The sequence below is a fragment of the Pelodiscus sinensis genome, unplaced genomic scaffold (assembly GCF_049634645.1).
Source record: "Pelodiscus sinensis isolate JC-2024 unplaced genomic scaffold, ASM4963464v1 ctg133, whole genome shotgun sequence".
NCBI classification, from domain to species: Eukaryota; Metazoa; Chordata; order Testudines; family Trionychidae; genus Pelodiscus; species Pelodiscus sinensis.
In genome coordinates, this window is record NW_027465927.1 from 183081 (window position 1) to 253753 (window position 70673).

General features: G+C 44.4%; 4 protein-coding genes across 4 annotated transcripts; all 4 read right to left on the reverse strand.

Annotated features, from left to right (window-relative positions):
* Window positions 1-4873: 4873 nt before the first annotated feature.
* LOC142825090 (maestro heat-like repeat-containing protein family member 2B) lies at window positions 4874-12709 on the reverse strand. The gene is made up of 6 exons (XM_075916773.1): window positions 12692-12709; window positions 11571-11726; window positions 10404-10538; window positions 8085-8187; window positions 7047-7112; window positions 4874-5110 (listed from the first exon to the last, which is right to left on the reverse strand). Exons 1-6 carry the CDS (start codon window positions 12707-12709, stop codon window positions 5037-5039), a joined length of 552 nt encoding a protein of 183 aa, XP_075772888.1. The 3' UTR covers window positions 4874-5036.
* A 7436-nt stretch (window positions 12710-20145) lies between these two features.
* On the reverse strand, window positions 20146-31263 carry LOC142825087 (maestro heat-like repeat-containing protein family member 2B). Its single transcript, XM_075916770.1, has 8 exons — window positions 31131-31263; window positions 30160-30264; window positions 27590-27713; window positions 26075-26184; window positions 23832-23984; window positions 22486-22640; window positions 20805-20967; window positions 20146-20361 (listed from the first exon to the last, which is right to left on the reverse strand). The coding sequence occupies exons 1-8, from the start codon at window positions 31185-31187 to the stop codon at window positions 20161-20163; spliced, it is 1068 nt and encodes a 355-aa protein (XP_075772885.1). The 5' UTR covers window positions 31188-31263; the 3' UTR covers window positions 20146-20160.
* LOC142825091 (maestro heat-like repeat-containing protein family member 2B) lies at window positions 31216-37329 on the reverse strand. The gene is made up of 8 exons (XM_075916774.1): window positions 36406-37329; window positions 35948-36067; window positions 35581-35703; window positions 34273-34425; window positions 32914-32940; window positions 32485-32607; window positions 31991-32070; window positions 31216-31531 (listed from the first exon to the last, which is right to left on the reverse strand). The coding sequence occupies exons 1-8, from the start codon at window positions 36619-36621 to the stop codon at window positions 31216-31218; spliced, it is 1158 nt and encodes a 385-aa protein (XP_075772889.1). The 5' UTR covers window positions 36622-37329.
* A 15732-nt stretch (window positions 37330-53061) lies between these two features.
* LOC142825092 (maestro heat-like repeat-containing protein family member 2B) lies at window positions 53062-60088 on the reverse strand. Its single transcript, XM_075916775.1, has 4 exons — window positions 59921-60088; window positions 54460-54552; window positions 53699-53768; window positions 53062-53069 (listed from the first exon to the last, which is right to left on the reverse strand). Exons 1-4 carry the CDS (start codon window positions 60029-60031, stop codon window positions 53062-53064), a joined length of 282 nt encoding a protein of 93 aa, XP_075772890.1. The 5' UTR covers window positions 60032-60088.
* Window positions 60089-70673: the final 10585 nt, after the last annotated feature.

Consider the following 70673-nt stretch of genomic DNA (forward strand, 5'->3'; position numbering starts at 1 on the left):
GGCAGTGCAGACAACAGAGTTCTTTTGGAACGCCTGAAGGCCTCAGCCACTGACGCTGGGATGGATCGAGAAACACCAACTCCTTTTTTGCCTTCTAAAAAACAAAAATTGGCTAAACTGTCTGACTGGCTCAGTGTGTGAAGTTTGTCATGTTCTAAAAATAATTTTTGAACTTGATCACATTTTGCTTTAAATAAAACACTTCTCTATATATAGAATATCTATTTAATAGATATATATTATGTCTAGGTATTTTTTCTGAATTGTTCATTGTTTTTAAGAAGAAAAATTAAGAAAAACAACCATCAGTTGCCTTTAAACCCCTCACCTGGGGTGCTTTACTGCGTGTCAATTTAATTTTCACATCCACCCCGTTCAACAAAAGTTTTTCTTGAAAAAACAGGTGGCTGTGTAGATGACCCAACAACTCCATTGTCCTGCTCTGGGACGTCAGCCTTGCACACCTCACAAATCCTAGATTCTCACCATCCAGCTCTGTTTTTTCGTGTTGTCCAGGAGTGTCTTTGTAAAACAGTCCGGCGGAAAATTGTGTAGCGAGGGTGTCGTCTCTGTAATTGAGAACCGATTCAATAAAGGCCCTGTAAGGGTAACAGTTGTTGCTTTGGCTTATTAGGCGGTCTCCCAATGTAACGTCCAATTGACTGAAAATAGAGGCCACTGGGTAATTCACCAGGCCTACCGCGGCATCCCTGGGGAGTGCAGTCCCATCGCCTTTTACTATCTTGCAACAAAGGTAGAGTAGCGTGTTGTTTAAATCCATATAATCTATGCCATTCCCTGCTATAAAAAAGTCGATGGGGGCAGTTTCTGTCACGGCTGACAGAGGCGGCACCTTGATGTAGATGCTTTTCTCAATGCTGGTCTGCGTAGGGGCTATCTGAAACAAGTCTAGTTCAGATTTGGTGCACTCTTCCGACCCGCAGTGAAGAAAGCCATGTTGACTAAAATATATCTCTTTTACCAGGTACAGAGCGTGTCCTCTTTCTCCCTGGCTTCCTCTTGGACTTTTGCTTATGGCCTGTCCTGCGTGTCAAGGCTCTTCTTTTAAAGGGTTTCGGGGGTCCTGTGCGTCGCGGATATGACGCATTTCTCTTTCTCTTCCTCCTTTTAATATACATCAGCCCTGACCCTTCCTGTTTAGCCGGATTCCCCACCTTCTCCAAGACAGCCTGGGAAACGTGGCCTACCACATCTCTGGCTATGTTTTGAGCGGCTGTTTTTATGTGGGGTTTAATAATCTCTAGCCCTCTTCGCAAAAGCGGTACAGCTTTTCGAAAAAGGCTACGGAATATACCGCCCACGCCGGCCCCGTACATCACAGGGGCTCCATGATATCCAGGAAGGGCATATCCAGCCTGGGCTTTGTAATAGTTGCTGTAGACTTTGGAGTCACCGTAATTTTTTACGATCGCCATAATAGTGTTTTGCTTTTTAGAAACCTCGCTCTTTCCGGGAACGCAGGTGCAGCTTCACAATCACCTTGCCAAAGCGAAATGAAACGCATCCGTTTTGATCCGTCTTTATTTCAATGGTGATGGTGTCGATGTGGTGTTGACTGATGGGTACGTAATGAGGCTTATCGTAGGTGATGGTAACAAACTCATTGTTATTTCCTCTGACAGGGACGCAGCGTAACAGGGGGACAGAAAAGTCCCCCACAAACTGGTGTTCTACAATATCCGTGTATAGATACAAGGAGTTGAAACCCCCTGTGATGTCTGCTGAGAAGGGACTCTTCTGGACACTGTGCCCGGGGGCCAAACCCAGAATGTTAGCTAGCTCCCCGAGGGTAGAAAACGTAGCAGTAGCATCGGTGGATTTAAGTCTACATTTTCTACTCACGGGGTCATAATTCATGATAACATCAGGCGGTCCAGAATGACGTGCCACAATGCTATTCATATGTTCCAATAATTCGGGTATAGTTGAGTAATAACCTCGCCGTAGGATATAACTCCATGGTTTATCTCCAAAGGTGATTTGGAAAGGGGTGTCCTCAGTAATGTTGTTCCAGCTGTTTGGATATTGTATTTCCGCTAACCCCACTTCCTAGGCCCCCGGGAGATCCAACGACTTTATTAGCTGTATTGTAAAGGCCGAGCTGGTGTTTTGGGGAAAAACCCCAGAGCTGGCGTTGCTGGGCAGAGTGATGTAGAAGCCCCCGTCCCCCATTTCTCTCCTTGCAGGTGGGATTGTTTTTATTCTCGCTTAAACGTTACAGAGTTGAGAAGCTTCTACCCAACTGTTAAATTTGTTGGGCCACCCCAGCCATTTCACCAATAGCTGCTTTTTTCTTCCTTTCCCTTTCTCTGCTAGAACTTTTTCAATCCTGTAAATCCTGTCTTGTTTGGGGTTCACCTTTTGTAATTCTTCAGGGTAAAACGACCCCGTCACTGTCTCACCCTCATAATCTTTTAATCGGTAGACAGGTCTCTCACCCCTGGTTAAGGCTTCATCCACTATGAATATCTCATCGGTAAATGTTTGTTCATAACCTTTTTTAAAGGCACCTTTGGTTTTAGAGAGTCTCACGTGGTCCCCTTTTCTAAAAGGAACAACAGCCTGTTTTATTTTAACATCATCTCCATAAACACTTTTCCAGACCTTCAGAGAATTGGCGGGGTTCACATCAGCAGGTCTGGTCCGTATAGTTCTGTGAAAGCTCCAGCTGTAACTCTTTATAAACTCAGATAATATGTCAATGTAGCGAAAGGTATTGTGGGCTGTAAAATATCTCCACATCCTAGATTTTAAAGTTCTGTTAAATCGCTCCACAACCCCCGCTTTGACTTCATTGTTAGTAACAAAATGGTGGACACCATGCCGCTTTAACAATCCACTTAAAGGTTTGTTTAAAAATTCTTTTCCCCGATCCGTTTGTAATTTTTGAGGCACGCGACCTTCGCTGAAAATAGCTTTAAAGGCCTTGGCTACCTCCTTGCCCGTCTTGTCCTTTAGGCCTAAGGCCCAGGCATATTTTGATAAAATGTCTATCACTGTTAAAATATACTTAAAACCGCTGTTGCGTTTGGAGAACCGGTGCATATCCACCAAATCTGCTTGCCATTGTGCATCCACGTCTGAGACAATGGTCTTGTCTCTTTTAAAATGTATTTGAGCAGGCTTGTGCAAAGAGTAAGCGTCTTGGTCCGAAAGCCATGATGTTACCTGTCTTCTGTTCAAAGTTTTACTGTGCTTTTTGACTGCTTGAAACAGAGGGTTCACCCCACCAAAGCTGCCAGCTTCCCTGGGGGTGTAATGTATTTTCTCTAACAGAGCAATCTGCGTAGACATGACTGTTATTTGTGTTAGTAAAAGATGCTGTAAGTATGGAAGGAACACATTCACACCAACACATTTAATACAAGTTTTATTAAGCATCTGGATTAACACACCCTTTTACAGCCATCTGCAAATGGGCACCATGACACCCCCACCACTATCGCTATTAGGGAGTCCGAGTTAATTCATTCTTGCACGTTTGTTCTCGAGATCCATGTGTCAGATATGAGCAAAAAAAGCGGGCACAAGATAGATTTACTCCCACAGGATTACCGATGTGCAATTTCTCAAAGGTTTCTAGAAAGTCATCGTCGACCTGGCAAGAGATTGTCAAAAAAGAGAATAAGCTACAGCTGCTGGTTTTTAGATTCACAAAACACCCATGATGCCCCCCACCTCGATTTTTTCATTTACCTGTTTGACTTCTTTTCCGTTCACCTTGTCCGACTCCTGGGAGAGATGGGCAGCATCCTCCACAGGGACAGATAACGAGAGGCCGTCTAGCTCGTCAGGCTGCCGTGGGAGGAGTTGGGTTTCGGGATCAGATTCTGGTGTATCCAATAGCAGAGGGGGCAAAGGGCCCCTTTTCGCCTCTCCCTCGTCCTCGGAACTGTTGCTGATGTGGCACTTTCTTCTCATGTGGTGGAAGGCCCTCGTCACCAAAACAAACTCCAAACTTCTGGTGGGGGTGGTGAAGGAGTCCATGTTTCCGCTCAGCGTTTGCACGCTCTCTGAAACACGCGCTCTTGGAACAAGATGGCTTCTTTTGTGTGGCGCTAGAACTTATGGGGAAGTGCTATGCTCTGATTGACAGAGGGTGTCACGGGAAGCTCTTAGAGGGGTCACACGACCAGCTTCCGGTCTGGTCAATGGGTCCCAGAACTGCACCCCCCAAATGGTCAAAGCGATTTGTGGGGCGGTCCTACAGGGAAAAAAACCCTCCTGATTGGTAGAGGGAGGCAGGGTGAGTTCTTAGAGGGGTCACACAACCCACTACTGGGCGGGTCTTCCGGTCCCGGAACTGCCCCCTGATTGGTCAAAGCAGTTCACGAGGCGGTCCTACAGGGAAAAAACCCCTCCTGATTGGTGGAGGGAGGTGGGGCGAGTTCTTAGAGGGGTCACACGACCCACTTCTGGGCGGGTCATCCGGTCCCGGAACTGCCCCCCGATTGGTCAAAGCGGTTCGCGGGGCGGTCCTACGGGGAAAGCCCTTCCTGATTGGTAGAGGGAGGCGGGGCAAGTCCTTAGAGGGGTCACATGACACCCCTTACTTCCGGTCACCTGCCCCTCTTGACCCCGGATGTATTACCCCCAAGGGCGGGACTTCCGGTGACAGGGGACGGGCCTAACGGGGGTCACATGACATCCTTTTTTACTTCCGGTCACCTGTCCCTCTCGACCCGGATGTACTACCCTCCAGGGGCGGGACTGCCGGTGACAAGGGAGAAGGAACTTCCGGGGAGTCGGGGGGGGGGGGACTTCCAGGGTCAGGTGGCGGGGCTAATGTTTGATTGATGGTAGGGCCCTTATACTACTCTCCTACCCCATAGCAGAGCTGGTCGCATACCACCAAGGTCTAGCTTCCCACCGAAGTATATGAGGTGCAAGCTGGAAACAAGCTGGCACAGACAGAGCACATTGTCTTCCAGCAATCCCTCTCTTGTTCCCATTCAAGGTAGCAGGAGCTCTTTGATCTATTTGTCTGTGCTTCATTCCCCGAGCACTCATCCAGGTCAGATGTCTCTTAGGACCTGAGTTGCCACCAGCTGGACAATGGGACTTGGGTCATTCTGTAGTACCTGGAGAGCTGGAATTACAGAGAATATGACTCACTTTTCATATAGTCACCTATGCCTGCAGTAGCTGGAGATTTAGTACCAGTGAGTACCAAGCTACAGAAGCTCTCTGTACAAACAAAGCTTTAGGTTCCTCCATTGGGATCCTTCCAAGCTCCAAACTGAGATGGAGGAGGGGGGAGAGGGGAGACCCTGACCCTACCAGAAACTCATCCAATTGGAAGGTGCTCCATTGACTCAATAGCTTCTGCTTTTAAGTTATTTTACATCTCCTGACAGAAATAAATCTGATGGTGTGGAGTTTTGGGTAGCAAAAAGTGGCTTCCAGGGAGCCGATGGAGCCCAAAGAGTGGATCACACAGGTTGGGAAGAGGCATTGCCAGGATAGCCAGGAGATGCACTGACTTATATCACACTGGCTGCAGTTTCCTCCAGGTACGTCTACACCGCAAAGTTAATTCAAAATAACAGCTGTTATTTTGAATTAACTTTAATAGCATCTATACATGCAAACCGCTATTTCGATATTAATTCGAAATAGCAGAGCGCTTAATTCAAATTTGGTAAACCCCAGAGCTATTAAAGGGATAGACCCTGGCCCGTGCCAGATCCAAGCCTACCAGCCAAGAGCCAGCAGTGGCCACTGGGGCCCCTGAGCCAGTAGCCACAAAACGTGAGCCAGCAAGGCACTGGCAGCCAACCCTCCACTGCTCCTCAGGAGCAGTCTGCCAGCACCCAGGAGCCTGACAGGGGCTGGAGAAGGCGGGTGCCTTCCTGGTCCAGGGTGGAGATCATGGACCTTATTCAGGTTTGGGAGGGATGCCCCAGCATCCATGATCTCCGCACTAGACAGAGGAACACGGCCGTCAATGGCAGGATAGCTGCCAGCCTGGCCACCAAAGGCCACATGCGAACCCAGGAGCAGGTTTGCATGACAATCAAGTTGGTGCGGTGAGACCCCCAACCTTGGGCCCTGATCTTCCCTTCTCCTTTCTTCCCTTTGCTTCTCCCTTCCAACTTCCTCCTCCCAGGTTTCACCCTCCCCTCTCCCACCCACTCTATTCCTCTCTCCCACCTCCTTTTCCCAGTCTCCCCAGAGGTTCACCCTGTTGTTCAATAAACCCAGTTTCTATTTTTGAACATACATGTCTTTTATTTGACATCAGGAAGGGAGGCTAGGGAGGAGTAAGTAGATGGACGTGAGGGAGGAATGGGGCACGAGCCCCCGGTGGGGAGGACCGGGGTGGCTCTGAGGGCTCCTCGGGGTGGACACTCTCCTGCAGGGCCTCCTGGATCCTGACAGCCCCCCAATGGACTCCCCGGACGGTAGCCTGCAGCAAGTGCAGCTGGGCTGATGGCAACAACCCTACGAGACGCACCGGTGTGCCCAGGGGCAGCTCTGGCTCCATGTGGCCGAGTGCTGTGGTGTCCCGAGTGCAGGCACTCAGGGCACTCCAAGACAGGACTGCTTTGTTGTCCCTCCTCGGGGTAGACAAGCGAGCGGGGAACCCTGAGAACTGTCTGTTCGGGGTGGGGGTAGGGTCCCGTGAAGCACGGAGCTCAGTTAGCCTGAGGCAGCAGCCCCACACACTATGTCCTAACCTGATGCCCTGCCAGCACTGGTTCCGGCCAGCCTGAACTTCGGTTCAGGGTCCACTCAGCGTGGACGCGCTATTTCAAAATAACAAAATGCTATTTTGAAATAGGTTTTGTGTATAGATGCATAATTCGAATTAGCTTAATTCAAATGAACAATTTCGAATTAAGTTAACTTGAATTAACGCTGTAGTGTAGACGTACCTCTTTCAGAGCAGACTAAAGCTGAATCTGTCCTTTGATGTGTGGCTGATGCACTTCACACCTGTGGTATCAGTTACTGCTTGCTTGTCAGCTAAATTTCTTTATAACTCACTAATGAATAGGATTTCACCTGTATTTGTTACTTACAGGTCAACAGATGTTCCATGTCCAGCCATTTCATATTTTTGGTGTCCGTATGTTCCAGGATGATGCCTAAATAAGCAGTGTAAAATAAACATCAATAAAAAACCTTCTCTTGTTAAGTGCAAGGTGATAACATTGGCCCTTTGGCTTCTATTGTGGGTCTAAGGTGAGCTGTAGGCAAGAAAATACTAGAAAAGTTTAGCGTCCACACTGAAGAGAATAAGAGAAAAAAATTAAGAATGTTTACATAAAACCTCATTTGCTTTAAACAATCTATGTTCCTCTTGCCACTGCTGTCAGTTATTGGAGATATACTAGGATAGTGTATTAATCTAGTGGTGTGAACAAAGGGCTGGGGCCAGGAATAAGTGCGTACTAAGCAAGGATCTCACATGGATAAATTAATTAGGCCACAATGCTTGCCTGGCTTGCATGGGTGTGCTAAGGAAAGGATGGCACAGGGCCAAAGGGGAGGAATCTAGTGCTTCCTGGGCAAGGCAATCAGGAACCTGCAACAGCAGGCACTGTGTGGCGGTGGCCTGCCTACCTCCCAGTGATGAAGCACCAGTAAGGAACAGTGAACAACACTGAGCTTAGGTCTATAGTTTGAGTCCACACTAACTCTGACTACTAAAAATAGAATGCAGGTAAGATGACAGAAGCAGTCGGAGGAGCTAGCCACCTTGAGAACAGACTTTTGGGTTTGGATGGGATCATCCTTGGAATAGTTAACCCCTCCTGCTACTCCTGACACAGCTACTCTATTTTTAGCACACTAGTTTGATCGGAGAATAAACATACCCTACGTGACAGTGTGCCAGCCTCTGCTACTAAATGACTGCGCCATCTCAAAGCATTCTATTGCAACTTACAAATTCCTCCTAACACCACACTGGAGAAGTAGGAGAACATTAACATCTCCATTTATGCATGAGAAGTCACAGCACGGAGAGATTAATAGTAGCTCAGTGCTGCACACAGGGACTTTTTCTATCTACCTCAAAGGGAATACCAAAAGGGACACGGCACACTTTCTCTCACCAGCTAACTTGGCTGCAACTGCCCGGATCTCTTCCCAGCTGCTGCAGAAGTATGTGATGGTAGTTTTGTAAAAGTTCTCCAGTAGCTCAGCCTTCTCTTTGGCCTAGAGAAAATCAGGGACACATGAGCTCTCTCTGGCTAGAAATGCCCTTTGACTGCCAACACATGCCTTTACAAACCACAAGTAAACAGTCTGTGTTCCTCTTGCCACTGCTGTCAGTTATTGGACTCACTCAGACTTTTTTTTTAATTTAAACAAGTAAATAAAAGAAAGGACAGGAGGCTGTGTAGAAGTGGGGAAAGTGGGAATCTATGGCAGATTTACATTCCTCTCACCCTCAGTCCTGTATCCCACTCTAATAGGGTACGTCTACACTACAACGTTAATTCGAACTAACTTAGTTCGAATTACTTAATTCGAACTAAGCTAATTAAAACTAACGGATCTAGACTAAAAAACTAGTTCGAATTAGCGTTTTACTAATTCGAACTAGCATGTCCACATTAAGTGGACCCTGAACCGGGCTTAAGGATGGCCGGAAGCAGTGCCGGCAGGTCATCAGAGGAGGACTTAGAGCGTGGAGATGCTGTCTCAGGCTAGCCGAGGGCTGTGCTTAAAGGGTCCCAACCCCCACCCCGGACAGTCAGTTCTCAGGGGTGCCCCGCTTGCAAAGCAGTCTTGGCTTGGAGTGCCCGGAGTACCCACACTGGGCACATCACAGCACTTGGCCATCAGACCGGCTGCACTTGCCGCAGCCTGCCATCTGGGGAGATGGGGCAATTGGGGGGCTGCAGGAGAGCTTCCACCACAAAAGCCCGCAGAGCCAGCCCAGTCCTCCCCATCGGGGGCGCGTACCCCATTCCTCCCTCAACTCCTTCCACTTACCCTTCCTAGCCCCTCTTCTTGATGTACAAAATAAAGGACAATTGTGTTCAAAAATGGAATCTGTCTTTATTGAACAAAACTGGGGGAGACTGGGAAAAGGGGGTGGGAGAGGGGAAGAGAGAGGGTGGCAGAGGGGAGGGCAACTAAAATGATCAGGGGTTGGGAACAGGTCTCATATGAAGAGAGGCTAAAGAGACTGGGACTTTTCAGCTTAGAAAAGAGGAGACGGAGGGGGGACAGGATAGAGGTCTCTAAAACCAGGAGTTGGGTGGAGAGGGTGCATACAGAAAAGTTCTTCATTAGTTCCCATAAAGAAGGACTAGAGGACACCAAAGGAAAGGAATGGGTAGCAGGCTTCAAACTAGTAACAGAAAGTTGTTCTTCGCAAAGCACAGAGTCAACCTGTGGAACTCCTTGCTGCTGGAGGCTGTGAAGGCTACAACTAGAACAGAGTTTAAAGGGAAGTGAGATCAAGCCATGGAGGTTGGGTCCATGGAGTGGTATTAGCCAGGGGGTAGGAGTGGTGTCCCTGCCCAAAGTTTGTGGAAGGCTGGAGAGGGATGGCACGAGACAAATGGCTTGGTCACTGTCTTCGGTCCATCCCCTCCAGGGTCCCTAGGGTTGGCCGCTGTCGGCAGACAGGCTACTGGGATAGATGAACCTTTGTTCTGACCCAGGATGGCCATTGTAAGCTCAGTGCTCAGGGTTGGGGGTCTCAGTGGACCCCCTTGATTTTCATGCACACCTGCTCCTGGGTGGCCAGGCTGGCAGCTCTCCTGCCCTAGCCGGCCACCTTCCTGTGCCTAGTGCGGAGATCGTGGATGAGGTCCACGATGTCCGCACTAGCCCAGGAGGGAGCCCGCCTTTTGCGGTCCCGGGCAAGCTCCCAGGACCCGCCAGCCTGGTCCCGGGAAGAGGGGGAGGGCTGGGGGGCATCGGGTGGGTGGCTCGATCCGCACCAGGTGCAGGGTCTGCTGGCTGGGTGCTGGCAGGCTTGCACCTGGCACGGGCACCGTAGCCAGCCCGTGCCCCTTTAAGGGGTCCGGGGCCGGGAGGGGGGCATAGAGTTTCCCTGGTGTTGGCCGGAGTGGCCACCAGGGAAAGCTGGGGAGGGCTAGCCTCCCACTAGTTCGCATTAAGGGGCTACACAGCCCTTAATTCGAACTAGTAAATTTGAACTAGGCTTAATCCTCGTGGTATGAGGATTACCTAGTTCGAACTAAGCGCTCCGTTAGTTCGAATTAAATTCAAACTAACGGAGCGCTAGTGTAGCACCTATGAAAGTTAGTTCGAACTAACGTCCGTTAGTTCAAACTAACTTTGTAGCATAGACATACCCATAGATACTTACATTGCCCATCACACATTCCCCCTGCTTCTACACCACAAGCCTATGCTGTCAATAATCTCATATAATTCTGTAGGTCACTCACAAGGTGTCTGCAGATATCCATCTGGAGCTCCTCAGGGTTCAGCTCGGTTCTCCAACTAAGATGCTCATTAAGTATAGTTTGGAGCCTCTTCAGTCCCAAAAATGGGGCACAGAGATGAAATGTAGCTCTGCACTCCTGAAAAAGAGGGTTGCACCACTGAATTGTTCCATAACACGTATTGTGCTCATTCAAATGGAACTCATGTCCTTGACTGCTCATCTACCCCAAGAATAAAAGGGATTCCCCTGAAGTAATAGACAGAAAATATGCCAGCATGACTTTAATAGGGGGAAAGGGATTCTACTTCTGGAGTATTGCATCCAATTCTGGGCACCCCATTACTTAAAAAATGTTGATACATTGGAGAAAGTCCAATGGAGGGCAACAAAGATGATTAGGAGGCTGGAACACATGATTTACAAGGAGAGGCTGAGGGATTTGGGATTATTTAGTCTTCAGAAGAGAAGAGTGAGGGGAGCTTTGATAGAAGGCTTTAACTACCTGAAGGGGGATTTCAAAGAGGATGGAGAGAGGCTGTTCTCAGTGGTACTAGATGACTGAATGAGGAGCAATGGTCTCAAGTTACAGTGGGGGAGGTCTAGGTTGGAGATTCGGAAAAACTATTTTACTAGGAAGGTGGTGAAGCACTGGAATGGGTTACCTAGGGAGGCAACGGAACCTCTAAATCTAGAGTTTTCAAATCCTAGCTTGACAAAGCCCTGGCTGGGATTGTTTAGTTGAGGCTGGTCCTGTTTTGGGCAGGAGGTTGGACTCAGTGACCTCCTGAGGTCTCCTCCAAACCTATGGTTCTATGATTTTATAATACTGAAAACTGGAGATAGCAGCAATGTTTTTTCAGAACAGATGTAGCTATGAAAGCTGCTTCACTAGGCATAGCTGTGGTCTTTCCTCTGTTGTGGGGAGGCAGGAACGTGGGGTGCAGAGATAGGCAGGAATGAACTCTTGGGATCAGACCCATGACCTATCCTGAACTCCAGTGAGACAACCCTGGCTGCTAAGGACCAGCCTGTCTGGGATTGACTCAAAAGGAGGGCAATGAACTGAGGGAAGAATTTAGGTCTCCACTGCGGGAAGGAATAGCAGAGCTCCCCTGGCATCAGGAGGAAGATTCTTTTTGCTTAGTAATTAAGTCACTGTCATTCTTACCATTGAAACCTCAGGGCTTGGATCTTGCAGGTGCAGCAGAAGCGTGACCCAGCTCTGTCTAACCTGCTTGGCAAAATAGTCCTTCCATTTTCTCTTTGCAGAGCCGGCCAGGATACCAAACAGGACAAAGGCCAATGCACGAAGAGTGTTGTCCTCCTATAGCCAAGAAAGCCACACAGGTTGGTAACGAAGAAATAACCACATCATGTATCTAGCACAGCTGTCTCTTCTACATTAGGGTAGAGTGATTCCAACTACAGAAGTTTAGAAGAACTGGAATTAATCAAGTTTGGGCCAAATGTGTTGATTCATCAAAATACTTTGAAGACAGTTCAATTTTGACAAAATTCTTCCAGAAGCCAAGTAGGGGTACTTGGTCAGCTTCTTGGTGACCCATCTAGCAGGCTAACTGGGATCTTGGGCTTCCTGGCCCTCACCTTCAGAACAGCCTGTCTGGCAGGCTGACAAGGAGCCAGGAAATGTGCACCCTGGCACCTCTAATTCCCAGTGTTTCCAGGTTCCCTGTCTCCAGCATAGTCTGCCAGTAGACTGCCCTCAGGCAAGGCTCCCAGTAGAGCTGGGTTGAGAATAGTATGACTGTTTCACAAAGAGTTTTGAAATTTGGGCTGGGGTGTGTGTCCCCCAAATAGGAACAAAACCAAAATTTGAAATCTCAAACTTCTCTGCAAAATGGAATAATTTCAACCATCTGACATAAAAATCGTATGGAGCAGGCCCAAAACAGTCTATTACACCCTGTATGCCCATTTTCCTTGTTATGCAGCTACCTAATCTAGTATTCATACTTCCTTTGCCATTCTCATTGGAAATAAAGATGAACAGAAGGGTGAGACTGAAGGAGCAGGGATGGCATCCTCATTTTCTTAATTCTCTGCTCCGCCATAAAACACATCTCTTCCCTAAGGCCTAAAATCACTTCATTCTGACATGAACAATGCCCAGTGAGGACACATCATGCATTGTAAATGGAGCCTCATCAATGTCAGCTGAACTGGGGTTGAAGGCTTCTGTTCACGTACATTATCGAAGTACTTCCGGATCTGTGTGGTGAGGTCTCTGAAGGAAGAACCTATGTCCTTCCCTTTCAGCTCCTTCAGCACTTTGGCCAGTGCCTCCATGCTTTCGACAATGACTTCAGAACTGAAAGTGTCTTCTAAAGTCCTGATCAGTGTCTCCAGAAGAAACTTCTTGTACTTTTTCACCTGTTCAGACGTATGACATTAAAAAACACTTTCCACTAACCACATTTCTAATATGTTTTTTTAGCAATTATGAAGCAGTGGGAATTTCATCTGCCCCCCAGTGACCTATAGCTATATTTTACATCAGGTACTAGCTACAATAAGCCAAACTCTGTGCCATATTACACCTATGTAATCCTATTAGATTTCTAATTACTTAGATTTGAAGGCCAAAAGGGACCATTGTGATCATTCAGTCTGACCTCCTTCACAACACAGAACCTCCCCAAAATAATGTCTGTTTGACTAGAGCACCTCTTTTAGAAAAACAGCCCATCTTGTTTTTAAAGTTGCTACTGATAGAGACCCCACCACAACCCTTGGTAAATGGTTCCAATGATTAAAATTACCATTAAAATGTATGCCTTACTAGCAGTCTGAATTAGTTTAGCTTCATTCCCCCTCCCCCCCCCATTGAATCTAAAGGCACATTTTCTAGCCCTTTGAAAATTCTTGTGACTCTTCTCCAATTTATCAGCATCCTTCTTGAATTGCAGGCATGATCCTGACATAGTATTCTAGCAGTTCTCACACCAGTGCCATAAGCAGAGGTAAAATAACTTCTTTATTCTTATTCAGAATCCCTCTGTCTATGCCTCCGAGGATCACCTCAGCTCTTTTGGTCACAGCTTTGTACTGGGCGCTTACGTTCAGCTGATTATCTATCATGATTTGAGTTTTTTAGTGTCTCTGTTTCCTGGAATACAATCTCTCATCGTGGAAATAAAGCCTACACTCTTCATTCCTAGGAGTATACATTTACATATGATCATATTAAGTACATATTGTTTCCTTATGCCCAGCTTACCAAGAGAACAAACCTGCTGTGTATTGACTGCAAAGAGGTTACAGGGGTATGAGAGAGCAGACGTTGGCCTAGTGCATTGTGCATGGCCTCTGTAAATCCTGAGCAATTGTTTCCTTTAGTTTCTCTAGTTATGCTGCATTGTATTCAGTATTCTATCTTACCTTCTCAGGTGCCCCATAGACTAAATTGCCTAGGCCTCTTACAGCCATTTGACGGACAATGCTGTTATTGTCCCGTGACCTTTCTTCTAAGCTATGTAAGATAGACTTAAGGATCTTCTTCTCCCTGAGTATGGGATCAGTCATTAGCTGAAATAAAATCAACATGTCCATTAGCTCTAATATGTTCATTAAGATAGCGAATATAATTTGAGGAGACACGTAATACATTATTCTATATGAATGAGTACTGTGTTAAAAACATGGATTTTTCCTTTTAGGCACTATAATGGGTGATTGCTCATCCCTTGAAAGCCTCTCAGTGACTGCATTTGATACCACAGTCCTTTTCTCTCCCAGGTGCATCCTGCCAGTCGATCTTAGTGAGTCTTCCATGGCTCAGCCCTCTGGCCAAGTCCCAAAGTCCAAACAAATGCCTTTTAGGTCCTGTTGCCCTCACTAGGGTCTTCAGCCCCAACTCTGGACCCTTTATAGTCTGTTCTTTGTTCAACCTCTCCATAAGCCTTGTCCCCTTCATCGGGTTTATGCCACTGGGGAACCTGAGCCTGCCCACTACTCTTGGTTCCAACCTAGAAATAGCAGCGAGTCATTGCTTCATTTCAGTTTATTGCTACTTTTTCCTTAGGTTCTTCCTATGGGGCCACTTTCAGTTTCTCCCTCTAATTATATGTTTAAGGCTCGTAAGGACTCTCTCTCTGCAAATTCAGCTTCAGAAAATGCTGCCTGAAATAAACCCCTGTGAATTGGTTTGGCCAGAGAATAGCATCTTTTCTTGGCCCTCCACTTCCTGAAAGGAACTGACCTAATAAAGCCCTGTAGCTCCATATATCTGAGCCAGCTGGGCTCTGATTGGCAGCTTTCATGAGGCCTCTCTAGGCAGACCTTGAAAACCCACGTTTGTGACTCCTTTCCTAGGTGGGGTGTAAAAAGATTTTGGGGCACAAACAGATTCCTAGAACCACCAGATGAGCCTCTAAAATAGCGATTTAGCGTAAATGTGAAATATGACACAGACGTTATAGCAAGGCTGTGGAGAGGGAGGATGCTCCAGTAGTTAGCAGCCTAGGACTTAGGAGGTTCCAGTTCAATTTCCTGCACCCTCAAAGACTTCCTGGATGATGTTGGGCAAGTCACTTAGGCCTTCTGTGCATCAGTTTCCTGTTTGCAAAATGGGACTAATAGTGTTTCCCTGCCTCACAGGGGTATTGTAGGGATACATACTTTTAAAGAGTTTTGAGGCACTCAGATACTACATTATCATTTTGAAGTACTCAGATAATACAAGTTTCTAAAAGGATGTTTTAAGGAAGATGGAGAAAAATTGTTCTTCTTGGCCTCTAAGGATAGGATAAGAAGCAATGAGCTTAAATTACATCAAGGGAAGTTTAGGTTGGACAGCAGGAAAAACGTCCTGCCTGTCAGGGTGGTTAAACCCTGCAATAAATTGCCTCAGGAGGTTGTGGAATCTGCATCACTAGAAATATTTAAGAGCAGGTTAGACAAACACCTGTCAGGGATGATCTAGACTGTGCTTGGTCCTGCCGTGATGGCTGGGGATTGGACTCGAAGACCTCTCAAGATCCCTTCCAGTTCGAATGTTCTATGAATCTATTATTCTACATTAATGAGAATCTAAGATAGATGTTAATGTATTTGTATGTTGCTTATTTTATAGTATTAGGACACTAGATTCATTTAGAAGATTTGCTGAGCTAGACCAAAATCAGGAGCTGTTGATCAGTATTAGCCCTAGGAATTGTCAGAAAAGGTCTAGTAATTCAAATTCTATGGCTACATCTACATTGGCATGATTTTGCGCAAAAGCAGCTGCCAGTCTACACTGGCGGGGAGTTCTTGCACAAGAACACTGACATTCTAATGTCTAAAATCAGTGCTTCTTGCGCAAAAACTATGATGCTCCCGCTCAGGAAAAAGCCCTCCTGTGCAACTGTTCTTGCGCAAGAGGCCAGTGTAGACAGGCCACATTAATTTCTTGTGCAAGAAAGCCCAATGGCTAAAATGGCCACCGGAGCTTTCTTGTGCAAGAGAGCGTCTACACTGGCACGGATGATTTTGCAGAAAAGCGCCTCTTAGCACAACAGCACATGCCAGTGTAGACGCTCTCTTGCGCAAATATTCTAACGCAAAAACTCTTGCGTTACAAGTATGGGTATGTCTACAGTACAAAGTTAATTCGAACTAACAGCCATTAGTTCGAATTAACTTTAATAGCGGCTATACATACAAACTGCTAGTTCGAATTTAAATCGAACTAGCAGAGCGCTTAATTCGAACTAGGTAAACCTCATTCTACGAGGAGTAACGCCTCGTTCGAATTAAGTAGTTCAAATTAAGGGCTGTGTAGCCACTTAATTCGAACTAGTTGGAGGCTAACCCTAATCATGTTGCCCTGATGGCCACTCTGGGCCAAACCAGGGAAACTTTTCTGCCCCTCTCCCAGCCCCAGAGCCCTTAAAGGGGCATGGTCTGGCTACAGTGCCTGTGCCAGTGGCAAGCCTGCCAGCACCCAGCCAGCAGACCCTGCACCTGGCATGGCATGAGCCAGCCACCCGCTGCCACCCAGCCCTCCGCCTCTTCCCAGGACCAGGCTGGCGGCTCCTAGGAGCCTGCCCAGGGCCACAAGAGGCAGGCGCCCGCCTGGTCTAGTGCAGAGATCGTGGACATTATCGAGGTTTGGGGGGAGGCCTCCAGCGTCCACGACCTCCACACTAGGCACAGGAATGCAGCCGTCTAGGGCAGGATAGCTGCCAGCCTGGCCACCAAAGGCCACATCCAAACCCAGGAGCAGGTTTGCATGAAAATCAAGTTGTTCCAGTGAGACCCCCAACCCTGAGCCCTGCGCTTAGTACATAAGAACATAAGAATGGCCGTACTGGGTCAGACCAAAGGTCCATCTAGTCCAGTAGCCTGTCTGCCAACAGCGGCCAACACCAGGTACCCCAGAGGGGATGGACCGAAGACAATGACCAAGCAATTTGTCTCGTGCCATCCATCTTCAGCCTTCCACAAACAGAGGCCAGGGACACCATTCCTACCCCCTGGCTAATAGCACTCCACGGACCCAACCTCCATGAATTTATCTAACTTCTCTTTAAACTCTGTTATAGTTCTAGGCTTCAAAGCCTCCTGTGGCAAGGAGTTCCACAGGTTGACTATAAGAAGAACTTTGTGTGAAGAAGAACTTTCTTTTATTAGTTTTAAACCTGATGTCCATTCATTTCATTTGGTGACCTCTAGTCCTTATATTATGGGAACTAATGAAGAACTTTTCTTTATGCACCCTCTCCACACCACTCATGATTTTATAGACCTCTATCATATCCCCCCTCAGTCTCCTCTTTTCTAAGCTGAAAAGTCCCAGTCTCTTTAGCCTCTCTTCATATGGGACCTGTTCCAACCCCCTAATCATTGTACTTGCCCTTTTCTGAACCCTTTCCAAGGCCATATCTTTTTTGAGGTGAGAAGACCACATCTGTAGACAGTTCTGAAGATATGGCGTACCATAGTTTTATACTTCCCCTCCTCCTTCTTCCCCTGGCTTCCCCCTTCCAGCTCCCTCCTCCCAGGTTTCTACCTCCCCTCTCCCACCCTCTTTCTTCCCCTCTCCCACCTCCTTTTCCCAGTCCCCCAGAGGTTAATCCCCCCCGCCCCCAGTTTTGTTAAATAAAGAGAGTTTCTTTTTTTGAACACGTGTCCTTTATTTTTTACATCAGGAAGAGGGGGCTCGGGAAGGGTAAGTGGAAGGAGGTGAGGGAGGAATGGGGCACGAGCCCCCGATGGGGAGGACTGGGGTGGCTCTGCGGGCTCCTCGGGGTGGAAGCTTTCCTGTAGGGCCTCCTGGATCCTGATAGCCCCCTGATTGACCTCCCCCGGATGGCAGCCTGCGGCAAGTGCAGCCGGGCTGATGGTCGAGTGCTGAAATGTGCCGAGTGTGGGCATTCAGGGCACTCCAAGACAGGACTGCTTTGATGTCCCCATCGAGTTAGACATGCAAGCGGGGAATCCTGAGAACTGTCTGTCCGGGGTGGGGGTCAGGTCTTTTTAAGCACAGCCCTCGGCTAGCCTGAGGAAGCAGCTCCACACCTTAAGTCCTAACCTGATGCCCTGACGGCACTGGTTCTGGCCAGCCTTAACTTCGGTTCAGGGTCCACTCAATGTGGACATGCTATTTCGAATTAGCAAAATGCTAATTTGAATTAGTTTTTAGGTCTAAATGCACTCATTCGAATTAGCTTATTTCAAATTAACTAATTTGAATTAAGTTAATTCGAATTAGTGCTGTAGTGTAGACAAACCCTATTTGCGCAAAATCTTGCCAATGTAGACGTAGCCTATCTATATCTTGCTCACTCTCTCTTAACCAGCAACTAGAATAGGCAGCTAGGCTAGGCTAGTATAGGCCCCAAAAATAACAAAGAGAAAATGATTAAGAAAGGTGTAATGAAGTTCCTTATGAGATTTCCTTATAAAGGACACATTCTACTATCTAAAATGAATTCCTATGAACTGAACTGTACAATTCCCCAGAGAAAGGTAAACAACAGATAAAAGCCTAATGGTGGAACTGCTCATACCTGAGCAAAGAAAGCTGTGCTGGTGACTCGCTGGTTTTCTGATGGGGAATTTACCCAGGGAAGGAGGCTCTGTATGATCTCCACTGTTATTAGTCCAGATCTTTGCAGAACCCTGGAAGACAAAAGGAACCACTTATGGGGCAGACTGTGCACTTCAAAAGCTTAGCTGCTATGACCATACAACTCTAAAACCTACGCATGGAAGCTCTGTGTTTCTCACCCAGGGCACCCCGCACAAAGCTATACCTGAAAGTTCCCTGTCAGTCACTCTATTTGTTGCCGATCCCTGAGGATGAAGTGCTGTCTCCTAGATCTCTTACCTCACCAGCAAACACACCCCCTCGTGGTGAGTCTGCGGATTTTCAAGAAGCATCCAAGTTTTCTGCTTCCAGAGAGTTCTTATCAGCTTCTCATTCACAGCCTTGAGAAGCACAGCCTCTAATGCTTCAATAGAAAGCCTGGGGGAAAAGAGGCACAGAACTGTAGTAACCAATAGAAAGGCACAGCCTAAGCAGTCAGGAAACCCCAGTTACTTGTCAGGGCTGTTGTTCATTGACAGTTCATCCATTGACAGTATCCTGGGGACCACTGTTTTTGGAAGGACTTAATTCCAGGAGGTATTTCAGTCTCATACATCTCATATTACTAGTGTTGCTATGGACAACATTTTGCAGTCACTTTCTCCTATCTGCAAGGTGTATGGGCACTAGCACAGTACAGTAATATGGAAAAAATACACAACCAGACCCCAAAAGCTGGGACACAGAGAGATTAGTGATCACTAATGGTTATTTTGGGGCCCTATGTCCAGCGAGATGTGACAGGGTGCTGAGAGCTTGTACTTGGGGTCAGCACTCTGGTAACTACTAGTACTAATTAGCTTCCCCAGAGAAAGCCTAATTGGATAGAAATGTACCTGATTGCCTGGCTAGAGTGGGGCTATAGAATCAACAAACCTATTATCCCATTAATAAGGAATCTGCCTAAAGGGACGCCCACAGGAGTGTTTGAGGGAAACAGAGAGCAAAAGAGACAAAATGCTAGAGGCATCTAGATAGACTTATGTGTAGTGCTGGGGAGGAGCCGGTGGTCGTGGTACATGTAGGTCTCAATGACATAGGGAAGAGTAGGAGAGATGTTCTGGAGGCCAAATTTAGGTTGCTAGGAAAGAGACTGAAATCCAGGACCTCTATGGTGGCATTCTTGGAAATGCTTCCAGTTCCACGCGCAGGACCAGGTAGGCAGGCAAAGCTTCAGAGTCTCAATGTGTGGATGAGACAATGGTGTAGGGAAGAGGGGTTTGGATTTATCAAGAACTGGGGACACTTTTGGGAGAGGGGGAGCCTATACAGGAAGGATGGGCTCCACCTAAACCAGGGTGGAACCAGACTACTGGCACTAAACATTTAAAAGGCTGTAGAGCAGTTTTTAAACTAAGAGATGGGGGAAAGCCGATTGGTGGGGAGATGCAGGGAGACTTCTCTTAGAGGAGAATCCGTTGATAGAGATTCTCTAAGCTGTAGTCAGAAAGAGAGAACAAAGAGACTGAGGCCTGAGGAGGCCTAGATAGTAGTGTTTGTGTTGCCAGAGGTTGGTGGTTTCAGGGAACTGACCTATAGCAAGCACAAACAAGACTTTCTCATATTAAAAGCAGGTGATGGTAAGGTGCCTCATAACCCTGAGAACTCCTGGGGTGTGTCACACAAATGTACTGGGATTCTCTTTGTTTTGCTCCCTTTCTTCTAATTACCTGCAAGGGTTGCCCTCACATAGTTGTTGTCCTTTTCTAAATAACCTCCTTCGGCTGCTCATCCTGGGCAAAGGCATCTTTTGTCCTAGGGTTTGGCTGATCTGCTGCAGAAGAACAGTGAACAACTCCGGGAACAGCTCCTGCACAGTTTTGCTCAACTGCAATGCTGACACCACTTCAAAGATGGCACATGTTGCCTGAAAGGAGAGCATGGTAAAAGAAGAGGTCTCTTCCTAACACTATCACACTCTCTCCCCTTCTGATACCTGCTGGACTAAATTCTCACTCCTGTCACTAACTTGATGAATGAGCGAGAGCAATTCACTCCATGTGTGCCTTAGCGTCCCATATCTGTAAAAATGTGTACGACCTATCAAGGCATGTTATGAGTTGCACAAAACATTTGCAAAGCACTGTAAGAAATCTGATTCAAAGACTTTCTAATTGCCAGATATTATTAAGTGAATCAGCCACATACTCTAAATCTGCCATCTGTTGTTCCACAGAAAGCACAGCTGGAATCCAGGAAACAGTACTTCAGAAAAGAAGTGCCCATATGACAATATTATACCACTCATCTAGCTTTCCATCAGCATGTGTGTCACAAGGCAGAGAAATACATGTCTGTCGTCTAACTTACTGTGAGAGGTTCAGCAGCTGCTAAATGCAGGTCAGTTTCTGTCTCTGAGGTCGTGCTTCCTTCTTGGCTTGTTGGAGTCTTTATTCTTTCTATTAGGACCTTCAGGACTTGAGGGGCGAGCAAGGGATCTGTCCCCAGAGATCTCCACAGCTCAGTGGTGTCACTGCAATTTAACATAAGTTATATGTGACCCCTGGAGACTTTTGTGGCTCTGACTATATGCATCATATTCAAGTAAAGAACAAATTTTCTCCTTGACTATGATCAGGGCTCACCAACCGCGCTGTCCGGCGATCTGCGCATGCACAGATCGCCCGAACCTGGCTCTTCCAGGTTACAATCTACACGCCATGGGTGAGTAGATTGTATTATTTGTCAAGCCCTGCCTATGATGAGCAAGTTCAGAGTGCTGTCCTCCTTATATGGTCCTCATGTTTTACATATTGAGTTTCTAGTTACAGAACTAAGTTAAGTTACATTTCAGGTTACATTTCTACAGTGCATGACTATTTGGGGATCCTGGAGGTATCCCGAAATAGCTACCCCACATTTACACAAGCAGCCCGTTATTTTGAAATATTTTTCAAAATAATGGGCACACTATTTTGCCATCCCAATAAACTTTGTTGCATGAGGGATAAGGGATAGCTTGAAATAGCACATTATTTCGACATTTGGTGCTGTGTAGAAGCGCCACATTTCAAAATAGGCTATGCAAAATATGATACGCAATTTGCAGAGTGCATATTGTGCATCTTATTTCAAGTTTAGGGTGCTGTATAGACACAACCCTAGTCTTACTGCACCATAACCATTAATGCTAGACTTCAGAAGGAAAGAACACAGAGCTCTAATCACAGTTCCTGTTTTCCTACTTCTCAGTAGATATGGAATCATGAGCATGTGATGCCCAAAGATCTACGGCCTGGGAGACAAGTTGAAGAAAGAAAAATGATCTTCCTACTAACTGGATGTACAACTATGAGAACAAATATTTGTGGCTAGCCCATGACCTCTTCACAAATGGCATTCCCTGGCCTCTATTTGCCAGAATGGGCATGTTCTGTTCACTCCCTATGGGGCACCTGGCATTGGCCACTGTCTGAAGACAGGATCCTGGGCTAGATGGACATTTGGTCTGACCCACTACAGCCGTTCTCATGTTCTTAGATTCCTGCACTGATGACTGATAATTCAGCTAGGGATGTTTGAATGAAATGATAGATATGCTTACCGCCCTGTCTTTAAGTACCAAGAATGACAATTCCATTCCAGCAGCCATACCCTTGCTGATACCAAAAGCCTGGTGCCCTATCCTTGCTAATCAGCCAGGAATTTGGATTTGAAGCTTTCATGCTACCAGAAAACGAACAGTCACTGGCAATTTCCAGGGTGATGTTAGTTCAGGGGTCTGGAGAGGCCAAACTCCACTCCAGTGATGCCAGTAAAGGGAAGTCTTTAGGATGCCAAAGCAACTATTAATTAATGGAAACAGAATGACACTTAATTTCTCCCTGCACCCACCTTGACATGGTCTTGGACCTTTCTGCAGAAAGACCCAAGCTATTAACCTTTAGGAATTATCTCAAACTGTCTGTGGCTTAAATGAAGCCTTACATCTTCCAGTGAAGCTGTGGGATCCATGGTTACCAAAATGAACACTGTAAGGAGCAGTATATACCTGTCCATCGGCAGACGTTTGATGAGGAGGCTGAAGATCACTGCCTCTAGGTGATGGTGACCTAGAATGGACACTGCCTCCACCAGGAACTGCCTCAAGCTACCCTGCTTGATGGTAGGCATGTGAATGTATATTATACTCAGGATATCTGGCACCTGGACAGAATAAAACCAGAAAAAATGTCCCTTTTCCATTCTCTCCATTCATTCTGCAGAACCAAAACGTTTATTTAGTCGTTTAGCAATTTGCTGTTCTTGTAGAAAATCCTCCCTTCAAAAAACAAGTATTTAGACATGGCTGCATAGATTTAACCCACAAAAATTATACATATCTCTGCCCATACCTGGCTGCAACAGCGGGTTAAGACATGCTGAGGCCCTAAGCTATGTCAAGTTAAAGAGGCCTCATTGCATTTCCAAAAAAACATGTATTATTCTAACAGAAAGGACAATGAAAATAGAAATAATCAAGTTATCTATCTATCTGTCTGTCTGTCTGTCTGTCTGTCTATCAGTACATAGGCAAAGAGGCAAGTAAAAACTAGTAATTTTGGGGTATTTTTAGAGACCCCTCATTATCTGAGGCCCTAAGATGTAGTTCACTTAGCTTGTCTCTTGGGGCCGGATATTCTCTTTTTGCATTTTACTCGGAGTCTAATTTTTCCAAGCCTTTCATGGCTGGAAACTGTGACAACAAGATAGACAACTAATCAAGCATCTTCCTTTTCCCTTGGGGTACGGCTACACTAGCTCGTTAGTTTGAGCTAGGTAGAGTAATGAGGGCAAGCAGAGTTGCAAATGAAGCCCAGGATTTAAATATCCCAGGCTTCATTTGCATGTTCCCGGGTGCTGCCATTTTTAAATCCCCCTTCATCCGAACTCCGTGCCTGCAGCTACACGTGGCACGGAGTAGGTAGTTCTAATTAAAGATCCTAATTCCATGAGAAGTAACTGTAGTTCGAATTAGGATCTTTAATTTGAACTACCTAGTCCATGCCGCATGTAGCCGTGGGCACGGAGTTCGGACTAAGGGGGATTTAAAAATGGTGGCACCAGGGAACATGCAAATGAAGCCCGGGATATTTAAATCTCGGGCTTCATTTGCAAATCCGCTTGCCCTCATTACCCTACCTAGCTCGAACTAACGAGCTAGTGCAGATGTACCATTAGATTATCTCTGTCTTCTGCTGTTGATTCCCCCGTTGCCTGACTCAGGATAGGAACACAGATGGAATTACCTTCCAATCTCAGAGGGAGAAACAGCAAGACTTGTGTTCACTGCAAATGATGGCAAAGACCTGAAAGCCTGCAGGTTAGCCAGAAAAATCTCTCCAGCTTCTATTTTACCTCATCCAGCATGGCACCTCCACACTCCTTCAGGATGATCTTCATCCACAGACCGGCTGCTGTGGCACAGGAGGGGCTAGCAGACAGCATACCATCCAGTATGGCCTCAATAAAATCTGTGGCTTGTTCAGAGGGAAAGTACTTACTAACCACCTGTGGACAGATCAAAAACAGGAAAGATTGCAATGATAGTCGGCTCCAGTACTTTTAAGAAAGGAGGCCTAAGAGCTGTATAGGAAAATAATGTATTCATCAGCAAATTGCTAATTGGGCTCATATCTGGCAAGGCAGTTGCAATTAAAATTTTCTCTGTAATCTTTTTAGCTACCACATCTCTATTCTACACTAATAATATCAGGTTAGATCTTAGGTTGTACAGTTAGCACAACATTGTATGGGACAAACAGGATGTAAATTTCCAGTTTATATTCTATTATGTACATGACATCTTTTCACAAAATATAAAAATATGCAAAGAGATGCATGCACACAAATATAGGTTCAGGTAAACATACAAGGTGCCAAGACTGGTTTCTCAGCTTGATATCCTGCTCACATATTTTCCCCCTGGATGGATGGATGGATGGATGGATGTGCGCGTGCACATGCATGGGTATGTTCATGCAACTGTCTGGAATCTGTTTTTTACATGGCATTCATAGCATATACCTATGAAAAGCATGTTACTAATTACCCATGAATGCCTCACTCCCATAGCTCGCTCCAAGTGTGGAAAGACATCACGAAAGCATAAAACAATCATAGAATCATAGAATACTAGGACTGGAAGGGACCTTGAGAGTTCATCGAGTCCAGTCCCCTGCCCTCATGGCAGGACCAAATACTGTCTAGACCATCCCTGATACACATTTATCTAACCTACTCTTAAATATCTCCACAGATGGAGATTCCACAACCTCCCTGGGCAATTTATTCCAGTGTTTGACTACCCTGACAATTAGGAACTTTTTCCTAATGTCCAATCTAAATCTCCCTTGCTGCAGTTTAAGCCCATTGCTTCTTGTTCTATCCCCATAGGCCAAGATGAACAAGTTTTCTCCCTCCTCCTTATGGCACCCTTTTAGATATCTGAAAACTGCTATCATGTTCCCCCTCGATCTTCTCTTTTCTAAACTAAACAAACCTAATTCCTTCAGCCTTCCCTCATAGGTCATGTTCTCTAGACCTTTCATCATTCTCGTTGCTCTTCTCTGGACCCTCTCCAATTTCTCCACATCTTTCTTGAAATGCGGTGCTCAGAACTGAACACAATACTCCAATTGAGGCCTAACCAGCGCAGAGTAGAGCGGAAGAATGACTTCTCATGTCTTGCTCACAACACCCCTGTTAATGCATCCCAGAATCATGTTTGCTTTCTTTGCAAGGGCATCACACTGCTGACTCATATTCAATTTGTGGTCCACTATAACCCCTAGATCCCTTTCTGCAGTACTCCTTCCCAGACAGTCGCTTCCCATTTTGTATGTATGAAACTGATTGTTCCTTCCTAAGTGGAGAACTTGGCATTTGTCTTAAACTTCATCCTATTTACCTCAGACCATTTCTCCAATTTGTCCATGTCATTTTGAATTATGACCCTATCCTGCAGATTAGTCGCAACCCCTCCCAGCTTGGTATCATCTGCAAACTTAATAAGCGTACTTTCTATACCAATATCTAAATCGTTGATGAAGATATTGAACAAAGCCGGTCCCAGAACAGACCCCTGTGGAACCCCACTTGTTATGCCTTTCCAGCAGGATTGTGAACCATTAATAACTACTCTCTGAGTATGGTTATCCAGCCAGTTATGCACGCAGCTTATAGTAACCCCATCCAAGTTGTATTTGCCTAATTTATTGATAAGAATATCATGCGAGACTGTATCAAATGCCTTACTAAAGTCTAAGTATACTACATTCATCACTTCTCCCTTATCCACAAGACTCGTTATCCTATCAAAGAAAACTATCAGATTGGTTTGACATGATTTGTTCTTTACAAATCCAGGCTGGCTGTTCCCTATCACCTTGCCACTTTCCAAGTGTTTACAGACGATTTCCTTAATAACTTGCTCCATTATATTCCCAGGCACAGAAGTTAAACTAACTGGACTGTAGTTTCCTGGGTTGTTCTTATTTCCCTTTTTATAGATGGGCACTATATTTGCCCTTTTCCAGTCCTCTGGACAAGGGAAAATGAATGGTGCACAGCCACTAGGACAGTCACCTAGTGTCTGTTACCTTAGCCATTTCACAAGATGCTTGAAACAGAGCCTCAGGGTCTGGAGTTGTTAGTGCCTCACGGAGACATCTCAGCTCCTCCTCTGCTGACCCCAGGTTTGTGCACTGACCTAGGATAGAGAAAAGGAGAAAAAGTATGGCAACATTTAATAAAACTGAACCTCTGATCCATAGATAATCATACAGGAGGATTTATGGGGTATGTTATTACCAGCTCTGTGTGAAATTTTGGCCCCACTAAAGCCAATGACGAAATTCTTGTTGACTTTAATGGAGTCAGAATTTTACCATCAGGCTATGTCTAGACTACATCCTTTTTTCGGAAAAGGGATGTAAATTAGACGTATCGCAATTGCTAATGAAGCGGGGATTTAAATCTCCCCTGCTTCATTAGCATAAAAATGGCTGCAGCTTTTTTCGGCACGGAGCTTTGCTGGAGAAAAGCGCCAGTCTAGATGCTGATCTTGCGGAAAATTAAGCCTTTTCCGAAAGATCCCTTATCCCTCCGAAAAAGGGATGTAGTTTAGACGTAGCCCCTATGTCTGAAAGTTAACGGTAATGGCATGTGATTCATTGTGATTCATACAGGATTAAACAGGCACTGTATTCTGTGTGGAGCATCTTTCTCTGTATATCTGGTTTCAGTAGCCACTCTGCTCTCACTATTTAAATCTAATCTCATAGTCAAGCACAACTCATGTAGATTGATCTGAGGTTCTGATTTGGAGGAGAATCCCTCCACTGAACTCTCATTGTAAAAGAGATGGGGCTGACCAACAGCTTAGGTAGGAAACCCAGGTTCTTCACTCACTTCTAAATCATGAACTGTCTCTTTAAGGGAAAGCTGTCCTGCTCTGTCATCTCCCTCTCCCCACCCCACTCTGCAGAGGGGGGGCATATGGGCATATGGCGGGGGAGAGAGTGTGTGTGAGACAATGTGTGTGTGTGTGTGAGTGTGAGAGAGAGAGAGAGAGAGAGAGAGAGGGACATGCTGGCTGCCAGAGAAATCTTAGCAACAGTGCACTGCCTCTTTAGATAGGCACTCCATTACTCACCATACTTCAGACTGGAGCAGCACTATTGTATGTGTTCCTCTCCCCAAACTCTGCTCTGCAGAGATGATGACAGGGGCAAAGGGGTCACCCTGACTTCTGCACGTCTCCCTGCTCACCTCCCCTCCACACACCACTAGCAGCAGATAGGATGGAGCAAGGTCGGAGAGGGGCAGCTGAACACATGCTGCTGGCATGCTTGCTAATCAGCTGAGCGCTCCAGACAGAAATTCTGGGGAGAAGAGCAGATCTGGCCTGTGTGCTATATTTTGTCCACCCTCTAATATTTGCAGATTATTTATTATTTGTGCAGTTCTCTTCCAGCAATGTACTTACAAGGCCCCAATCATTCTGTTATATAAGTGTCGCTAACAAGACAGAAAGAATTACAGATGGAAAAAATGGTCATTACAACAATGAAAGAAAGTGAAGGGTTACTTACACCTGCTCATGGTCTCCTCACCTTGTATATTGAGCAGACAGTTGATACAGTCAACCACCCACTGACGCGATGAGGTAATTGAAGCACAGGTATATGGTGCTAATAGCCCAATCAGAGATCCAAAGTGATCAAAAGTTTCCTGAGGCTAATTAAAAAAGAATGAAGAATGAAAGTTCTCCGGCTATACTGGACATTATTTGCCTTCCTTATTGTGAACTCCATTACTGTACCTGGGTACGGCACATTGGAAAACATAATCCTTGTTGTACATGCAAATTGATGGGGTCTAAATTAGCTGTAGCACTCAAGAAAAATCTCAGAGTCATTGTGGATAGTCCTCTAAAAACATCTGTTCAACACGCAGCTGCAGTTAAAAATGCTAATGGTATGTTAGGAACCACTAGGAAAAGGGATGAATAATAATACGATAAATATCATCATGCCACTGTTTCAAATCCATGGTACACCCACACCTTGAATACTGCAAGCAATTGTAGTCCTCCAACTTAAATAAAGTTAGGTTATAATTGGAAAAAGTTCAGAGAAAAGCAACAAAAATGATATGGGATATGGGACAACTCATACAAGGAGAAGTTAAAAGGACTGGGACCATTCATCTTAGAAAAGAGATGCTTACAGGTGGGTATGATAGAGCCATATAAGATGATCAGAGATGCATGATATGGGTGTCCCTATATCTCTGACTGCCTGGGGCTGGGACTGGACAACAGGGGAGAGATCACTCAACAATTGCCTTGTTCTGTTTGTTCCCTCTGATGCATATAACACCCACCACTGTCAGAAGACAGGCTACATGAACCATTTGTCTGGGGGATCCAGAATGGCCATTTATTTTTTATGTTCTTATCTGATTAAATAGAAATAGAAATTCAACTTTAACAGCCTGAGAGTATAAGAATGCATCTATGACACTGACACAGCCAACCTATGTGTGACCCACAATAACTTAACAAGCGGCACTGCAATTGTATCAAGACAAGTCACTTATATGTTATTTCAAAGGGTGTGTCTAGACTACTGAGTTTTGTCGACAAAAATGGACTTTTGTCGACAAAACTATACCTGCGTCTACACTACCGCTGAGTTCTGTCAACATAACGTCGACAGAACTCAGCAGTTTTGTCGATGCTGGTAAACCTCATTTTACGAGGCATAACACCATCTGTCGACAGAGTTCTGTCGACAGAAGGTGTTATTGCATGTAGGCTTGTGTCTAGACTACAGGGTTTTGTCGACAAAGCAGCTTGCTTTGTCGACAGAACTGAATGTGTCTAGACGCTCTTTGTCGACAGAAGTTTTGTCGACAGATACTGTCGACAAAACTTCTGTTGACAAAACCCTGTAGTCTAGACGTACCCAAAGAAAAGTCCTAGACTAGCGATCACCAACATCATGCATTTTGGTAATAGATATGAAAGGTAAATGTTATGTATTATTGTCTGTATTTATATCTTGCTAGAAGTTTAACATAACGAAATTAGCTTGTAGATTCCAATTCCTTTTCATGTCTTAATTGCCTTAATTATATGCAACTGTCTTCAGTTAACCTTAAGATCAAAGATATAAGATAGTACAAGAAAATATTTTTTACATTGCCTTCAGCTTAACTATCTGTGTTGTAATGGAAGACCACGATTGGCTAATTACCTTATGTGAATGACCATCACCCATTTACCAGTGTATGCATAGGAAATAGAAAATTAACTTCAAAACAAAGCACGACAGGAGATCTGCATGACCTATTCTTTCTCAGGGAGAGATCCTGCTTAGACAATTTCTGTGAGGAGGCTTGCCAACCGGCTAGAATAGCTATAAAAGACAAGTTATGGGACTGATCTTCTCTCTCCAGTCTGCTTAAACTTTGAACAGGGGACGTGTAAGCCATAGGACATAGATCTTTCAAATAATTATTTGGAATAGTCTGGGAAACGCATGGAAAAACTAACAGCCTTTGCATCTAAACTGGCTTTGGATGTTGACCGGTTAGCATGATTCCAGAGAGACTTTTACACGCCAGCCGTTTATTCCACCATGGTTGTGATCCTGAACTATGAAAAGTGAAAGTCATTTTAACAAATATCTATCACTTAACCATTTGTAACTCTCTTCTTTTTCCTTTTAACAACAAATCTTATATTCGGTTATTAAGGATTGGCTGATATTTAGGGAAGACCTGTGATTCATATTAACCTAAGGATAAGTGTCTAGTCCTTTGTGATTGGTGATTATATTAGACTTAGTTGTCTAGATGGGAACCAAGGTCTGGAATGCCTAAAGGGTACTATTGTTTGGTATTTTGTTAACCAGAGTAGAAGCTCTTTTCTTACTGGTTTGGTGAATCTAATTATAAAATCACTAGTCTGGGGAACTGCCTGCCCTGTTTCTTACAGTCTGGCCTGAGTGCTGTCACAGCACTATTATGGAAACCTTTCTCTTATGGAAGCAGAGGGATCTTAGTCACTTTGAGGCCCCAGCTGCAGGCCTAGTAGAATTTCTCATGCATTCACGTTGAATGTCAGATTTGATATAATCGGGGAAGTCAGCTCAAGGAAGAGTAGAACTATACTCACTGTGCTCTTAACTATCTCCTGATAGGCAGTTAGCAGCCAGACACTGGCCTGCAAGGCCCTTTCTCTCTCCCACTCCTTCCCTGAACTGAGCCAGGTCTCCAGTAGCTGTTGGCAAAGCAGGAGAATGGACAAAGTTAGTACCAGAAAATCCCTCCCAAAGGTTTCTTTTAAATAGGTTTGATTGTCACTAAAATCCCTCTCCAAAGCATTTAACTTCCATATAGCAAAAGATTTATATGTCTCCAAAAAGAGACCCTTGTATATACAAGTCCCAGGGACCAGATTCACCTCTGGTGTACGTAACTCCATCAAAGCCAAAGGAGTTACATGAGAGATGAGTCTGGCTCTGTGTATGTGAGGGCTTCTGTAGACTGTCTGATGGCAGCTGTCTAGCACATTGCATGCAGTTTGGGGTCTGGTGCTGTGTTCTCTTTCCTGGACAGCTTCTCCCATGCTGAGTGGCAAATGACAGAGGAGCATTTCTTTTTATTTAGAGCAGAGAAGTCTCCCCAGCCCAGCTCCTTTTATAACTTTATTTTCATACCAACGTTGCACCTAACTCCCCTCCCCTCAGCTCTTCAAACTATTCTGTTTATGTCTGAAGAGCAGGAAGTCTTTGGTGAATGAGTTTCCATACACAGAGCTTAACTCAATACTAATTCATTCCTTTTACAAGAGGTGATCAGTTCTCGCCGGTCCTCTTGAATTTGGTTACTGCACTGATGATTTTCTTTCCTGTCCATGTAGTGTTAACTATACTGGAAAAACTAGATCTCAGTCCACCACTGGCTTAAAATGGAACAGCTCCCATGGATTTCAATGGGACACATTCCCACTTACTTCAGGAAAAAATTGATGCTTTCTCCCTAAAATTCACCCGCTGCGGAAAATTCCTCCACAACAGAAGCTTGAGCATCATCCCTGCTATAACACAAGAAACAATTATCACCCTGGTCCTATGGGCTACTCACATGAAACATTTCCTGGAACCAGTCTGGGGTTGGTTCTTCCTCAAGCAGGATCTTCATTAGCTCACTAAGGGCTTCTAAGGAGCACTCATACAGCAACTGAAACCAGAAGAGAAGGAGCGAGGCTCAACACCAGATAATTTCTGCGGGAGGTGGAGGTGAAGTTAGCCATGACTTTGCAGGGAGGCCGTGTGTGGCTGCTATCACCCAGTGCTTGCTGGGCAGAGATCTCAGTGGAGTCTGCCAGAGGGGAATTGGTGTCATATACCTCTATGTGCAGAGTATCCTCTTGTTTCTTGCCTTCCTCTTTCATCTTCTCCAAGGGAGGAAGGGGAAATACACTTTTGAAAGACAGATCAAGGATCTCACGGTTTTCCTCCAGGGTCAGAGATGGTTTGAGTTTGCTGTCAGAAGACAGAAAGAGAAGTCACGTGTTAGATTCAATACCATAGCCAAGTAAAAAATGGGTTAAATGAATAAAGATTATCCCAATCTAGAACCCCAAATGCAAACAGCCCTTCACTTTGCAGCTGTGCACCTCTTTGTACCTCTGTTAATTATTTGCTCATCTAGAAGTAAAGCTAAAACTTCAATTCCCTTTTTAGAGAAATCCACCAGCTTCCTTCCCCCTGCCAGCTAGCCAGACACCTCCATCCCCACCTGAACTCTTCTCCGTAGTATGGCATGCCCCACAACCTCCACTCTTGTGCCTTTCAAGCACAAATCTCCAAACAGACATGACGCATTCAAACCCTCAAAACAAAAACACCATGTGAGCATCAGCCTGCTCCCAACCTGACACTCATGAATTAACAAATGAGAAGACATCACAGTGCCAAGAAATCTGGCATAGAATATCCTACCACAGCTGTCCAATCGCAAAAATTGCCTTGTAACGAACTGGAGACACCAGGGAATCCAATGGTTCCTTTTTAATGAAGTCCTGAAATGCATGAACAGAGACATAAAAATAAGAAGTGGGTTTGAAAGGCAGAGAAGCCTCCCCCTCACCTTCTGAAACAGGGCTTTATGCCAGACCTGTAAGAAACAGACACTGTTTCAGTGGCTCTCTGCCTCAGAAATGGACCGTAGAGTCATCTGCTATACACAGGTCAGCAAGCTGTATCCTGGTAACTCTTCAGACACTATCCATTCCTTCCAGTTACAGCCCACAATTTGCCAGCATCCCGGCCAAGCACAGTGGACCCAGCATTCTGGGTGCCAGGCAGGTAAATCATGACACTGCAGTAGTATAGCTACAGCCAATGGAAAGAATAACATCTACCCGGACAATCAGTCTCATTACATAATAACAAAATCCCTTGTAGCTCAGGCTTCAAAGTTCCTAATCACTCACCATCATGTAAGCAAGGAGCTCCAGTTTGTAAGAGAATTCAAATGCCTGGGAGTCTCCAGTCTTCAAAACTGCACAGCTAATCTCTGTTGCATTCTGGATGAGGGTTAATTTCAGGTCCATGTCCTACATTTCCAGGAAAAACAAGAGGATGTGGGTGAGAAACTGAGAGAATCAGATTCCAGAAGAGTAGAAATTAGATCTAGACTCAGGACAAGTGTCTGCAGACCCCAGAAGACAGAGAACCCCAGCTCTACACCCATCTCAGAAAAAGAAAAGGCCCAGGTTGATCAAGTAAACCCAGGTCCATTTACACAGAGTAGTCATGACTCCTGCTTGATGTGGGAGGGAAAACAAATCTTATGCAATTTAAACAAGAAACTTGTGCATAGTAAATGCACAAGATACGAGGGCAGATTATTTAGAATTTACCTTGTTCGTAACATTGATCCCCAACACCTGAAAAACAAAATGTAAAACCGCTACTAGCAATTTCTATTGTGCCACATTATTCACATTCTACAAATATCCTGGTTAATGAATATGAAGTAGAGAGAAATCACTATTACTGAATCTTCCAAAAAAGCAGGAAATGTGCCCAGTCTGGGTGTATTGCAGTGGACAATATCAGGGGCCATAGTTCTTAATATTTGTATTTGTGAACTACTGGAAAATGTCAACTTGGTTCATTTGTGATCAACTTTTTTTGACAATGAGAGTCTCAGTTAGGCTAAGTCTAGACTACAAAGTCTGAAAAAGATACGCAAAGTCTGTATCTTTCTCTGCTTTTCTTTCAAAAAAGGCTTTTTCGAAATTTGGAAAAACCTGCTCTTTCAAGCCATCCCTTCCTTCCTCATAAATCAAGGTTTACAGGGATGGTGAAAGAACGCATCCACTTTTCCAAAAAGTGGATGCGGCATTACTTTTCTGGGATACCTCTGGTATCCCGGAAAAGTACTGCAGCCTAGACATAGCCTTAGACAGAGTAGACTGGAATGGCAAAGTGATGTGGAGAGATTAGAACTATGCACTGAGACCAGAATCAGGGCTGGCAAGTGGACAGCCATATATCTAAGGAGCAGAAATAATGAGCAGGCAGACAAATAGGAAGACAGATATGGGGAAAGGGAAGTAGATAGTCCAAGAAACAGTGATAGCAAATAAACTAAATACAAGCTAGCACTATTCTCTCTTGAGTAGCAAGAGGTAGAGCTAGATACTCATACATATTAAGGAAATTAAGGTGCATCGACAGGTCACCCTTACCTCGAAATAGCTTATTTTGAAATTTGGCATTGTCTACACAGCAACAAATTTTGAAATGAAGCACTATTCCAAAAAGTCCCTTAACCCTCGTGGAACAAGGTTTACAGGGATGTTGGGATAGTGAGCCCGTTAGATTTCAAAATAACGGGCGCACTCAAAAGATGCGGAATAGCTATTTCGGGATACTTCTGATACCCTGAAATAGGTTCACAGTGTAACCATAGCCTTAGAGAGTTATACTGCACAGCCTGAGTGTGACTGCATCTGAAATACTATGTAACTGTGACCTAGAGAATTTCAGAAGAACACAGAAAAACTAGAGAAAATACAAACAACAGCAACAAATAAGATATTTGTTACAGCTCACACTCTATCCATGAAGGTTTTAGATTTGATGCACATGACAAACGGTTGTTCAAAGGAGATTTTTAGAAAAATAAGCCCTCTCTTAGTAAACTCAGGTCCAGTGGAGGCACTGATCTAACTTCAGAGTAATATCCCCAACACTTATGCAAAAACTCTTACTTGGCAACCGGTTCTATAATGGTGTAGGATGTTCTCTGTGATGTCTGCCTCCACCCGAGACAGAAGTTGCTCTTTTGGAGCATGCATAGCCACTTTGCTGTATGTCAGCATCAGCGTGCTGCGGGTCTTGGCTCTTTTCCCATAATGGTAGTCCTGGACAATTGGAAATGTCACAAGAGACAATTACTTCTGATTCATTTTGCCTTGAAATTCTGATCTGTTGCTGACTGAGGAATTGCTTTTGGCAGCGATAATAGCTTGTACTTGAAAAATGTATTTAAGCAAAACCATAACTGCGTGAGGCAGAGAGGTATTGGTGTCTCAAACATACTGATTGGATAATTCTGACACAGAGAGCCCAAAGTTTTGACCCTACCCCAGTGAAATAAATGGGAGATTTGTCATTGACACTGATAGGCACAGAATTAGGTGCTAAATGATATGCCTAAATCTGCACAGTGAGTAAACAGCAAATCTGGCAATGGTGGCCAAGAGACCTAATATGCTGTTTTATCCTCTGGATAAATGGTTCTCAACCAAAGGTACGCAGAAGTTTTCGAGGGGGACAGATCAGATCATTTCGATATTTGCCTAGTTTTAGAGCAGACTACCTAAAAAGCACTAGCAAAGTTACAAACTAAAATTTCATACACACAATGACCTATTTACACTGCTCTATATACTGCACATTGAAATGTAAGGAACATATTTATATTTAAATTAATTTATTTTAATTGGTATGGCATATGAAAATGGGAAATTAAGCAATTTTTCAGTAATAGTGTGTTGTGACACTTTTTTGTATTTTTATGCCTGATTTTCTAAGAAAGAAGGTTTAAAATGAGGTGAAACTTGGGGCACACTAGACAAATCAGATTTCTAAAATGGGTATATTAGTGTGGAAAGTTTTAGAACCGCTGCTCTAGAGCACAGGGTCCATAACAGTTGTCCAGAGAGCAGGTTGGTTAGTCACATGTTGCTTGCAACACCTCCTCCTTTACAGCTACTAACCTGGATTTAAAAAACAGCTACAAATACATTCAACACTTTTCCATATAATTAACTGGTATAGTTCCTACACACTGCGCATAGGAGAGGCATTCAAGCCATGAAACATCAGATGCTAAAAATCAGTTGAGAGAACCACGGATCCAGACTGTGCTCCTCTCTACTTAAATGTAAGCATCACACAGAGCACATCCATTGGGGGACAGTGTTAGCTGACCAATGAGACTCTACCGGGGGCAGGAGATACTGTCTCTAGTTTAGAGGGAGAGGAAGTTTGAGAGAACCCCCTGGCTCCTTTACCTTCAGGCGACCAATAAACCCAGAAATCTTAACTTTGTTCATTGCTGCCCCAAACTCCTGAAGTATGTTCAAGATGAGGTCCAAGTGGCTCTCGGCAGAGAATGCAAGGATGGAAATGACTCCCTGTTACTCAAGAAAAATATTGGTTAGTGAATCTGACCAGGTGCCCAATAGACCCCACAAGTCAATTCCTTTCACCCAAAGTAGTGTAAAGTGCCAATGGGAGGGGGGAGCAAAGGGTGAGTGAAATAGCAACAAAGAGGACATGAAGCAAAATGGCATCTGTCCCAGGACAACTGAGAGCTGAGTTGCCCAGGGGACATTCAGAGGGTACATGATAAGGTAGGGAGAGGGACAGGGTCCTTACCAGTCTATCAGGGGCTTCCATGTAATCTGCTGTCTTCAGAAACTTCTGAATCTGTGATTTAATATGGACCAGGTCCTGACAAACTGCCAAGCAAATTCCTAGTGCCTTATACAGGAAACACTGAAAGAAAGAGGCCAGCATTGAGATATCAAGAATACCACATGCTTGTCAGTATAGAACCAACCCAGCAACACACACTGACACAGGAAAAAACAACCGAGCCAAGACCAAGCACCCCTGCTGCAGACACATCCCATCATCTTCCGCCACCCAGTTAGGGAACAATTCAGTACCAATAGTTGCTCCAAGCAAATGCCAGGAGGGGAAGAGCAGGGAACAAGCAAACACAAATTTTATACACAAAAAAAACCAATGAAGCAGAGAGAAGTCTCATGCAGCCCTCCAACAAGAATTCCAAGAGCAATTAACTAGAAAGTAAACCTTAACAGAGAACAAACCTTCTCTTTGGAGGGGCTGGCATAGCTGGCCATCTGCTGGCTCAACTCAAAGCTTAGCTGGCTGCTCCAGGCATTGTCATTTATCTGCTCCAGAGATGTTCTGAGGAACTGTGTGTAAAACAAGAGCTGGTTTATTGAAAGAATTTTTGGTTGGGGCTTGAGAGTTTTTTCCCTTCCTTGTTCTCTGTTGTAACCATTCCAATATTCAGGTGTCATAGGAAGATTATTTCCCTATTGAGAACTATGAGCATTGACAACCCAGACTTCCTCTGCTGGTTGTTCTTTAACCTTTGCCTTATGATTCTGCTCAGTCCCCAAACTCAGATGCACAGCAAATTGGAGAATGAGATCTGACCATTGATTTTATAGCAGACAGAGGATAGGTCTAGTGAACTTTGATCAATGGGCCATCATTAACAAAGAGCCAAGCACCTTCTCTGAAGTGCTACAGACTCTTCATAACGCTTTCTGCGGGTATGCAGGGTTGTGAAGTATCTCACTACCACCTGCCCTTAGCATGAGGAAGCATTCTCTATGCCTGCCAGGTGTCAGCTCCTGACTCTGCCAGACACAGGAAATGCAAGCACACCCTTCTCACCCGGACCCAGCTTTGCTGTCCTGCAGATAAGCAATAGGCATGCTTCAATCATCACACCCTCTACATATTCCCAGAAGGTCCAGCCCCTGTTCCACTGGACACTCCCAGAATTCACAGGTTTACTACTTACCACCTTACTATTTTCACCTCAGCATCACTGATCCATTTAACACATCGCTCTTAGGTGCATATACAGTGAAAATAAGTAGAATTTCATTCACAAAGAATGGAAATTTGAGAAGCAGCAAGCAGAATTAATGTAAACAAAGATTACGTAAAAGTAAAATCACCACACACTTCCTAAAGGTTAAACTTAGACAACCAAACATTCCTCTGTCTCACAAAGGATAGCTCTCCCAGCTTGAAGCACCCAGACCAAATGTGATCCTCCTAAGTCAAGCAAGCTGGCAGCTTATTCCCTAGATGAAGGATAACTGGTGCAGGATACCTCTGCACCTCCCAAAATAGTTTCAAGCATCTCACTAGTAAACAGGTATCCCCTATTGTTTGGTTTTCTTGGATAGAGTCTCCTCTGGAGACTTTGCAATTACTTAATTAGAATTTTCTCAGTGAATAATTACTCAGTGAATAATTACTCAGCCTACATACAGCCAGACAAAGTTGCTTTTCACCTTCTGGTGACCAGCCTCAACTCATAGACCTCAAAAACATAAATTTTCAGTATACATCCAGAAGTAGTATTCCCTCTAAGGCTACGTCTAGACTGCAAGCCTCTTTCGAAAGAGAACATCTAGACTGCAACCACTTATTTCAAAAAAGCGAGCCGTTTTTTTTGAAAGAGAGCACCCAGGCAATCTGGATGCTCTCTTTCGAAAAAGCTCCATTTGCATTCAATAAAGCCTTTTTTCGAAAAAGCCCCATTTGCATTCAATAACACCTCTTTTCAAAAAAAGGCATTATTCCTTGTAAAATGAGGTTTACCGCAGTCGAAAAAACTGCTGCATTCTTTCAATTTAATTTCAAAAGAATGCAGTGGCAGTCTATATGCAGAGGAAGTTTTTCAAAAAAAAGGCCACTTTTTTCGAAAAAACCCTGTAGTCTAGACACACCCTGAGATTTCCGATCCATAAACGGAATGAGTTTTGTCTTGTGCGCTGCTGTGGCATCTACCAGTTATTAACATACATATATATACTGTATATATATGCAGTCTTTTTCTTTGTTGAGACTGCCATCATATTCTTTCAAATCATAACTTTTTAAAAAGTGTGCAGAAAAGAAATGTCTGTTCTTTTTAAAGTTTGCAAAACATTATGGTGATACTTAAAATAGTGTGCATTCTAACCTACTTGAAAAAGCACATTTGTACAATTTAAAAAAAAACTCTTAAAACCCCCAAAGCAGTTGTAATTTTAAAAATTCAGGTTTTTTCAGAGAGCTGTAGTTGTGAAGACTCTTTAAAATGTGAAGCAAGTGCAACTAAGAGACATGGTGATAGCTGCACGTATTTTCAGAAAATCATAAAAAATAGCTCTGCTACACGTGAATTGCCTTATTTGGGTCAATCATGAATTAAGTTGGATGCCCAGTGATGATATTTAAATGTATTCATTGGTTATTGTGTTGCTCATACAAAGCATGTAATATAGTGAGGACATCATTCATAGTCTATTCTGAAAGGCACTTCACTTTGGTCTTAGGAGTGAGTGGCAGCTGGTTACCATAATTTATGTCTTCAATTTGACCTGTAAAGCCATCAAACCAGAAAGAAGGAACAGAGCCTGAGGGACTCTTGATCCCTACCAAGAGAAGCCAATCCCTCAGGGCCCAACAGAACTGACTAAACTGGGTTTCTGTGCCCAAAGTATCCAGTACAAGCCAATTCAGGAGCCAAGCTTGAGTAGCTCAGCAGAGCCCATACGTCGCAACATGAGGAAATTAAACCCAAGATGCTTGCCAGATCCCACTGCAGTATCCAAACTCCACTGAAGGGATAGCAGAGGACTGAGGTATTTGTGATGTTACTTGTTTGTGATGAAGGTGATCGGTCCTGCCTCAGCTTATTACTGGAAAGTTAGGAGGGCGGCCAAAGCCACCCAAACAGCCGCTGCTGGCAGCCACCACTGGCCACACGGCTCGAGCCCCGGCCGTCCAAGCAGCTACCCCTGGCCACCTGGCCCCACCAACGGGGCCATGGTGGCCTGTCCACTCCAGATGGAACTGGAGCAGCGAAAGCCTCACCATGCCCTGGCTCCAGCCGGAGCAAACAGGGGCAGGGCAGCCTGCTTGCCATCATGCGGCCCTGCTAAACTGCCTCTGTCACCACTCACCTTCCGATCCAGCAGGACAGTGAGAGGTGAGTGCTGCTGTGTGGCTCTGCAGGCGAGGTGTTGGGCTTAAAATTTGTTGTGCGTGGCCATGCAGACACGCAGCTTGTAAGGCCAGTCCAGAAGGCCTTATATATTATCCATCCAGACATTTTGCAATGATTATGATGATCAGTGTGGCCAGCAGAGGCTTTACATGATACTCTTTGATGAACTGAAATGTAGAGATCAGCTCTAGAGGATCCTGGTAATTCTATGCGCCCCGCAACCTCTGTCAGTTTCCAAAGTCATACCCTCAACTCCCATTGAAGTCAGCAGGAGATCCAAATTTTGAACAGCAGCCAGGTTATATTGGAAACCTCACAAGAGAGCCTTCATGGAGACATATATAGGTCCCTGCTGACCTACCGTCCATCCAGTTCCTTCATGCCAGCCTACTCTGACAGTGGGGAGGAGTGGGATTTGGAAAGGACATGACCACACATCTCGAACAGCAGTTACAAAAAGGTAGGTAACTGGTTTGTTTCTTTTTCGAGGGCTTGCTCATGTCTATTCCGATAGATGACACCCAAGCAGTTCCCATGGAGGAGGGAGCCAGAATTAATTGAAACATCACATCACCCCTTACCTGTTGGGTGATGGTGTGGTGTGACATGACGGTGCAAATAGAGGAACACGTTGCTGCCCTGCAAATATCCTCAATGGGAATCTGTAGGAGGAACGCTGCCAAAGATGCCTGTGCTCTGGTGGAGTGAGCTGATGGCGCTGGAATTTTGGCAAAGTAATAACAGGAAATATCCACAATGAAATACACTGGGATGAGATGAGAAGTCCCTTCATTCCTTCAGCCATGACAATAAAGAGCTGTGGTGATTTACAAAATGGCTTTGTACATTCAGTGTAGACGGCTAGGGTAGGGTCTGTCTGACACATGGTTGGCATGACGTTTTGGGAAGAAAACCAAGAGGAAAATGTCCTGGTTTAGATGGAAGAGGGAGACAACCTTGGGTAGGAACACCAGATGCGGACAGAGCTGCACTTTGTCCTTACAAATGACAGTGTATGGAAACTCATAGGTAAAGGCCCGGAGCTCTGAGACCTAACTAGCCAAGGTTATAGCCACCACAAAGACCACCTTCCAAGAGAGGCAAGCTAGAGGGCAGATTGCTAGGAGCTCAGACAGCAGTCCCATAAGTCTAGAGAGGACCAGGTTAAGGTCCCACTGTGAAATGGGGATGTCTGACCTGGGGATACAGCCTCTCCAAACCCTTAAGGAAACATCCCAGCATAGCATTGCTGAACAGAGATCTTTCCCCAGCCCCAGGATGGAAGGCAAATAACCACTACGTGGACGTTAATGGATGACAGTGTCAGTCCCTGGCACTGGTTAAGGTATAAAAAGTAGTCAAGCACAAGGGAGATGGAGGTTTCTTGTAGGGGGATGTACTTTTGGAGGGACCAAACTGAAAATCACTTCCAGATTGTTAGGTATGTTGCCCAAGGGGAGGGTTGCCTCCTGCCCAACAGAACCTTTCTAATGGAGTCTGAGCACTGTAGCTCGAGCTGGTTTAACCATGGAGTTTCTGCACTATGAAATGGAGGTGCCCCGGGTGAGGGTGCTGTAACTGGTGATGGTCCTCGGTGATGAAATCAGGATATGGAGCAGAAGGATTATCGGTCTGTCTACAAATTGGTTCACCATGCTGCTGAGCCTATGCTGCTGCAGCTACACTGCTGCTATGAGGATGAGTTCCGCCTTGTCCTGCCAGATCTTGAGGAGAACCTTGTGTACTAGAGGAAAGAGCAGAGACATGTACACCAGGTGACTGGACCACGATATCTTGATTGCATCTGCTACCGATCCACAACTGTGGGTCTGGAAGGAACAGAACTGGATGCACTTATTGTTGCTCCTTGTGGCAACCAGGCCCATTTAGGGATAACACCAACTTTGGAAGACAGAAAGGACAATATCTGTCCTGAGGAACCATTCACGGGTGTTGACTGAGCAGCTGAAATGGTCTTCTAGGTTGTTTTGCATCCCTGACGGTAAGAGGCGAACAGGTAGATGTGGTGATCTACACCAAAGTCCCACAGGTGAAAGGGTTCCAGGCATAGAAGAGAGAAGCAAGCACCGCCTTGTTGGTTTATGCAGGGCATCACTGTGGTGTTGTCTGTCAGTAATGAGACGCACCTGCCCTGCAGTTGGGGAAGGAAGGCGAGGTGAACTGCCCTGAGCCCTCTGACACCAATGTGCAGCAGTAGTTCTGACTGTGACCACAGGCCCTTAGTTCTGAGCTGCTCAGGTATGTCCCCGCAGCCTGTATCCACTGCGTCCAGGACCAGAGAAAGAGAGTTGGGTTTGGCAAAGGGCACTCCCTCACAGACCCCTGAGGTTGAAGCCACCAGTTGAGATATTCTAGATTAGAACTAAGGTGAGAAGGGTGACCAAATTATGCAACAAATCCTTGTTGGGCTCGTACAGTAACCAGGCCTTTAAAAGGCAAAGCCACAGCGTGGCATGCTATAGGACAAATTTGCAGGCCTCCATGTGCCCAAGAAGCCTCATGTAGCTCCTTTCTGCAGTGGTGGTGAACCACTGGAGGCTGCCAATGAGGTCTATGATGGTGTGAAACTAGGATTTGGGCAGGAAGACTCTTGCCCACGTGGAGTCTAGAACTCTGTCTCTTGTGTCGGGAGGGACCAGTGTGGACTTAGGTACATTCAGAATGAGACCTAGGTCACTGGAAGTGGCTTACATCAACACCCCAGGATCGAGAGCCTGTTTCTAAACTTGGCCATTGATGAGTCAGTCATCCAAGTACGGGAAGATCTGTACACAATTTTTGTTCAGGAAGGCTGCCACTGCACTCCTATGCACTTTGTGAATAGAGGTGGGGTCATGGAGAGACTGAATGGGAGCAGAATGAATTGGTAATGCAGGGCTGTTGAGTACAAATCTCAGGAATTTGCTGTGTGTGGAGATGATTGAAATATGGAAGTACGTATCCTTCAAATCGAGGGTGGCATTCCAGTCCCCCGGGTCTAGGTAGGGGATAATGGTGGCCAGAGAGGCCATATGAAACTTGAACCTTCTTACAAATGTGTTGATGTTTCGAAGGTCCAGAATGGACCTGAGCCCACTGTTGCCCTTGGGGATAAGGAAATATCAGGAGTAGAAACTCCTGCCCCTGAACTCCTGAGGAACCCCCTCTATCGCCGCCAGTGTAAGGAGCGATTGCACCTCCTCTACAAAGAGTTACTTGTTAAAGAGTCCCTGAAGAGGGATGTGACAGGTGGGTGGGAGGGTAGGCGGGTAAAGAACTAGACAGAATATCCCACTTCTACTGTGCTCAGCATCCAGAAATCTGTGGTGATCTGATCCGGTGCCAGCTCCAGAACTGGAGGTAGAAGTGAGACTCTATAAGCAGGAGTTTCAAGTGCCAGTCTCTTTCTTCCTTTGTTCTGGGCTTAAAGCCTTTGCAAATGATGCACTTATTTAGCAGATGGCCTCCACCTAAGCACGTGAAGCAAGCAGCATGCAAGTCCTCTCTGGACCTAGTCTAGCCTCAGGAGTCACAGTGCTTAAATCCCTAGGGTTGCTACATGCCCCATGAATGGGGAGAATGGAAAACAAAAAGGGGGAACCCCCCCAAGGAAATTTACTATTGACTACTAAAAATGCTAATTATTACACTGAAATGACAATTAAGTCAGAACAACATACAACAACTACAGCAAGAGATGCCTTGCAAAACATGAAATCAAATTCTCCAAAGACCATCACTGGCGGTAGGAAGGACCTGGACGGCTGATCAGCTCAGGAGGGATCAACATACATTGCTCACCCTGAAAGCGCCACTCCAGAAGTTTCCAAATCTGATCCAACAGTACTGCTAGTAAAAAAAAAAAAAAAAAAAAAGCTACGTCTATATATATTGGCATGATTTTCCGGAAATGCTTTTAACAGAAAAGTTTTCCGTTAAAAGCATTTTCGGAAAAGAGCGTCTAGATTGGCACGGACGCTTTTCCGCAAAAGCACTTTTTGTGGAAAAGTGTCTGTGGCCAATCTAGACGCGCTTTTCCGCAAAAAAGCCCCAATCACCATTTTCGCGATCGGGGCTTTTTTGCGGAAAACAAATCTCTGCTGTCTACACTGGCCCTTTTGTGCAAAAGTTTTTCGGTAAAAGACTTTTGTCCGAACGGGAGCAGCATAGTATTTCCGCAAAAGACCTGACAATCTTACATGAGATCGTCAGTGCTTTTGCGGAAATTCAAGCAGCCAGTGTAAACAGCTGGCAAATTTTTCCGCAAAAGCAGATGATTTTGCGGAAAAACTTGCCAGTCTAGACACAGCCCTAGTGATTGTGTGCATGGAACATGCACACACGTATTGGAATGGACAGGAGCAAGCACTTGAAGAAGAATGGAAAATTCTGGTGAGTAATCCAGAATTTCCCCAGATCTTCTCAGGCTTATCTGTCACTAAGTTCTTTCATTTCATTTTCAGCACTTGCCACAAAAATGTTCCTTGTCTCGATTTACACAAGACTGTAAAGAGCTCTAACTAGAAAAAGATACATGAGAAAGTCACCAAACCTTGTCTTGTCTTTGCTGCTTTTTAGGTTTACACATAATAGATTTTCCTTTGAATGTAAAAAAGTAAGAAAGACTCCTTTACGAGTACCCCAGTGATGCACTACCATCATTAGCATGCTGGTTTTCAGGTTAAGTTCTGTGTCATTCCCAGTGGTACTATGAAGCTATTTATAATTATAGCAGTCTGAAAAATGGTAAGTCTGTTTCGCAAAACAGGAGGAATTTTTTGTTTGTTTGTTTTCTTGATTTTCAATGCCACAAACAAAAAGTGAAAAACTAAAACCATTTTTCAGTTCTTTGTTTTCTCATTTTCTTACCCCTCATCACCATCCCTTTTTTCCCTCTTCCATTTTCTGATTGAAAAGAGGATTAAAAAAAGAATTAAACAGGAAAACAACTGGAAAAAAAACCCATCTGTTTAAAAAAAAATAAATATTTTCTGTTTGGGTTGGGGTTGTTTTGTTTTTGGTCGAAAAATAACACAAAATAAAAAGTTTCCGTGAAAATGTTTTTGAAAAAAAACCCATATTTCATTAAACAAACATTGCAAATAAAATGATTTGTCCCACTCTGCTAATAATGAATAATTTATAATTAATTCTTTCCCAGCTGATACATTTGGGCGCAGGGATGTATACTAATACACCTGAAAGTCATCCTGTACCTGAAGCAGCATGTGCTCCCACTGTTCGTGGTTCAGAGAATTCTCTGTGTTTCCTATAAAGCAGGAGGCAAAACAACAGTGTAATTTATAACAGCAAGAATAGCTGTCCCCAATATACCCTCTGCAGTCAATCTTCTTAAAACTATCTGAGTTTTCAATGATAAAAGGGACCTATGCCAATGTAACATACCTGGGATTTCAATGATAAAAGGGACCGATGCCAAAGTTCTCTACTGGGCTAAGAAAAAGTATCACGTTATACATTTTTATTCAGAGTCAGTCAACCCACGAGGAGCGAGATGCTGGACACTCCATAGGATACTTTGGGGTTGCCACCCCAGCTCCTACTTTGGGAGAGACCATGGTGGCCACCTCAGTTGTCCTATGGATGGGTCCAAGAGAGACCCAGCAGCCTGCACTGCCCTGCCCCACCCTGCCACACTGCCCTCTCCCAGCCTGCTGTGTGCATTGTATCTGTGGCAGTAGGAAGCAAAGTGCCCTGGTTCCAAGGCAATGCGCTTCCCATGGCCACGGCGATGCTGGGAGAGGGCTGTGGGGCAAGGCGCAGCAAAGCGGGCTGCCGAGCCATTGTCACTCCTGTTGCTTTGGTGATTGCGAAGGCAGGAGCCCATCCTACTGCCATCCTGCACCAGGACCCCCCAGTAATCCCTCAGCTCAGAAGAGGGGGCTTCAGCAGCAGGGCAGAGCAGGGGCAGGAAGGGATAGGGTAGGGCAAAACAGGGGCAGAGTTTGGAGAAAAGGTGAAGCAGAGGCAAGGTGGAGCCTGGGGCTGGTGGGCTGCCCTAAGCCTCGCCCCTGGGGAGTGCCCCAAGCCCCACAACCCCTGACAGCCCTGCTCCTAATTGCTTTTGTCTTTAATGGGAGCTGAGGGCACTTGGCGTCTCATCAAACTATTTAGCACTAGGGACATTAAATATAGTTTAATTGACTAATCGACTAGTTGATGAATTTTCCATCGACTAGTTGATTAGTCAATAAGCGGGGGAGCCGCAGCAGGGTTAGCTCTCAGTCCCGGCAGGTAACCCTGCTGTGGCTCTACCTTTAAAGTGTATTAACAGCTGACAGGCTCTTAATACATATAAAAGGCTGAAGCGCGAGCCGGGATACCTGACTGCTGGCTCACGCTAGCTCTCCCCTGCTGAGCTTCTGATTTTTTACTGTATTAAGAGATGGCAGGCTCTTAATACATTTAAAAAGCAGAGTCGCAGCATCTGGGATGGAGCACAAGTCAGGAATAAGCTGATTTCCGGCTCGCATCCAGTACCCGCTACTACCCTGTCTCCTGCGGAGATGGTGCTTGGGGGAAACCAGCTTTTAAGCCGGCTCTCCCCAGCACTGGCTCCTGCTCCCCCCACTTGCTGTCGCTGCTAGAGGCAGCAAGAGGGGGGGAAGCAACTGGTCAAGGAACTAGTCATCTATCCAATAAGCTTTTGCTTATCAGATAGTCAACTAGTTACTTACATTCCTATTTAGAACATCAGAAAACTGGACTTAACTATGCATGCACATTTTTCCTGCATAATACAAGATTCTGACTTGATCCTAAACTGGTGTAGCTTTACTGAAGTCAGTGGAATTATACTGATTTACATCGACTAAGAATCTGGCCCTGTTTCTGAACAGCCAGCTCTAACTTACCCTTCTTTAATGTCTGTAGAACATAGTGCTGTGGACTCTGTACAGAAACAGCAGCAAGGGAAGATACAGCTCTTTTTTTTTTTAATAGCAAGCCCACTTGAAAATTGTAGGGTCCAATATATATCAGAAACACATTGGGATTGTGCGTCACTTAGGGTATACCTACACTAACCACTGGATCAATAGGCAGCGATTGATCCAGAAAGGGTCAATTTATTGCCTCCAGTATATATACGATAAATTGACCACCAAGTACTCTCCTGTCAATTCCAGAATTCCACCAGAATGAGGACAGTAGGTAGAGTTGACAGGAAAGCATCTGGTAAGTAGATCTAAGTGTATCGATTTCAGATACATTATTCACATAACTGAAGTTGTGCAACTTAGCTTGCTGGCTCACAGTTACATAGTACAGAGACTATATTGTCCTAGCTTTGTATATTGACATAACCCTGTAGTATAGACACAACCAACGCTAAGTTTTTTCCCACTGATGTCAATAGTTTCATACGACTGTAAAATTGGTGAAAGACATCAGGCCTACAATACCTAGATTACACATTATACGTAGGGCACCCACTTGGTCAACATAGCTTTGTTGTGACAGGCATGGATTCTATCGCTAATATATGGATTAAGTTTCCTTACAGAAAGAAAAACTGTGGGTTTTTAAATTGAACTAATCTTGACAAGAAACATAGGCTGCGTCTAGACTGGCAAGTTTTTCTGCAAAATCATCTGCTCTTGCGGAAAAACTTGCCAGCTGTCTACACTGGCCGCTTGAATTTCCGCAAGAACACTGATGATCTCATGTAAGATTGTCAGTGTTCTTGTGGAAATGCTATGCTGCTCCCATTCAGGCAAAAGCCCTCTTGCGCAAATGCTTTTGCGCAAGAGGGCCAATGTAGACAATGCGGTATTGTTTTGCGCAAAGAAGCCCCGATCACAAAAATGGCGATCGGGGCTTTCCTGCGCAAAACTGCGTCTGGATTGGCACGGACGCTTTTCTGCAAAAAGTGCTTTTGCGGAAAAGCATCTGTGCCAATCTAGACGCTCTTTTCCGCAAATGCTTTTAATGGAAAAACGTTTCCATTAAAAGCATTTGCGGAAAATCATGCCAGTCTAGACGTAGCCCTACGGTTTAATTTTTCAGAAAAATTCAGTTTGCAAAAATCAGACTGTACTTGTGACCACAAAAACAGTGCATAAGAGTTTCGCAAACCTCCAGTTTCACGTGTATTGACCTTCCTAAATAACCACCTAGCTAAGAGCAGGAAGATTCTGCTGTAAAATGGTCATTCAACTGAAACCTTCCTGCCCTGATTCCATCCTAAGTGGTTGGCCCCCGGTTTGACACTGGAGTTAGCTCACTGGTTCACAATTGTAGAAAAAGTGAGGTGTCTAGAACCCCAGTTTCAATTCCACACTATTCCCACGGACTGCAACATGGATGGCACCACACATGTCAATAGGAATCTGCATTTTCTGCTTTCTCTTCTATCCTCCATGGACCACGTCACTCCCAACTAGCACTTTACCTTCAAGGTGCTGCAGCAGAGCTGGAATCTTTACTCCCCACATCTCACCCACTGCTGCATGGAAATGTTGGTGCAAGGCTTTTAGCAGCTGCAAGACAGAATATCCTTGTCCTTCTCTCTCATAAGGAGATGAGGCTACAACCTGTCAATGAGGGAGAAAGCACAGGCTAAGTTCTGCAGCAAGATACCAGCTTGTTCCTGAAGGAGGAAATATTTCAGATTCTCTCACTGTGGAGACTACACACTGTAGAGCTGCTGCTTCTACTGCAGTGACTTCCTAAAGAAGAAAGTATTCTAACTAGCATGAGGGTGTAGAACAGTGTGTCTCTGTCTGATCGGGGAGGGTGGAGAGAGACCCAATCATACACATTCTTCAGCCTAAAGCATTTAGCTGGAAAACTGATTTTTATACTTAACTGTTCCACTTCACATTTCTCAGAAAACCTGTTCTCCATGGTCTACTTACCAGGAGTCGTGCCAGCAATCCCTGAGGTGTAGGGAGTTTCCCTGGGAAAAGAAATAGAAGATCCTTAATTATGCCAGACTTTGGAGAATCCCGCTGATGTTGTTCACCTAGCCATTTCCAATATGCCCACCAATGTTGCATGCAGCTGATAATATTTGCATTTCCATAGAGTTTTCAGGCAGAGCATCTCAAAAGTGTTTTACAAACATGAGTTAATTCCTCCTCATAGCACCTCTAAGAAACTGGCGTTAATTAGTCTTCAATTTCACAAGTGGGAAAGCTGAGAGAGAGCAAGTGATTTCCCCAATGTTATATCAGAATTTTGGTGGTGATCTGGAACCAGAACTCCCAATTTCTAGCTCCCTCCCATTGCCATGTTTTAATCCCAAGACCATCCTGCATTCCTTTTAGTCTCTTGACTGAAGATGAGAGAATTGGAACAGGCTGAATCTGGTCATTTCATAGTGGCTGGTGAGAATAAATGAAAGAGTTTCTGTTATAAACCTTGTCCACTGTAGTCCAGGCAAGCAGCTTCTCCTCCTTCTTGCATCTTTTTCTCAGCCATTTCCTGGAGGCATCTGCAGAGAGGCTTCAAAGTGCCAGTGTACTGAGTTGGCACCACATACATTAGAAGCCTTGGCCATAACACCTGCACAGAAGAGCAAGACAGTTCAACACTTGGCTATTTTCATTCCCCCACCTCCTACTGGCTGAATCCTTCTGTCATGCACCTTCTCCTTTTAGTCATCACTGACCCTTCCCTATCTCATTACCTTATCTCGATCTCACTTTCTCCTCCCCTCCGCCATCATCTCACTCTACCTGTCCCAGTGATCCCTCTCTCTACATTTTAAGTACGCTGCCTTGTTAGGTGAGCATTAGCAATCTGGTTTTCATCTGGAGATGAATCATCTTTTCCTGCATTATAAAGCTACTTAGACAGCACCATAAATTCATCCTGCACTTTTCAGACATACAGAAGGCACAATCACGGCGCCAATAACTGTTTAAATACAGGATCACCAAGTCTACATTTCCAAGGTATTCATGGGGAATCTAAGGAGACGTTGCACTCAGGCAATCGTGGTAATTAACAGAAGACCACTGCATTATGGTTCCTTCCAGTGAAGTTCCTTTTTATCTTGTCTGTACTGTGAATCGCTTCCTCCATGATACAGAGGTCCCATCATCTCTGACATGAACTTGACATGCTGTACCTCCATTATCCTGACTGGCAAGAAGCTTCCTTATGGAGAGGTACAGTAGATATACGGAAGAATGTCTTTATTTCACGAAGCAGTAGCAACATGTCACTTACTTGGGTCATTCCAGTGATTGATACGTCCAGGCCTTGCAGGATGTGAATGCACATAGTTTGGATAGTGCTTTCTTCCTGAACATCCTGGGAGGGAAGTTTTGTCCCCTGCTATGAGATAGATACATAGAATTTACTAGCTAGTGGGAAAACACTGGCTGTAGAATCGGTGTCTATTTCTTACAAAGCCTTTCTGAATATTGACCTATGAGAGCTTTTCCATTGCATTAGGAGTGCACAAATCATAAAATCATGGATTAAGGATGGAAGGGACCTCAGGAGGTCATATAGTCCAACCCCCTGCTCAAAGCAGGGCCAGCCCCAACTAAATTATTCCAGCCATGGCTTTGCCAAGCCTGGCATTAAAAACCTCGAATGATGGAGATTCTTAAGGGAAGAGAATAACAGAAACACCTAACTGGTGGGTCAGAACCCAGGCTTAGGAAAACCCCAGCACAAGGGGACACAAAGAAGATGGAGAGAGGCTGTTCTCAGTAGTGACAGATGACAGAACAAGAAGCAGTGGTCTCAAGTTGTGTGTGGGGGGGTGGATCTTAGGAAAAACAATTTCACGAGGAGGGTGGTAAAGCACTGGAATGGGTTACTGAGGGAGGTGGTGAGATCTCCATCCCTAGAGGTTTTTCAGTCCCAGCTTGACAAAGCCCTGGCTGAGATGATTTAGTTGGAATTGGTTCTGCTTTTAGCAGGGGGTTGGACTCGATGACTTCCTGAATTCTCTTCAAGCCCTATCGTTCTATGATTCTATAAAAGAGTTCCCTGAACAGTATTCATTTTTTGAAAAATTTTCAAAAAAGAACATTTCTTCTTTTTATCTCTGAGGAGAGCCACTCAGACTCTGCCCAGTGGAAATAAATATGCAGAACCTAGAGGGAGCCATTCTGTTTGTTCTGATGCCCCAAGCAGCTTGATCATTCTGTGCATAGTGAATGTGAGTCTATCTATAGGCTAAATTCTGTTCTTCCTTACACCAAACTAAATATTAATCAGCTCTACTGATTTCAGTTTAAATAAGAGCAAATGTGGCCTGATGAGAAAGAGTTGCCTCCTACTTTCTTTGAGATGAGTAGGATGAAAAAGATGCAGTTGGTGAGTACTGCCATAAGCTCCCACTTCGTAGCTAAAGGGCCAGGCAGAGCTAAGATCCTCAACAACTTACTGTAAAGTTAATGTATATCATGGATCCCATCATGGAACTCTGTGTCTGGAGTCCATGACTCTGCCCATAGCTGGAAATACCCATTGAAAAGATTTTGAACTAGTACACATAGAACAGAGTATGAAGTGTGCAGCAAACTTTTCCAGGTTCTAGACATCTTGATGTAGGCTGCATAACTTCAGTGTTTTGCTAATAGTTGATGTATGCTTCAGCAGCCACAGGATTGGGCACCAGTGTGTTCTTTGGAGAGTCTATTTATAAAAAAGATGTGCTTCCTTATACAAGAGCATTTCACTGAAAGATTGTGTTGTCAGAATTTTCACTGACTTGCCCGAGGTCTAAGGAATGTAGGTCGCACTGTCAGATGTAAATATCCAGAATCAGATTCTGGTCTCTGTTACACTTGTGTAAATCCAAAATAATGCCACTGAAGTCAGGGGCATTACCCTGGCTTTACACGAATATCACTGATCAGATTCTAGCTCTAATCCTTCAGTCCAGCTGCATCCTTGAGCATCCAAAGCTCCCACTGAAGTCAAGGGGAACAATCAGCATGACAGAATGGCAGAACTGAGTCCTAAGTGTTAAGAACTTTCCTTACCAGATTTCTGGTGGACACATCGAACTCTCTGAAAACGTATGCAACCATATCCCCTGCTGCACAATTCTCCACACTTCCTGAACTGAGCAGCTTCAGGACAAAATGGAGAGCTGCCATCCTCACCTGCAAGGGTAGAGATTATGCACGAGTTATTATTATCCCTTCTGCATGCAATATGAGACAGGATATGAGAGTCCTTTTGCTTTTGTTTTTATCTCTTTGGAATGGTGGCTGAAGTACAAATGATTAACACATCTGTTATGTAAATTCCTTGCAACACTGGCTACAGAAGTACCATGCAAATGCCAGTTTTCACTTTCAGGTGACACTGTAATTAGGAAAAAGGCAGCATTTTCTCCTATAAATGTAAACAAACTTGTTTGTCGTAGTGTCTGGCTGAACAAGAAGTAGGTCTGAATGGACTTGTAGACTCTAAAGTTTTACATTGTTTTGTTACGGTTAACAAAAAATATCTACATTTGTAAGTTGCATTTTCACGCTAAAGAGATTGCTCTACATCACTTGTATGAGATGAATTGAAAAATATTATTTCTTTTGTCATTTTTACAATGCAAATGTTTGTTATAAAAATAATATAAAGTGCATAGTACACACTTGTCATTGTGTTGTAATTGAAATCAATATATTTGAAAATGTAAAAAACCACAAAAATATTTAATAAATTTCAATTTTTAATCGCATTAATTTTTAGTTAACTGTGATTAATTGAAACCCTATTAATAATCTCAGCCTAAAAATGTGTCTCATTGTCAGACTCTCCACTGAGTGAAATACTTCCCAGATATTAACAGCAATACCACTATTCCACACACAATCTTACCTTAGCACTCTGATCACTGAGAGCAGATTGCACTGCCTTCACAATCAGAAACTTTCTAACTCTTGTCTCAGGCACTGAAAGATAAGGAGAAGTGTGCAGTATAGTATATCTTTGTTCCAAACACTCATGCTCCACATTAGAATGTGTCCTGGGCCCTATTTAAGAGTACTACCAAGCTTCACTCATATACAGAATCAGCGGGGAAAATATAGGACCAGACTCTGATCTCAGTTACACCAGTCTAAGTCTGAAGTATTTCCACTTCTGTAAATAGCACCATCATACTATCCTGATGGAAATATTGTAAGAGAGTTAGACAAATGGAGGTTAGTGAAGTTAGTCTGTGTTTACCACCAGTATAGCAGAATTCGGAATCTATTCTAGAGTGTCTAATACTTATTCAGTCAGGAGTACTATTTTGTTTTTATCTCATTATTATTAACATGCATCCGCCACAAGATTACATTTGTATTTGAACCTTGAAAATATCTTAGGCTACATTCAGCACTTAATTAACCCTGTTGATTTCTGTGTGACCACATGGGAGTAACTTAGAGCAGCACTGGGTCCCTTTAGTGAATTTCCAACCCTCTGGTGAGCATGCATCTAAAAGGGTGTCGCAAGGAGAAGGGAGAAAAATTGTTCTCTTTGGCCTCTGATGATAGGACAAGAAACAATGGGCTTAAATTGCAGCAAGGGAGGTTTAGGTTGGACATTAGGAAAAACGTCCCAACTGTTAGGTTGGTTAAACACTGTGAAAAATTGCCCAGGGAAGTTGTGGAATCTCCACCACTGGAGATATTTAAGAGCAGATTGGATAGACACCTATCAGGGATGATCTAGACAGTGCTTGGTCCTGCCATGAGGGCAGGGGACTGGACTTGATGACCTCTCAAGGTCCCTTCCAGTTCTAATAATCTATGACTATATGACTCCATGCGTTACAGCAGGAGCAGATGACCGTTTTGCGGGGCTCCGGGCAGCATAATTCCACGCCCCCCCCCCTTTGACACGGCGCATGCACAGTGACGCCAGGCGCATGTGCGGTGGCACCACGGCGCGTGCGCGGGGCTTTTTGAAGCGCGGGACCCGGGGTGGCCACCCCGCTCACCCTGCCCTATATCCGCCCCTGTGTTACACATCCTCTGTGCCCCATTTGCAGAGATGATGAGTATGTTATAGCCCTACCATGCCTGCAAAGCCTTGGTTCTTTAGATCAACCTATAGCAGCTCATGCTTTTAGCTCTGGATGTCCCCAACTCAACCCCCAGCACGATGGCGATGATCGCAGCAGTCACAGTTACTCCTGTGTTACTTACAGTCAGCACCAATAATAGCTGTGAGCAGATTCAGGGATGCCACACGAACAGTCTCATTCTTAATCTTCAGCTGCGAGTGCAGAAATGCTATGAGGTCATCAGGAGAAGAACGGGCTGCAAAGGAAGAAATCACATCCTCACTAACAACTGAAAGCTCATTCTTACTACACCTACAAAAGAAGGAAGTTACAAGGAAACTACTGTGTAATTTGGAGTCTCTTCCCCTACCTAGCAGTAGGATACAATAGCATAGCTCCATTTGATTTTCCATGATGAGCTGCTGAGTTGGAGAACAGATCTGTGGGAAGAAGAGAAGTGATCAAAGGAAAACTAATCAGAACAAGCAACTGAAAAGAAGATGCTCAATTAATTTCTAAGCACTCACTTCCTACCTTTCCAAATAGAGCTCTGAACCCAAAATAAATGGTACTGACTGCACAACAAGAATCAGAAACAATGACCGATACATTGGATAACAGAAGTTCCTGCTTTCAAAGTGTTTTTAGCAGCAGAGCTAATTGAATCAAGACTTGACCCTTGGTAACTGGTTCAAATGGTTAATTATTCCACCATAAAAATGTAGGCCTTATTTGCAGTCTGAATTTGTCCAGCTTCATTTTCTAGTTATTGGCTCACGTTATGCCTTTCTCTGCTAGATTATTACATATGTTTCCCCACATAGATATTATAGACTGCAATTAAGTCACCCTGTCACAGGATAGGTCCTCCCCATTTGGATGGGATCAGTTTTTACTATATAACTCTAACTCCCTCTAATAACTGGCTTATGCTAAAATTGCTTTACAAACTGAGCTGGATTTTAGCTAATAAAATGAGACCACTATCTGCTTATTCTTAAGCCAGCAGAAACTAATAAGGCATAAGAAGGTCTCCGGGCTCTTCACTAGCATTCAAAAGATGTTTATTCTTAATATGCTTCAGATCTGCTGTGCTTAAGCTCAAGTGATACAAGAACAAGTTCCCCTCACCCGGTCGTGCAGAGCACTGCAGATGGCTTGAAATTTCCCTTTAGGTAGAAGGATCTTATATTCACCGGAGACTTCCAAGAGCTGCCTCAGACTCTACAACAGAGGGTGAAAGTTAGAAGGTGGGCATACAAAGGAGCAATATGCAATGACTGAAGCAGGTTCATGGAATTCATAGATTCCAAGGCCAAAAGGGATGATTGTCATCAACTAGTCAGGCCTTCTGTATGACACAGGCCTTAGAAATTGCCAAAATAATTCCTAAAGCAGAACTTTCAGAAAAAAATCCAATCTTGATTTTAAAATGATCACCTTGACTCTTGGAAAATGGTTTGAATGGCTAATATCCCACCACTGAAAAGGTAGACCTTATTTCCCATCTGAATGGATCCTGTTTCAGTTTGTAGCCACTGGATCATGTCATGCCTTTCTCTGCTAGGTCATTACATATATTTCCCCATGCAGATATTATAGACTGTAATTAAGTCACCTGTCACAGGGTAGGTCCACCCTGTTTGGATGGTATCAGGTTGTGGAGGAGTTAAAGAACTAAGGCAGCCCAAGTGGCCTAGTCTCCCCAACCACCATAGCAGGCCTGGTTCTTAGAGCAGCATTGCCTAATAGTCAGGGTCAGTGCAGCAGCCCTTTAATGAGGCTCTTCAGCTCAATGACCCAAGCCCTTCTAGGTACGACCGTGCAACCTAGTGCTCAACCACCCTTTGGGGCAAACCAGTGTTGCCTAGTGGCCAGCCCTTCTCCACCAGGCTCTACCTACTCCACAGGGTCCCAGCCCAGGGCCTTGTCTTGCAGCTCAATGGGGTTTCTTCCAAAACATGCAGAGTCAAAGCCTAATACCTCAACTCAATAATGCTTAGTTCACATAGATTACTTCCCACCATTCTTCTGCAGCAGGTCATCTCAGTAACTCCGTGGTCTCTCCTCCATCTGTGGCATTGGATGGTTGTGGGGGGGTCAACTGGAACCACAGGCTGGCTGGTTTCTGCATCCTAGGGCACTGGCAGTCCCTCCACAAAAGCCTGCAAAGCACCTCTGCTCCCTTCAGCTGTCAGCCTAGACAGAACTGAGCTGCTCCCTTTTATATCCTGGTTCCAGTTGGAGCATTCCCAGCAAGTATGAAGGGGCATAGCCCACAGATCATGATTAGCCCCCGCTGAACCATGCATGGTGGGTATCCTCTGTCACAAACACTCCCCCTTAAGAGGGTGTCCATTGGTGGACCTTCCTCTTCATCGTCTCCTTCCACTTGGGAGAAGTCTGTGTTTGCATGAGCCTTCCCTGGCCCAGTGTAACATACAGAAGTCATAGGGTTGGAGCGGGAAGTACTACCTCATGATTCAGGCACTAGTGTCCTTCATGTTATTAATCCATCTGAGGGGTGCATGGTTGGTGACCAGTTGAAAGGGCTTCCTCAGTACAGAATATCCCAGGGTATGTCTACACTACAGCGCTAATTCGAACTAACTTAGTTAATTCGAACTAAGCTAATTCGAACTAACGCATCCAGACTAAAAAACTAGTTTGAATTAGCGTTTTGCTAATTCGAACTAGCATGTCCACATTAAGGGGACCCTGAACCGGGGTTAAGGATGGCCAGAAGCAGTGCCGGCAGGGCATCAGAGGAGGACTTAGAGCGTGGAGATGCTGCCTCAGGCTAGCCGAGGGCTGTGCTTAAAGGGACCCGACCCCCACCCCAGACAGACAGTTCTCAGGGGTGCCCCGCTTGCAAAGCAGTCCTGGCTTGGAGTGCCCTTAGTGCCCACACTGGGCACATCACAGCACTTGGCCATCAGACCAGCTGCACTTGCCGAAGGCTGCCATCTGGGGAGAGGGAGCAATTGGGGGGCTGCAGGAGAGCTTCCACCCCCAGAAGCCCGCAGAGCCAGCCCAGTCCTCCCCATCGGGGGTTTGTACCCCATTCCTCCCTCACCTCCTTCCACTTACCCTTCCCTAGCCCCCTTCCTGATATACAAAACAAAGAAAACGTGTGGTCAAAAATAGAATCTCTCTTTATTGAACAAAACTCGGGGAGACTGGGAAAAGGAGGTGGGAGAGGGGAAGAGAGAGGGTGGCAGAGGGGAGGGCAACTACAATGATCAGATGTTTGGAACAGGTCCCATATGAAGAGAGGCTAAAGAGACTGGGACTTCTCAGCTTAGAAAAGAGGAGACTGAGGGGCGATAGGATAGAGGTCCATAAAAGCATGAGTGGGGTGGAGAGGGTGCATCAAGAAAAGTTCTCCATTAGTTCCCATAATAGAAGGACTAGAGGACACCAAAGGAAAGGAATGGGTAGCAGGCTTCAAACTAGTAACAGAAAGTTGTTCTTCACAAAGCAAAGAGTCAACCTGTGGAACTCCTTGCTGCAGGAGGCTGTGAAGGCTAGAACTAGAACAGAGTTTAAAGAGAAGTGAGATAAAGTGATGGAGGTTGGGTCCATGGAGTGCTATTAGCCAGGGGGTAGGAGTGGTGTCCCTGTCCAAAGTTTGTGGAAGGCTGGAGAGGGATGGCACGAGACAAATGGCTTGGTCACTGTCTTCGGTCCATCCCCTCCGGGGTAGCTGGGGTTGGCCACTGTCGGCAGACAGGCTACTGGGCTAGATGGACCTTTGGTATGACCCAGTAAGCTCAGGGCTCAGGTTCGGGGGTCTCAGTGGACCCCCTTGATTTTCATGCACACCTGCTCCTGGGTGGCCAGGCTGGCAGCTCTCCTGCCCTAGACGGCCACTTTCCTGTGCCTAGTGTGGAGGTCGTGGACGAGGTCCACGATGTCCGCACTAGATCAGGCTCGTGCCCGCCTCTTGCGGTCCTGGGCAGGCTCCCGAGAGCCGCCAGCCTGGTCCCGGGAAGAGGGGGAGGGCTGGGTGGCAGCGGGTGGCTGGCTCGAGCCGTGCCAGGTGCAGGGTCTGCTAGCTGGGTGCTGGCAGGCTTGCACCTGGCACGGGCACCGTAGCCAGCCCGTGCCCCTTTAAGGGTTCCGGGGCTGGGAGGAGGGCAATAGAGTTTCCCTGGTGTTGGCCAGAGTGGCCACCAGGGAAAGCTGGGGAGGGCTAGCCTCCCACTAGTTCGAATTAAGGGGCTACACACCCCTTAATTCGAACTAGTAAGTTCGAACTAGGCTTAGTCCTCGTACAATGAGGTTTACCTAGTTCGAACTAAGCGCTTTGCTAGTTCGAGTTAAGTTCGAATTAGCAGAGCGCTAGTGTAGCGCCTATCAAAGTTAATTCGAACTAACGTCTGTTAGTTCGAATTAACTTTGTAGTGTAGACATACCCCCAGGGTGTAGATCACCCACGTGATGGCCAGGGCGTTCCTTGCTATCGTAGGGCAGCAGGTCTCTCAGGAGAACAGCTTGCAGCTGAGATAAAGGATCTGGTGCTCCTTCCCACCTACTTCTTGAGATAGTACCACTCCTGGTCCTACCCCCGAGACCTCCATTTGAAGGATAAAAGGCTTTGTGAAGTTGGATGGGATAGGACCAGCTCTTGGTTCAGCTGCTTTCACAGGGCCTGGAAGGCTTCCTCTCAGTCTTCTGATTACTGGACTTTCTGTGATTGGGTGTTCTTCATCAGGTCCAATAATAGGGTGGCCAGTGTGATGAAGTTGGGTACTAAGCAGCCACTGTGTCTGAAGTATTGTGGCACCTGTTTCTTTGTCATGGAGGTGGGGCAGTCACACAAGCCTTAGACCTTATTTATCAAGGAGCTATAGTTTTCCCCTTCCTACTGTGTTCACTAAGATGGCACTTGGCTGGATTCACAGTGAGTCCTGCATCTATTGGGGCTTACAATACCTTGCTAAGATGTCAGAGGTGTTCCCCCCAGCTGGTGCTGTGGATGACAATATTCTTAATGCACACAGCTGTATATTGCATATATGTTTGCCATATTTGGTTCATGAGCTGCTGAAAAGTGGCTGAGGCTCTGTGCAGCCCAAATGGCATCATGCTGAATTGCTATAAGCCAAGCAGGGTGTGGAAGGCACTCTTCTCACAGGAAGCCGGTATCAGGGGTATCTACCAATATCTGTTGGTCAGTTCTAGTGTGGAAATGAACTTTGCATTTCCCACTGTATTCCTCCTTGAGATTTCCCCATGTATGCATCCCAGTATCACTTCAGCTTTTTTGACCACAGCATCGCATTTGTAGGTCATGTTCAGCTGAGTATTCACCAAGTTTCCCAAAATATTTTTCAGAGTTACTGATTCTCAGGAAGCATCCCTCAACATGTATGTATCACCTACATTGTTTTGTTCCTAGATGCATCTATTTACATTCAGCCATATTTAAATGCACATTTATTGTTAGCACCCAGTTTACCAAATGATCTATATCACTCTGAATCAGTGAGTTGTCCTTTCCATTATTTACCACTCCCCAATTTTTATTTCATCTGCCAATTTTATCAATGATGATTTTATGTTCTCTTCCAGGCTATTGATAATGAGATGACAGTCTAACTCCTTCCTGTACCTACACACTTTTCTTTTTTGCTGCTTGAAGCTTCCAGGATATCTCTGATGAAATCTACATATTTTACTACATTTAGGCTCTTGTGTAGTCTTCTGATACTTTTAGTCAAGTCCATGAGGCATTGATTCCCTCAAAGTCATGGGCATTCCAATCCCAAAAGCAACCACATATTCTGGACCAGAAAGCCAACATAGATTGGGAGTAAACCATGGGGGAAGTGGGGAGGGGGGAAGGGCAGCAGGGTTGTGGCCCTGGATTTGCTGCTTGGCTTGTACTGAGCCAGCTCACATAGACTGAGCATGCTCAATCATACTACTGAAGCCAACTGCCCTCAATCCATCCTCTCACTATCAGCAGACAAGAGTTACCTTGGTCATGTGATACTGAGGGTAGATGAAATAAGAGAGACAAGGTGGGTGAAATAATATCTTTAATTATATTATCTCACCCACCTTGTCTCTCTAATATCCTTGAACCAACACAGCTACAACAGCCCCGTACACAACGGTAGATGAAATAGACAGTGATTTTATATCTATCTAGTTATATAATCTAAAGCAATGCACTTCAGGCCTTCTTAGTATTAATTATCAGCTACTGGCAGTTTACTTAATACTGCCCAGAGACAACACACAGCAGCCCCTGCTCTGAGGAGTTTATTTATAATCTAAAAGAGAGACACAGAGTTGATAGGATGTACCAGTAAATCACAAGGAGGGAGTATCTTATGGGGGGGGGAGGGGCAGGTGTTTTGTTTCTTACCTCCTTAGCATCTCCAGGAAACAGAAGATACTTTTCATGAGAGGCTTTTACCTACAAAACTTGTCACCTGGGTCACCATGTCTATAAAATCAAGACTTGTGTGTTTATCTATTATCTAACAAGTCACTATGTAGACCAGGAAACGCCACTGGTAACAGCTAGTGCAGTTCACCTATGCGCACACATTGATAGTTATTTTAATAAGTATCTCACCTTGGTGACATGAAAAACATTAACGTCCTCTTTATATTGCTCAAGGAGCCATGGGATCTGTTCGAACACCTTATCTTGATACTCTTCTTTATGCAGGAGGAGGCTCATCATGGGACCAAGGGCTAAGATGATGGCCTGCTTGAGCTACACAGAGACACAGAATTTATGTTCCTACAAATTCATTCAATATCATGCAATGGGCCCATCTTTTTTACTTCTGATGAGTGCAATTTCCCTTTTCCACTGTTGAAACAGCCCTATCTCAATATTTCCTGGTAAAGAATTAAGACTCATGGGCTTCGTCTACACTGGCATGATTTTCCGAAAATGCTTTTAACGGAAAAGTTTTCCGTTAAAAGCATTTTCGGAAAAGCACGTCTAGATTGGCAGGACGCTTTTCCGCAAAAGCACTTTTTGCGGAAAAGTGTCTGTGGCCAATCTAGACACGCTTTTCCGCAAAAAAGCCCCAATCGCCATTTTCGCGATCGGGGCTTTTTTTGCGGAAAACACTACTGTGCTGTCTACACTGGCCCTTTTGCGCAAAAGTCTTTCGGAAAAGGACTTTTGCCTGAACGGGAGCAGCATAGTATTTCCGGAAAAGCATTGACGATCTTACATGAGATCGTCAGTGCTTTTCCGGAAATTCAAGCAGCCAGTGTAGACAGCTGGCAAGATTTTCCAGTCTAGACACAGCTATGGTGTTGGTTTCAGAATTATATTCTACTGCACCTCACAACTTTCCCAAGTGGGATATTTCCCCAGATTAGTATGCACACTAAACCAACTCATTCCTGCTGTAACTCTACTGGAACTGAATAGACATCTGCCATGAATGAATTTAGCCCATTCTCCTATATTCATCTCCATGGCAGGTGACAAAACTGGAATCTATGTACACTATGTACAGACAGAATTTCCATGAGCTTGTGACATTATAATCTTTTTTAAATGTTTTACATCATACTCTGTTCTATCCCAAAGAACCTGCCATTGAACTCCATCATCACAAAGAATGCCATACACAGAGAATTTAACAATACAATTTCTCATCAAGGTTTAGAAAGCCTACAATTCTCACCTCCAAATCTTCACATGTGGTCCATTTGCTTGTCACATGACGATAGAGGGGAAGAATTTCATCACAGAATTGAGATTTACCCATTCTGGGAAATGGGCACTTTTCCCAGTTACTAAAATATACATTTACTGCCCTTGACCATTTTTCCAGAACTGCATGGAAGGAAAAAAGACCTTTTTAATTCCCATCATTTGAAAACATATTTTTTCTCCCTTGTTACCTCTTAATTAGAGCTGATTGAAAAGGTAGTTTAAATTAAATTAAAAGTGTTTACTCTTGTTTTTTTCAAAATTTCAAATTACAAAGATCATTCACATGTTTCAAAAATCAACAAATTTCAGCCACCTTTTTAGCTGCACAAAAGCACTGAACACATCCTGATTAAAACTGTCATTGACATTTTTCAGTTTAATATTCCATCAAATTGGAAAAAAATATGAAAAATATAATGAAAAAAACAAAATATTTTGACCAGCTGTTTTCTGAATGATTCATGTCCTCTGCAGTTATTGCTTATTTAGCCCTAAAACTGTATGATTTCCTATTGGGTTACAGTTTGTCTGAAAGATGTTCAGTGCCCCTAACTCCTATTAGCAATACTGAGATTTGACAGCATTTTGCCCTAAAATTAGATGCACCCGCTGCCCTTGAAAGGAAAATTAAGGCTCAATCCTATGTTCTATGAAGCTGATGGCAAAATTCCCATTTATCTCAAAGGTGCAGGATTAGTTCCTTAGGCCTGATCTACACTAAAGGGGAAAGCTGACTTAAGGTACGCAACTCCAGCTATGTTAATTATGTAGCTGGAGTTGACGTATCTTAAATAGTGTTTTCAGACTGTCCACACAGTGGAAGGTTGACAGGAGTGTTATTCCTCATGAGAAGCAGGACTACCGATGCCAACGGGAGCACCCACTCAGTTCGAATTAGTGGGTCTTCACTAGACCTGCTTATTTGGACCCTGGTGATCAACTGCAGCAGCATTGATCTTCTGCATAGTGTAGACGTGGCCTTACTTGAGCATCAACTAAAAAGCAAAGGAAGAGAGAAGTGGAGAAGACCAGAGGACAGAGAAAGAGGGTGAAAGGAGATGATAATTAAGCAACTAAAGAGGAGGAATGGGTGGAGGGGTGGAAAACGGGAAATTTTTAAATGTAATTCAGTCTGTTGCCTGCACATTCTCCCCCAGGAGTTTCCTGGCACATGGGCAGCATCAGCTTTTGTTTATTTTTAAGGTATCCACAAATCATAAAGGGCCTGAACTTACAAATGCTCAGCACCTCCAGAAAAGTAAGGAACACTCTCAACTCCACTGAGTGCCAGAGGAGCATGAGGACTCAGCCCCTGGTACAATCCAGTTCAGAGCCTGTTTGTAAATGGTCAGTCACTTAACTCTGTACCAAGGCCCCTAAATATCCATTTTGGACATCTACAATAAGTGCTGGCACTTACCACCACAAAATGCTTGCCTCAGCCTGCTCTCGTCGACTAACATCCGCATGGAGCTCATGCTGTACAGGGTCATTCCCACAAAAGGAATGCACTTGAGTGCTGAAAAGAAGGACCAGAAGAAAAGGAAGACAGACAATTGACTGTTATCTGCCTTCTTACTATCGCATTTAGAAACACCGCTGGGTCGGATGCTATGGGCTCCTAGGTCATTTTGTGCTGCGTACACAAATGATAAGGCAGCAGTAAAAAATCAGTGGGGGATTTACCCTGAGGAGGAGCATTCTCCACCAATGTGCAGCTGTGCCAGATGCCCAATCCTCTCCCAGAATAGGGGAGAGAGCACTGGGGAGGGATGAGAAATGGAATGGAGAAGAGCTCCACTAGACCTGATTTTCCTCAATCCTGTCCTTTAAGAACTTCAAAGGGGGCATAAGAGCTTGCACCTTGGTGTGGATAGCTCATGGTCTAGCAACTGGAACCAGCCACAGCAGTTCATCTCATGCCCCCCAAATAGCACTCTGTGTAGCTGTACAGAGCGTGAACCTCTGTCCTTAAATGGAAGACAATAACTTTGAAACAAAAGATGGAAGTTGACATACTATAGGCTGACGATAGGTTGCCCAGTGTAATCAAAGTGAACTCGTCAGACAGCTCCAGTGGTTTCAGATGACATTGAAGCTCATACATCACCTCATTGAAATAGCAGCGTGCCAGAGCCACTAATGTGTTGCTCGCTGCCACTTTTAGTTCATTTGTTGCTTCCTTAAAAAATACAAAAAGAGAGAGACTGAAGTGATTAAAGCCAACTACACCAGCCAATGCTGCTCAAATGAATCAAGTTTTTATTTCTGTTTTCCACCCAACTTTCTGTGAACAGAATCATTAGTCATAAATAATCATTGAATCGTTTGGCTAAACACTTGTCAGCCTTTCAGTTGTTTGCAAGCTGCTTAGACTATTCGCTATTAGCTATTTGTGGTGGATGATTGGCTATCATAGTGACATGATATTTTTCCCTCAGAGGAGGTGGGCAGCTTCAAGATATTCAGAGAATTTTCCTGAATAAACTATACCCTAAATCCAAATACTGCTTCTTTTGGAAATAGCTCAGATTCTGTTTGAAGGTTTCATCCTGCTGCTTAACACCATAGTATCAGAGCACCTTCCACAGAAAATCAGTATCAATAATGAAATCCCTAGTAGACTTCACAAAAAACTTGCTTGTTAAGAAACGGTAGGCCTCTCTGCATCTGATATATGTCACAATATCCTGACCTTAAAAAGCACTTAAGCACATGTGTAACTTGAACAAGATGAAACTAATCACATGCTGCTTAGGACCTGGGATTTCTGGAGGACGGTGTGGGGATCTGTGGGCCCCTAGCAGTCATCAATCCTGGAGTTTCAGTATATAGTTTACAAAAAATGTTTTAATTAGTTTAAGCTTTCATTCCTGTCATTAGCATATAGGGAAAACTAACTTACCTGAGTATCAGAGGGGTAGCCGTGTTAGTCTGAATCTGCAAAAGCAGTGAAGTGGGTCTTTGACCACAAAAGCTTATGCTCCAACACTTCCGTTAGTCTAACTTACCTGAGTCTCTCTCATGTGGTTTGAGGCAAGTGTTATTATTTTTCTCAGTAGCCTTCTCTCTAGGACCTGGGCATCCTGCTGAAAAACTTTCTCCAGGATACAGTACATGTCTACTCTGTTTTTCTGGGGACAAAACATAAAAGAACAATTGGGGAAAATGTTTCCTTGATGACAATATAGTAATGCTATAAGCTAATATAGTAACGCAATATAGTAACACTTACGCTAATAAGCTTCTGCCCAAAAGAGTTTACAATCTAAACACGAAACAACTAGCCCAGGCTAAAAGAGCAGATCAATAGCCAGGAAAATAATTCAGGTCTTCTGATTCACTATCTGGAGTCCTCTCCACTAGACCACACTGATTCCACAGCCTGCATACTCACTCAAGTAACCCCTAGTCTTCATTTGTGTAAAACTTGCTATGCCCTCCACAATCACCCCAGCTAGCAGCACTTCAGAAGAAGCTGAGCAATTTACAAATTTTTTAATCAGAAGAAGGGCCCTGCACTGCCCCCTTATCTAATTTCGTTTATTATTATTATTATTGTTGTTGTTATTATTATTATTATTGTTGTTATTGTTGTTCTTGTTATTATTAGCATCATGCCTTTTTTTATCCACTCCAGACAGAATTTGTAAATACAATTATAAAATACCCAACTCCTGCAGTAAATCTTCTGCAGCTTTTAGGGAAAATTAGCTCAGGAGTTACCTCTACATTGACAGTAGCACACTTGAAGGTCTCTTTTATGGGGTCCATCAAAGTTCAAATTCACAGATGATACTAAATATGGAGGAGTTGAAGGTATGAGTTGTGACAGAGAAATAATCAAGAGGGGCACAGAGAAATTAGAAACCTGAGCAGAACAAGACTGATTTCAGAGAACTGCAAACTAGCGCACCTAGAGAGGGGGTCAATATAACTGACATAATGAGAGGGAGAAAAGTGGGAAACAACAAGTGACCTGGAGTGACAGTGAAAAAAAAAGTCAGCCATCTGGGTTAGGTTTGTTACATACAGGAATCTTGTCATAAAGCAGGAAGTTTCTCATTGTTCATCTGAGGTGTGACTGCTTCTGGCTTATTTCACTTTTTTGGCACCACATTCCCCAGAAAAGATCAACAGCTTGGAAGTAATTCAGGAGAAAATTTTAAAAAGTGCAGGGAGGCCAGCAGAACTGACTTTTAAATAGAGACCTGCAACCTCTATGGGATCTGACCTCATGCATCAGGGTGAGGTTGGGTGGGTGTAGGGGAGCCTGCCTTGACAATAAATGGCCACGTCTCCCTTTAACACGTGCAGATCTCTAACAAGCAAAACCCAGGCCTGTCTCAAGTCTGGTGCACATAAGCATGCAGGCAAGGTCATGGGAGAAGCTGTGAGAGGAAGGAATGTTTTGCATAACAATGCAGATGAAGCATGGTACGTGAGACCATGTCAAGAACACATGGCAAGCAATCTTGTACAGGTACTTCTGTTTCTGATAACCACAAATTACAGATGCAGCCATACAACTGTCAACTATGCACATAGCAGCAACATCCTGAGTGACAAGATGTACTCCAGATAGGGTATTGGGCATGTTACATATCCTACACAATACGTAATCAATTGGTAAATATTATTAGAACAACCAAGTCTCGCTTTGCTATAAAATGGGCTTAGTAAGAACAATCAGTGGGAGGGAATGAGCAGGATTGACCCACAGGTACTGCTCGATATAACTAGAAGTAAATAGGCCCTTCACACCGGTGATCCAGTGCATGGTGTTCCAATGCATGGGAAGAAAAGGAACCATGACCTCCTGCCTGCTACTGTAGGTGGCATACGGGTGAAGTGTAAGTGAACTAGTCTTTATTATTGTATTATAGTAGCTCTTTTATTAATTGCTTTTGCATTGCTTTGCACTTTAGAATGTATGGCATTTAAGGTTTAAATTGTGTAGTAATTGTTTTTAAGGCTTGTAAAACTTAAACAACTGTAATAACTGCTTAAAGCTTGCAATAAATAAGAAAGTGGTTAAGTATCCCTGGAGTGTCCTGGTTTCTCTTGGATCTAAAATAAATCGTATCACATCACAGTGGGAAAACAACTGGACTCCCCTGGGCTCAGATCAGGTCAGCTCTCCCCCACAGAGTCAGCACAACCGTGACTGCCTACTCCAGCCAGCCACCACCTCCTTGCTGCATAGCATGCACTGTGGAGTGAGGATGCTTAGGAGTCAGTGTTTCTTACCCTGCAGCACGTACATTGCACAGCAGGGGGCAGTATCAGAGACATAACATTTAGACTTTAACATCAGGAAAAATGCCCCAGCTATAAGACATCTATCAGGTTATTACATAGTCTTCATTGGAAAGTGGTGGAAACCCAGTCACTAGGAGCTGTTAAAATTGGTTTGGCCCAAAAAAATGAAAAAGGCACTGCTGGGAAATTGGATGATCCAACAAGCCTTTCACATCTGTCTCCTGTGAGTCTATAACTCTGAATTCAGGCAGCTGAAGGTGTGAACTGCCTGCTAAGGTCATAAAGCACTTTGGAATGTTCAAAGCCAATGGTTGGCTACACATTCCAGTGGTTGTGCTTTTAAAGGATGCTGCTGCAAACTGCTATTATTACTGCTCTAGTGGGGAGAGGCTCTGCCTCTTTCCATTCATTTTTAAATGTAAGGAGGATTTTTAATTGAAAATCATAATTGATAACTTATGAATACAAGAACCCCACACTATTCAAGCGAGCCAGAAATGAACTGCTTGTCTTGGCTTCCTGGTACTTGAAACTAAAATGCCTTCTGTGTTGACCCTTAATAGAGAAATGGACTTTGCTGGATGCGAGTATTAATAAAAGAAAAAGGGGTTTGGATTATTTAAGAACCCTTCAAAGCTATATCCCAATCATATGTCATTATAATTAAGAAGTGTTGTCTTGGGTTTAGAGCAGAGTCAGTTCACATGGGTTTTATTCACCATTCTTCTACTAACTCACTATGTGGTGTTGAGCAAGTTATTTAATTCCCCATGACACAGCCCATCAGTAAATGGGGATGTTTATCACTCTCCCAAAGGTGCTGTAAAACCCAATTCATGAGTAAGTAGGTAAGTGCTTTGAGGTTTTTGGATGAAGATGCTAAAGGAGGACAAAATACTGCTATAAGAGATTATAGATACCCCTACAGTGCACTTTTATAATATACAGCCCATGTACTCCAGTGTGTACAAAAGGACAGTGCTCCTCTGAGTGTCTCTTTATTATATCATCCTGATCTGTAACAGAATTTTGTAGGATGAGTTTTGCATGAAGACAGAAGGGTAAATACTGATTACACTGAAGGTGGGCTGAGCCAAGTTCTGTATTGAATTACTTCCATGAAGTCAAACAGAATTTGGAGTGGAAACATGGAAAACAGATGTGATTTGATGAAACTGCCCTACCTCATCCTGCTGAAGTTTTTCTAGCAGAACAGTCACAACGACAGCCAGTTTGGTCTCAGCTATCTTGACAATCTGAAGGGCAATAGAGGCCTTATCTTGATCGTCCATATGGTCCAGGAGGAAAACAACCTCGCTGTAAACAGCTGAAATTAAAGGAAAGGATTCTGCTGGTTATCATTGATGTTGGGATTCAGTGCTTGTTTCTTTAATTCACTATCTAGTAAAGACTCTGTAGGAGACCAGACATGGTGATAAGTGGACCTGGGAATCATGCAAATCCTTTTCTTCCCTCATGGTGACCATGTCTGTTTGCAGAGCTATTGTGGGGGGACGGATTATAATAAGGAAAAGCTGCTCCTTTTAAATAAGATCCCCACATAAAATAATCTTTTCCACCTTTACTATTAATTTAGGCATTTTGATAGCACACAGAATAATTTATAGCCAAGATTTTTAAAACTGGGTGCCTAAACTAAAACTCCTAAATCCATATTAACACGCCTACATCCTGATTCAACAAATTAATCACATGCCTAACTCAATGCCAACAAATAAATCTAAAGTTAAACACATGCATGCTGAAGTGTTTTGCTTAGTCAGGGTGTCATTTCCAAAAGTGCTGAGCACCCAGAATTACCTATGGATGGTGCAAAGAACTTCTAGGGGTTCAGTATCTCTTGAAAATCAAGCCACTTTTTAAAGACCCCACTGTATGAATTTAGAAGTCAAACTTTATGCACTCTGTTTTAAAAAAAGGCTTCAGTTTTATTTTATGGTAATTTAAATACTTGCAGAGAAGACACATGGACTAGGTATTTGTCCAGTTGCCTCTAGAGACCCTAAAAGATTTTCCCCCAATGCACAATATAAGAACATAAGAACGGCCGTACTGGGTCAGACCAAAGGTCCATCTAGCCCAGTATCCTGTCTGCCGACAGTGGCCAGCACCAGGTGCCCCAGAGAGGGTGGACAGAAAACAATGATCAAGCGATTTATCTCCTGCCATCCCTCTCCAGCCTCTGACAAACACAGGCCAAGGACACCATTTTATCCCCTGGCCTTTTATGGACCTAACCTCCATGAAATTATCTAGCTAGGTGTTTTCCATGGGTAGGGTGATTGCCCCATACCTTTATGTGAAGCCTCAGAGATTAAGTCTTGGTAAGTCTTGCTCACATAGTCAGGATCAGTGTTACCTGTAAACTGAGCACTTGGGTGGCAGACATGTGTTTCTAATGGTTGTACACATCCATACATGCCTCAATGCACCTAAAATGTATTCTACACGTAGAATTGGAGAGAACATTGGTCAGAATGCAATTGATCTCCAGATCTGAGGGTGGGGAGGAATTTTCCCTGGGTCAGACTAGCAGGGATTATTGTTTGGGAGGTTGGGAATTTGTCTTCTTCGGGAGTATGGGGCACTGATCAACCACCAGGATCATCAGGGCTTTTCTGACCTAATCATTTCTCTACCATTGCAAAGGCCTCAGGCATTGGTAGCATTTCAGTTTCTCCTATCCTCTGTCTGCAGCACACAGCATCTTAGTCTCCTAGGCCTTGGGCACATCTACACAGCAGGGCTAAAGCAGAAATAAGCTACACAACTTGAGCTATCAATTGTGCAGCTTAAGTTGAAATAGTTTATTTCGGCTTTTGGCGCTGTCTACACAGCAGGAAGTCGGGGAAAGAGCACTCTTCCTCCTACTTCCCATACTCCCCATAAAATGCGGGTTATAGGAGTCGGAGAAAGAAGTCCTCCAGCTTGACATTATTTGACATTATGTTGAAATAATGGCTTGCTGGGTAGATGCGGACTATGTTATTTTGCAATAACATCAGTTATTCCAAATTAACACTGCTGTGTTGACATACCCTTCAAGAGTGACAATTTTTAGTCCAAGACAAGTTTTGGTTTCAGCATAGGGTTGCTAGGTGAAACGTAATGGTTTGTGACATACAGAAGATTAAAGTACATGATCTAATGACCTACCAGCCTTAAACTCTATGAAACTGTGAAATAGTTGATGTATTAATAAAATCAGGATTTTATCTCCCATGTGTCTCTCAGCAGAAATTCTCCTGGAGACTTAATATTTAACAAGAAATCTGAAATGCCATATTTATCTGTCTCCATTGTAACAGCATTCCAAGGCATGGAGGAGGAATTGATCAGAATTTACCCTTCCCATGAAAGATTGCTCAAGATTAGGCGATTACCCATCCTTACCCTTCGATTCCAACACCCAGATGCAGATGGAATCAGAACTGTAACTTACATTGCCCATACAGTTGCAATAGTAATGGTGAAGGATTAAGAGCACTAGTGTTGCTAAGAAACGCTTGGTTAGCCTCCATTTAATATGCTAGCTATCCACTTAATATCTTAAGTAGACAGCAGGTACATCTAGACTGCAGAGTTTTTCCAGGATACCAGAGATATCCCAGAAAAGCTCTGCCACGTCCAAGGAATGCGTCTGCTTTTCCAAAAAAATATTGGAAAAGCAGACATGTTTTTTCAGCATCTCAATAAACCTCGTTCTACGAGGAAGAAGGGATGTTCTGAAAGAGGCTTTTTTTCTGACATTTGGCCCAGTGTAGACGGGCCAACTGTCAGAAAAGCCTCTTTCAAAAGAAAAGTGATAGAACTTTGTAGTCTAGACACAGTCAGCTAGAAGAGAAGTCCTTCTGTGTTTTCTCTTCTAATTTCTCCCATCTCTGATGCTTTGCACCACTAGATTTTGGCTCCAAGGATGCAGAAGTCATAAAATAAGGACCCATATTAACAACATAAAACAACTGGAGAAAGGAAAGAAGACCTTCCCCATAACATCCAATAGTGACACAGGTTGTCAGGAAAGTTTCCAGGTTCAGAGGCTGTAGGCCAGTCCTTCAACTCAAGTCAATTAAAAGGGAAGTCAGTAGAGGCTCACTGGATTTACAGCAGCTAATGATCTGGTCATCTAAATGGAGAATATTACACGTTTCTATGCACCCATGCTCTTGAATGTGTATGTGTGGATACAGGTTGGATATAAAAAATACAATAGTGACCCTTACCTCTATCAATTACCTCCTGTTCACTCACAAATGTATTCATGGTTTAGTCTTTCCTCAACACCTTCTCTCAATCCTTTCTCCAACTAGCTCCAGTACTGAGAGATAGATGGCCTCTCAGTCTGTCAACCAGAACTTCC

What these genes read in the sequence shown, in the direction of transcription:
- LOC142825090 (XM_075916773.1), bottom strand. An exon ending in CAAGCCCTGAGGTTTCAATG is followed by an intron (nt 10,539 to 11,570) that starts GTAAGAATGACA and finishes CCTCTTTTTCAG; the next exon opens with GAGTGCAGAGCTACATTTCA. An exon ending in AGTTGCAGCCAAGTTAGCTG is followed by an intron (nt 7,113 to 8,084) that starts GTGAGAGAAAGT and finishes CTGCTTATTTAG; the next exon opens with GCATCATCCTGGAACATACG.
- LOC142825087 (XM_075916770.1), bottom strand. Translation starts at nt 31,187, where the DNA reads ATGAAGATCCTGCTTGAGGAAGAACCAACCCCAGACTGGTTCCAGGAA. An exon ending in AGGAGATAGTTAAGAGCACA is followed by an intron (nt 27,714 to 30,159) that starts GTGAGTATAGTT and finishes TTTTTTAATTAG; the next exon opens with CCTCAGGAAACTTTTGATCA. An exon ending in CTGTCTGCTCAATATACAAG is followed by an intron (nt 26,185 to 27,589) that starts GTGAGGAGACCA and finishes TCTCTATCCTAG; the next exon opens with GTCAGTGCACAAACCTGGGG.
- LOC142825091 (XM_075916774.1), bottom strand. Translation starts at nt 36,621, where the DNA reads ATGACACCTGAATATTGGAATGGTTACAACAGAGAACAAGGAAGGGAA. An exon ending in TGGAAGCCCCTGATAGACTG is followed by an intron (nt 35,704 to 35,947) that starts GTAAGGACCCTG and finishes CTTGAGTAACAG; the next exon opens with GGAGTCATTTCCATCCTTGC. An exon ending in TTTGCGATTGGACAGCTGTG is followed by an intron (nt 31,532 to 31,990) that starts GTAGGATATTCT and finishes GTCTTCTGACAG; the next exon opens with CAAACTCAAACCATCTCTGA.
- LOC142825092 (XM_075916775.1), bottom strand. Translation starts at nt 60,031, where the DNA reads ATGATGAGCCTCCTCCTGCATAAAGAAGAGTATCAAGATAAGGTGTTC. An exon ending in ATGTTTTTCATGTCACCAAG is followed by an intron (nt 54,553 to 59,920) that starts GTGAGATACTTA and finishes CCTCTGTTGTAG; the next exon opens with AGTCTGAGGCAGCTCTTGGA. An exon ending in GCAGTGCTCTGCACGACCGG is followed by an intron (nt 53,769 to 54,459) that starts GTGAGGGGAACT and finishes TTCTTCCCACAG; the next exon opens with ATCTGTTCTCCAACTCAGCA.